Below are 71,845 nucleotides of genomic sequence, written 5' to 3' on the forward strand. Positions count from 1 at the left end.
TTTTTAAAAAAAAATAGGCTTCAAAAACATGCCTTCGATGGGATCTTCCTAAAGGCCAATGTCTGCAGTGACCCCTTCCATGATCTATTATAAAATACAAGCATGACTCTGGGCAGGATTTGGCTGAAGAAAAGCACCCTTGTTGCTTATGGACCTGTTTTACCTGCAGTTGCTCTTAGTCTGCGCTTCAGAGGAAAATGAGGCTTCCATTATGCGTATCTCGTCCTGGGCCTCAATTCTGAGCCTTTTCTCTTTTCTGTCATTCATACTTTTTTCTCCCCCCCCCCCAAACTTCCATGCTCAACAACAGGATGCTCTCTTCAGTTCTTTCTCTCTCCTTTCCCTCCCTCATCTCGAGAGGTGCAAACAAATCCGGAGCCACTCTGTCTGCCGGCCGCGCTCTCCGTTTAAAGAAACAGACACACATTTCTCACCGAAGAACAGTTAGGTAAACAATAATATTTTTTTAACACAGAAAGTTACTCAGCATTCACAGCGTGAAGCCAATGTGTCTTGTAAACCCCAAACTAATTTTAGGAAGATGGCATCTAGGGGAGAGGTTGCTCCCCCGCCCCCAAGCTCCTTCATTTACGTTTGTGAAACTTTGTGGCTGCAAGCGTTTTGCTGGTCTGGGGCAAAAGAGAGGCAAAGAGATATGTTTTAAAATAGCCTGATATAAAGGGGGGGAACTGCCTCTTGTGTCAGCAAGGATCTTTGCACTTGCGCTGAAATTGTGGGTGCGCATCACTTCAAATAAGGGGATCCCTCTAGGGCTTGCAGTTATTATCATTGTTAATTGTATTTATATCCCGCCCTATACCCAGAGGTCTCAGGGTGGTTCAAAGAAAAGATCACAACATATATAATCAGAATAAAAACAGCAACCCAATAACACACACCCTGAAAAGAGCCACATTTTAAAAGGGTATAGGATGTCAAACAGGTCAACCAAAGGCCTGGTTAAAAAGGAACCTTTTTGCCTGGTTCTTAAAGGTGTGTAATGAAGGCGCCAGGCGAACTTCCCTGGAGAGAGCATTCCACAGATGAGGAGCCACTGCAGAGAAGGCCCCGTTCTCGTGTTGCCACCCTCCGGACCTCTCGAGGAGGAGGGACACAAAGAAGAGGAAGAAGAGTTTGGGTTTGATTTCCTGCTTTATCACTACCCGAAGGAGTCTCAAAGCGGCTAACATTCTCCTATCCCTTCCTCCCCCACAACAAACACTCTGTGAGGTGAGTGGGGCTGAGAGACTTCAAAGAAGTGTGACTGGCCCAAGGTCACCCAGCAGCTGCATGTGGAGGAGCAGAGACGCGAATCCAGTTCACCAGATTACGAGTCCACTGCTCTTAACCACTACACCACACTGGCTCACAAAGAAGGGCCTCAGAAGCAGGGGCTGAGGAAGGGGGGTGCGGTGGGTGCAGGCCACACCAGGTGTCACTACTTAGGGGGTGACAAAATGCCGGGCGGCACTCACCGCGAGACCTGCAGTGCGCCCGAGCCACGCATCTCTCCTGGGCTTCGCACGGCCCAAATGGTCCACCCGCTGCCTCCCCCCAAGCTGTAGGGTGGCTGAGTAGGAGGAGGCAGGCAGACTCCGGAGGCCCCATGGTGCGCCCTGCCCCTATGGGGAGCTTGCCATGCCTCTGGTCGCACTGCCGCAGGCGCCCGACCTGCTTCCTCTGCCGCTGCTCAGAAGATGATCTCAGGGTCCGGGTAGGTTCATATGGAAAGAGGCGGTCCTTGAGCATGTCTCAGACAGTAAAAGGTTGCCCACCACCCCTCTCCCCGTTTTTAAAAAGTTTTTGTCTTGCCTGAGGATTGAACATTTCACTGTCAGGCTATTCAGGGAATCTAGGAACTGGGACACTAAACCAACTGAAGACAAGGCAGCTGGTTCTGTCAGTCCTTTGGAGAAGGAAGGAAGCAGGCGTGGTTCCTTCTGCCTTGTCCAGCTAGTTCATCGATAGGCAAACTAAGGCCCGGGGGCCAGATCCAGCCCAATCGCCTTCTTAATCTCCAGGAATCAGCATGTTTTTACAAGAGTAGAATGCGTCCTTTTATTTAAAATGCATATCTGAGTTATTTGTGGGGCCTGCCTGGTGTTTTTACATGAGTAGAATGTGTCCTTTTATTTAAAATGCATCTCAGGGTTATCTGTGGAGCATAGGAATTCGTTCTTTTTTTTTTGTTCAAAATATAGTCCGACCCCCACAAGGTCTGAGGGACAGTGGACCGCCCCCTGCTGAAAAAGTTTGCTGACCCCTGAGCTAGTTGCATCAACGGCAGCAGTTGAAAGAAGATGAAAAACCCACCACCACCGGTCCCAATCTAAGAAGAGAAATTGGCATGTACAGCAACCCTGCCTGCCCTCCCCTTGTCAAATGGAACTGGCATTGGGTCTGATTGGATACGCACATGTCCACCCAGAAACATTAAGTTACCTCCAAACTGTCAGTATTTTGCAGGATAGATTCAGGTGCATTCTGGGAATGTGAGGTTTGCCCAATTAAAGTGGGATTAAAGTACTCTGTTGGTCTGGTGAAACAAACCCACTTTTTTTGCATTTACGATGGGGAAGTACACAAAAAAAGTGTGGGATAAGCGACTGCAGAACAGGAAGGCATTCAACCTCTTTGACACAATCAAATTTGGACGAGGTCAGTACGAATGGGTACTGGGCCAATGGGCCAATGGGTTATTTTGTACGGGCCAATGGGTTATTTTGTTTCCTGCTTGGCAGGGGGTTGGACTCGATGGCCCTTGTGGTCTATTCCAACTCTATGATTCTATGATTCTATGAATGTTCGTTGTCGTATAACCTCCCCACAGACAAATCAGAATGGATGCTCAGCAAAGTCCAGATGTAGCCTAATCTCCACGTGAGCTTCGTTCGAGCTAAGCAGAGGACCTTCGCTCGGTGTTATTTATTTATTTCATTTCAACAATTTATATGCTGCGATGGTGCACTGCAAGCACGGCCGGATTTAGGTTTGAGGAGGCCCTAAGCTACTGAAGGCAATGGGGCCCTTTATATGTCCAGCTGCCCTTCATCAACAACAAATTGTCGCTGCTTTTGTGTATTGAATATATGCTATATGGTAATTTATGGACCCAGTAGGTATCCTAATAGAAGACTCCCTGGAAAAGACCCTGATGTTGAGAAAGATGGAGGGCACTAGGAGAAGGGGACGACAGAGGACGAGATGGTTGGACAGTGTTCTCGAAGCTACCAGCATGAGTCTGACCAAACTGCGAGAGGCAGTGGAAGACAGGAGTGCCTGGCGTGCTCTGGTCCATGGGGTCACGAAGAGTCGGACACGACTAAACGACTAAACAATAGGTATCTAAAGCCATCTGCACATAACAAAATATGCATTTTATCAAAGTAATGGTTGAACTGAAATACAATTAAGAAGTATTTCAATAGTGAAATGCATTTAAGAAGAAGTATCTTAATAGTGAAATAATTATTAAGCTCTAAGTTAAAATGATTTTTTATTCATAACAAACTTAATAATACACTGTACAGTGGTACCTCGGGTTAAGTACTTAATTCGTTCCGGAGGTCCATTCTTAACCTGAAACTGTTCTTAACCTGAAGCACCACTTTAGGTAATGGGGCCTCCCGCTGCTGCCGCACCCCTGGAGCACGATTTCTGTTCTCATCCTGAAGCAAAGTTCTTAACCCGAGGTACTATATCTGCGTTAGCGGAGTCTGTAACCTGAAGCGTATGTAACCCAAGGTATCACTGTACGTAAATCCAGCACTGACTGCAAGTGTAAAAATATACAATGAAGTTAAATAAGTTTATTTTGTTTATTTTTTAAACTTTATTCATTTTTCTTTTTCATTCATTACATACACCTCAAATTCTTAACATTTACTATGTATTCCTTCCTGCCTCCCCTCCTAGGCTCCCCCCAACTTCCGCTTCTGGTTTGTTTTTCTTTTCACCCACTTTTCTATCTCCTAACAGAAAAAGTTATTAATAGCATAACATCAAACCTAAAAACATAAAATTAAAAATAAATGCACCATAATATTTCACTATCTTCTAAACATTTTCTAATACTAATAATGTGAATGCTTATTTATATCTTGCCATCAAGTCTATTGGCTTTCTTTGTTTCTGCAAGTATAATATACAGTGGTACCTCGGGTTAAGAACTTAATTCATTCCGGAGGTCCGTTCTTAACCTGAAACTGTTCTTAACCTGAAGCACCACTTTAGCTAATAGGGCCTCCCACTGCTGCCGCGCTGCTGGAGCACGATTGCTGTTCTCATCCTGAAGCAAAGTTCTTAACCCGAGGTACTATTTCTGGGTTAGCGGAGTCTGTAACCTGAAACGTCTGTAACCCAAGATAAATGGTTCCCATTCTCTTTCAAAGTCGCTATTGTCTTTTTCTCTTAATCTGTCTGTCCTTTTTGCCAGTTCTGCATAGATAAAATAAGTTTAAAGGCAGTGTTATGTCGGAATGCTTACGTAAGAGGCCTGCAAAACTGATCTCTCTCACAGAGATTGAGCGGGTGGGGTGTGTGTGTGCAGATCAGGCGTGGGGGTTAGGAAAGGGAAAGGAGAAGCCACAGAGATTGGGTGGGTGATGGGAGCAGAGGAAATGGAGTCACCTCCACTTCATGGTTTGAGTGGGAGGAGATGGGGATGGGGGCTGCATCAAGCTGCAGTCAATGGGGCAGCCAGCAGTGGCAGCTAGTGAAGTTGCACATCCACTGTGGCCGCTGCTGCTTTCCTGCTGGCTGTGAAAAGCTCCTCCGCCTCAGTGCCAGGGGAAGGTAGTGCCACTGTGCCTTGAAGTGAGGGCGATCAGCTGCCCCATTTGCCATATATTGCTGTGTATTTCCAGGTCAAAATTGTTATCTAGGTGTGATTTCAAAACCGATTTTGGCTAATACAGTGGTACCTTGGTTCTCAAACAACTTGGAACCCAAACACTGCAAATCCGTAAGAGTGTTACGCTTCCAGTTTGAGTGTTACACTTCCAATTTGAGTGCCACACTTCCGTTTTGAGTGTTACCCAGAGGTTGGTCTGTTTTTTGCTATTTATTTTAAGCTTGTGTGTTTGCCGCCCTTTTTGTTTTGTTTTTGTGACTGTGTGGAACCCGGTTCAGCTACTGATTGATTGATTGATTGATTGATTGTGTGACTGCAGTACATGCTTCTGTCCACCTAGTCCCCACACACCTACCCTTGAAACTATTCCCCATCAGTTGTTTTTCACCCGTTTTGCCCAGTTGGGCTCTGAGACCAGATATAAGCCTGCCTGCAAGAGGAAACCAGCCTTGGGTGGGATAGGAATTGCAAGGAGCAGTCTAAGGGCCACATTCCTACATGGGGAGCCTTCCAGGGGCCACATGCCAGTGTGGACCTCCCTATCTTAGACTACTGCAATGTGCTCTACGTGGGGCTACCTTTGAAGGTGACCAGGAAACTGCAATTAATCCAGAATGTGGCAGCTAGACCGGTGACTGGGAGTGGCTGCCAGGACCACATAACACCGGTCTTGAAAGACCTACATTGGCTCCCAGTAAATTTCCAAGCACAATTCAAAGTGTTGGTGTTGACCTTTAAAGCCCTAAATGGCCTCAAAGGCCCAGTATACCTGAAGGAGCATCTCCACCCCCATCATTCAGCCCAGACACTGAGATCCAGCGCCAAGGGCCTTCTGGCGGTTCCCTCACTGCAAGAAGTGAGGTTACAGGGAACCAGACAGAGGGCCTTCTCGGTAGTGGCGCCCGCCCTGTGGAACACCCTCCCTTCAGATGTGAAGGAAATAAGCAGCTATCTTGTCTTTAAAAGACATCTGAAGGCAGCCCAGTTTAGGGAAGTTTTTGGTATTTAATGCTGTATTGTTTTTAACACTCGATTGGAAGCCGCCCAGAGTGGCTGGGGAAACTCAGCCAGATGGGCAGGGTATAAATAATATGTTGTTGTTGTTGTTGTTGTTGTTGTTGTTGTTGTTGTTGTTGTTGTTGTTGTTGTTGTTATATCTCATTGTATCCTGTCCTTCCTCCTATGCAATGATTGCCTGAGTCTCTAGGCTTCATATTGGACCTTCAAACTTCTTCCAAGACAGTTGAGCTGCCATAGGCTGGATCTACACTGACCTGTTTTAACATTATTTTTCCCCATTCGAATAATATTAGATATGTCATTCTAAAACGTCACAGGGCACACTTGTCGATTAAAACATTTTTTACCTTGGGTTTTTTCCGTCCAACGTAAGTAATACCCAGCCACACCATTTTCAAAAACACTGTTTCTTTCCCTGCTCCTGGTCGCTGGTTGCTCTGTCCTACCCTCTCGTATCACATTTTAATTCTTCCTCCCTCCATGTCCTTTGTTATCTGCCCCTCGAATACCATTGGAGGGGGTGATGGTCAGAATTTGAATGCAATAAAAAATAAAAGGTACAGTGGTACCTTGGTTCTCAAACTTAATCTGTTCCGGAAGTCCACTCCAAAACCAAAGCGTTCCAAAACCAAGGCACACTTTCCCATAGAAAGTAATGCGAAATGGATTAATCCGTTCCAGACTTTTAAAAACAACCCCTAAAACAGCCTTTTAACATGAATTTTACTATCTAACGAGACCATTGATCCATAAAATGAAAGCAATAAACAATGTGCTGCAGTCATACAATCAATCAATCAATCAATAGCTGAACTGGGTTTCCACACAGTCACAAAACCAAAAGAGCTGCAAAAACACAAAATAAATAGCAAAAGCAGACAGACTTCAGCGTAACACTCAAAACGGAAGTGTGGCACTCAAATCGGAAGCGTAACACTCAAAATGGAGCATGTTCGGCTTCCAAAAAAAGTTCGCAAACCAGAGCACTTACTTTGCAGCGTTTGGGTTCCAAGTTGTTTGAGTACCAAGGTGTTTGAGAACCAAGATACCACTGTAAAACACTACATAGGGACATGTGAGCAGTGTTCAATCATACATATAGCAACATAAAACAAGTAAAAATTAAGCAATAAAAAAGACAATGTGATAATGCATTATAAACATAAAAAATAGGACGTTGTGTGTCCATCTATGTTGTCGAAACAATTTCTTAACCCTTCCTTAATGCTAAAAACCATGAATGTAGATTCACCCCTGGACCACAGAAGAATGTTATTCCTCTCTTCCCCTCCCCCCCTTGCCCACAAAACGTTTTTATGATTTTCCATACAAGCACTGAAGGAAAATACGAGTAACCACACTGGCCTCAGGTGGGGTTTGTGTGTGGGTGTGCGTGTGTCACACCATCTCTGAGCGAGGAGGAGGAGCAGCAAGGATGGAGGAGTTCAGCAACCGTACAGAATGGTGCGGCTTTTGAAATCTCAGAATGGCTCTTTGCTCTTATGAGGAGGATTTCGACATGCCCATTCCCACAGCTCTCGATAACAGGGTTGGGAAAGGAAATGCAGGAAAAACCGGGGGGGAAGTATTTAGAAAGCCCTTTTTGCATTTGCTGGTATCTGGGATTGCGGAGCCAGAGGAATCCAGTCCGTGTGTGAGCTGAGAGTGCATGCACGCACATTAATGTATAACCGAGGCGAGTGAGGAGGGGAGTCGCCTTTTTATGATGGTGTCTACTCTGCACTCTTCTTAAAGGCCTCTTTGTACCTGAGCAATGCCAATTTCTTTATAGGAACTCTCTCTCTCAGCATATTAATATATATGGTTTGGGAGCGTGGGGGTGGCTTGTCATTGCTTCAATTTCAACGGAGCCAACTGCTGTATCTGGTGATTTTTTTCCCCTGCCAGTTTCCTGCAGTGAAAGCAACGTAGCTGTCACAAGCAGAACGTTCTACAGAATGTTAGAATTCCTCAACAACAACAACAAGTCCAAGGCAAAACGAAAAGCTTGCTTGTTCGTGGCGGCTTCTAGAGTATCTCCAGTAAAATGCCATGGATGTTTGCCACCAGACAGGCACAGAAACTAGTAAACTACTCCCCTGAAATTCTTTTATTCCCCCAGGGGGACTCGTGGAAAGGGATGCATTGATGGCTGCCATCAGATAGACACACGAGCTGGCAATAAAATGCCCGTGATTCACTGCGTTTCATTCCGCAGGGCAACTTATGCAAAGGTAGCGGCTGATATTTATGTTCGGTTTATGCCTCCGCGAGATGAGAAGAACGAACACCCGGTTTAATAGCATGTGCTATTGGCCCGCAGGGGAGGAATTATTTAGGTGGATTCCTATATTTCACACTAGTCAATTTTGTTTCCAATCTGTTAAAATGTTCCTATACCCTGGTGAGTTCCAGCACCTTGTGGGTGGGTGGGTGGGTGGGTGTTTTTTAAAAAATTGCACTGGTCAAAGGTGTTTCTTCTTTTGCTCCCACCTAATGAATTGGGAGGTAAGTATAGGGAAGAGGACCTTTTCAGTAGTGGCTCCCCGATTCTGGAATGTCGGCATGCCTAGCACCTTCTTTGATGCCCTTTTGGAGCCAAGCAAACAAAACACCTTTTTCTCCCAGGCTTTCTCATTTATCAATATCTCTACCACGGGATGTGAGGCTGCTTGCATATTCATTAAAAATATTAATCTTTTGTTTTGCATCTTGGATCTTTTGCATTCTAGTAGAGTGGTACCTTGGTTCTCAAACACCTGGGTATTCAAACAACTTGGGAACACCTGGGTATTCAAACACTGCAAATCCGTAAGAGTGTTACTCTTCCAATTTGAGTGCCACACTTCTGTTTTGAGTGTTATGCATAGGTCTGTCTGTTTTTTGCTATTTATTTTGAGTTTTTGTTTTTGCAGCTCTTTTTGTTTTGCTTTTGTGACTGTGTGGAACCCAGTTCAGCTATTGATTGATTGATTGATTGATTGATTGATTGTGTGACTGCAATACATTATTGCTTTCATTTTATGAATCAATGGTCTCGTTAGATAGTAGAATTCATGTTAAATTGCTGTTTTAGGGGTTGTTTTTAAAAGTCTGGAATGGATTAATCCATTCTGCATTACTTTCTATGGGAAAGCGTGCCTTGGTTTTGGTACGCTTTGGTTTTGGAATGGACTTCCGGAACAGATTAAGTCTGAGAACCAAAGTACCACTGCAAGGTACCAATGTCCTAAATGAAACAAATCATCATGATTCCCAGGCAGCGTGTATATACAGCAGGCAGAGGGCAGGGAGTCCATGTTCATTGTGGATATGGTATGAACTGCATGAAAGACCCACATGATTTCCAAAAGAGAAGGGTATAGGCATTCTGCAACCCCATAGTCTCCTTTGACTGGACTTAACCATCTAGGGGTCCTTTACCTTTTGACTTTTTTTATTTATTGAGAACACGCTCTCATGCAAAAAACAAAGACACACCCCAAAGCTGACTTGAACATGTGTATTATTGCACTGCTAATAACGTGCGCTGTGTGTGCATGTGAAAGTTTGTGGTCGAAGCATCCTGCTTGTTAACTGAAATTCAAAGCCACAAAATAACATCTGCATGTCGCCGGTAACATGGCTGGTAGCTCAGGACCAAGAGCTATAAATGCATAACAGTTTTAGCATTGTCCGACGATCCCGTTTTGAACCTAACCCACCATACTGTCCCTTAGCAGGGATGCTATAGCATCATCCACGGACCACAAACATTGAACTTCAATTTGGCCTCTAATTCTATGTTGCATCATGCGTTCCAGCCAAAAGATAAAAAGGCCTATTTTGTAATGCGAGGATATTTTCAAGACAGGATACTTTCCTTAAAAAATGGCAACTGATAGACCTTCAGTATACAGGGAAGCTAAAGCTTTGGGTCCTAATCGTTCTCTCTCCAACGTGCCCAAAATCGCGGGCAGGATTCCTTGCTTGTGTAATGAGGCTCCCCTCCTGTGTCCCCCACATGGGGTTTGGGCGAACACCCAGAACACTGTATAGGGGGAGAGGGGTCGTTGCATTGGGCAAGCTGAAAAGCTTGCTCTGACAGAACATCCAACATAGTGTGACATTGGATTCCTGAAGGAGTGTCTCCAACCCCATCGTTCAGCCCGGACACTGAGGTCCACCTCCAAGGGCCTTCTGGCGTTTCCCTCACTGCGAGAAATGAGGTTACAGGGAACCAGGCAGAGGGCCTTCTCGGTAGTGGCGCCCACCCTGTGGAATGCCCTCCCATCAGATATCAAGGAAATAAACAACTGTCTGACTTTTAGAAGACATCTGAAGGCAGCCCTGTTTAGGGAAGTTTTTAATGTTTGATGTTTTATCGTGTTTTTAATATTCTCTTGGGAGCCACCCAGAGTAGCTGGGGAAACCCAGACAGATGGGTGGGGTATAAATAAATTATTATTATTATTATTATTATTATTATTATTATTATTATTATTATTATTACATTGCCACCTGGGAATCTTGGGTTAGCACTGCATCCAGGAGAATCCCCAAGCAGCGACTTCATCCTTCATGGGAGTGGTACACCATCCAGCAAATTAACTAACATGGGTAATTAAATAAACAACATAGGGATGACAATACCAATCTACCTTGCAGGGTTTTTGTTTAAATTTCAGTGGTGATTTGTGTGAGATAGTTTGAATGATCAGGAGCCGTGTACATGCTTAGCTGGAGTATTTTCATCTTATCAGCTCAGATATTAACTTTTACTCCCTCTAGAGGAAGGAACCAGAGACAAGGAAGTTATTGGAAGCCTCTCTTTGCAGGGTCATCCTTCCTATTTTAGCAAGACAACTATTGAGCCAGAGTTCTGCACTAAACATCTTCTCATTTTCCTGTTCCTATAGATAGAGGGTAACCTCTGGAAATTACACATTCATGCTAATGCGTTTAGATTTAAAGTACTAGGAGTTGATTTAAAGGTTCTCAGGAGACAAAAAGTGGTCGCAGGCATCATTGGATAACACTGTTGTTCAGGACTTGAGCAGTCTGCATGTGTGAAGAATATCTCAACATTTCCTCACAAATCTCAACCTTTTTTTTTCCTGGCCAAAATCCGCATGTCCTTATTTAACCCTAAATACCTGTCTGTAAGCTTCCAGGAATGTGTTCCTTTGTGAAATATTTGGAAAGATCTCTCCCTCCCTAACCCTCCCCCCCCCAAAAAAAACCCTGCTTCTAAAGTCAGCAAAGTTTCATATTTAGAGGAGTGAGACACCAACACATCCTATCCTGAGTAAGGTCCTTTGATCGGTCGTGACACTGAATGAATAGTAAATATATCCTCAGACTCAGAGTAAATATCAAATGGCATGTAACTCAGGTAGAAAGGAGCAAATTTTACACACGTTGGCCACAGACGCCTTGTCATTTCCCAGTAAATTAAAGGGTCTTCCGTTGGACCTGTAAATTTAAATTTATCATGCTAGTATTCTTCCATAATTAAAGCAATAGAAGACCCCCCCCCCCTGTTTTTTAATACCGTCTTCCATTCCCTGCAGACAACAAGGGCTCCGTGCTGTGTGTGTGTGTGTGTGTGTGTTCGAAGGAGAGGGAAAGAGGGTTTGAGGGCTAGGCCTTATGGCTTCTCCTTTCCTCAGTTTTAGCCCGTCCCTAATTAACTTTATTTCCCCTTAAGGTTTTGCTTGCATTCCTGGCCAGAAAAAGAAGTGCTTTTTCATGGGTTCTCCTCACTTCTTGGCAACTGGAAAACCCTTTCCCCGATGTTGGGATCGCCTCAGTAACGGCACCACAATCTCCTCAGTCAACAAAATAAATAAAGAAGTGGCGAGTCTAGGTGTGTGGCATGTGCACCGCCAAATTGTTGCTGCAGGGGTGGAGAAGGCGGGCGGGGAAGTTGCCCTCAGCGGTACAATGTGAGTTTAAATTACTACGTAGCAATCCGTCCCAATGCCCGCCCAGGGCCAAGCGTATTGCTCTTCTTTTCTTTTCTTTTTTCTTTTATTTTCTTTTCTTTCTTTTCTTTTCTTTTCTTTTCTTTTCTTTTCTTTTCTTTCTTTTTTCTTTCTTCTTATATTTTATTTTTTACCAACCACCAAAAAATAAACAGTGAAACCCCCCACCCAGGCGGCTGATAAATTGGGTATACAGCGGTACCGCAGGTTACATACGCTTCAGGTTACATACGCTTCAGGTTACAGACTCCGCTAACCCAGAAATAGTGCTTCAGGTTAAGAACTTTGCTTCAGGATGAGAACAGAAATCGTGCTCTGGTGGCACGGCAGCAGCAGGAGGCCCTATTAGCTAAAGTGGTGCTTCAGGTTAAGAACAGTTTCAGGTTAAGTACGGACCTCCGGAACGAATTAAGTACTTAACCTGAGGTAAAACTGTACAATATTCAGTAATATACATATTCAATAATATTCAATAATAACATATTCAAATCAACTATATGTACACTTCTGTATACCTTAACACTCCTCCCTCCACAAGGTTTATTTAACATTTAACATTTTAATTGCCCCAAATTGTTCAAACCTACCCAAATACAGTGGTACCTCGGGTTACATACGCTTCAGGTTACAGACTCCGCTAACCCAGAAATAGTACCTCGGGTCAGTGGCGTAGCGTGGGTTGTCAGCACCCGGTGCAAGGCAAGTAATTTGCGCCCCCTAACCCGTGGATTTGCCCTAACCCCAGATGTTGCGCCCGGTGCGGCCGGCCCCCCCTGCACCCCCCACGCTACGCCACTGCCTCGGGTTAAGAACTTTGCTTCAGGATGAGAACAGAAATTGTGCTCTGGTGGCGTGGCGGCAGTGGGAGGCACCATTAGCTAAAGTGGTGCTTCAGGTTAAGAACAGTTTCAGGTTAAGAACGGACCTCCAGAACGAATTAAGTTCTTAACCCGAGGTACCACTGTAATTCAATATCTTCTCAAACCAATCCTCCTCTTTCTCACTGACCTTAAGCCCTTTCATTCTATGTATCTTCACGGTTAGGTATTCTAAAATTATAATATTATTCAGTTTTTTCCTCCATTGGTTCACCCCAGCTCTTCTGCATTTTTCCAATTACTCGCTATAACCTGCTTTTCTTTGGACAACGTCAGGAGGGTGTGGCTTGTCGTCTGGGCATCTCGGGGCCTCCATACACACTTCCCAGACTGGTGCCTCAGGGAGGTCACTTCAGTGCTGCTAACGGAGCAGCTTGACGTCACCCCCAGAGCTGTACCCCATTGTCCCTTGAAACACACACATTCAGTGCATCAGAGCCAGTTTGGTGTAGTGGTTAAGAGCGGTAGACTCGTAATCTGGGGAACCGGGTTCACGTCTCCGCTCCTCCACATGCAGCTGCTGGGTGACCTTGGACTAGTCACACTTTTCTGAAGTCTCTCAGCCTCCCTCACCTCATGTAGTGTTTGTTGTGGGGGAGGAAGGGAAAGGAGAATGTTAGCCGCTTTGAGACTCCTTAGGGTAGTGATGAAGCAAGATATCAAATCCAAATTCCTCCTCCTCCTCTTCTTCTTCTTCTCATTTTGCCTCTGGCACTGCCCACCACTCATAGGAGCCAACTCCTAGGGGCCAAGGTCCCTTCAGACCCCCCATTAAATATTTGAGGGAGTCCCCCAGCTGGTGGCCACTGCCATCCAAATGCCATGTGTATGTGTTATTTCATGTGATTGATTATGCAGGGCAGTGTTTACCTTTCCACCCCCAATATATTATTCAAGTTGGCACCCCTGCCACCACTAGCCCCCAAAAAGTTGCCCAGAAAGAATCGTTGTCCTCAGGCTGCAAAGGTTCCTCACCCCTCCAGCAAAAGGGGGGGGGAGATGGTCTGAAGTCCCCCCCAGGCAGAATATGCTGGAGGAGGGGATAAAAAAGGGTAAAAAGGTAAAGGACGCCTGAACGGTTAAGTCCAGTGAAAGGGAACTATGGGTTTGCGGCGCTCGTCTCACTTTCAGGCCAAGGGAGCCGGCGTTTGTCCACATACAGCTGTCTGGGTTATGTGGCCAGCATGACTAAACCGCTTCTGGTGCAACAGAAAACAGTGACGGAAACCAGAGCACACGGAAATGGCGCTTACCTTCCCGCCGCAGTGATACCTATTTATCTACTTGCACTGGTGTGCTTTTGAACTTCTAGGCTGGCAGAAGCTGGGACAGAGCAATGGGAGCTCACCTCATCGTGCAGATTTGAACCGCCGACTTTCCAATCAGCAAGTCCAAGAGGCTCAGTGGTTTAGACCACAACTCCACATGCTCCCCTGCTGTGGAGGGCATAGACAGAACTGCACCCTACACCCCCTGAAGCAGCTTTCTGCTCTTAGGGAAAGTGGGGGACGCCAACCCATAACACCAGTGTTTAAGTAGCAGTCACCCAGCGGCCAATCTACTTAGCTTTTCTCCATGAAAGGCTGGGGGACAGTCGCCATCTTGTTTGCTTTTGCCTTATTTTATATGAGTATAGGAAGCAAAGTGTTTGCTAATTTTAAATACTGCTGTTATCATTGCAAGCTGCTTTGAGCTCATCGCTGCTGTGGGAATACAAATAACATATCATATCAAAACATTGGCTCATCTAGTTCAGTATTGTCTACTGGCAGCGGCTCCACAGTTTCTGCTGGAAGTCTTCTCCAGCCCTCCTTAGAAATGCTGGAACATCCAGTTTGCAAAGCAGGTGACATCTGAAATGATGGTAGGTAGGTAGGTAGGTAGGTAGGTGATGATAGATAGATAGATTAGATAGATAGATGATAGATAGATGATAGATAGATAGATAGATAGATAGATGATAGATAGATAGATAGATAGATAGATAGATAGATGATAGATAGATAGATAGATAGATAGATAGATAGATAGATAGATGATAGATAGATAGATAGATAGATAGATAGATAGATAGATGATAGATAGATGATAGATAGATAGATGATTGATAGATGATAGATAGATAGATAGATAGATAGATAGATAGATGATAGATGATAGATGATAGAGATAGATAGATAGATAGATGATAGATAGATAGATAGATAGATAGATAGATAGATAGATAGATAGATGATAGATAGATGATAGATAGATGATAGATAGATAGATAGATAGATAGATAGATAGATAGATAGATAGATAGATAGATGATAGATAGATAGATGATAGATAGATAGATAGATAGATAGATGATAGATAGATAGATAGATAGATAGATAGATAGATAGATGATAGATAGATAGATAGATGATAGATAGATGATAGATAGATATAGATAGATGATAGATAGAGATAGATAGATAGATGATAGATAGATAGATAGATAGATAGATAGATGATAGATAGATGATAGATAGATAGATGATTGATAGATGATAGATAGATAGATAGATAGATAGATAGATAGATGATAGATAGATAGATAGATAGATAGATAGATAGATAGATGATAGATAGATAGATAGATAGATAGATAGATAGATATAGATAGATGATAGATAGAGATAGATAGATAGATAGATAGATGATAGATAGATGATAGATAGATAGATAGATGATAGATGATAGATGATAGATGATAGATGATAGATAGATAGATAGATAGATATAGATAGATGATAGATAGAGATAGATAGATAGATAGATAGATAGATAGATAGATAGATAGATGATAGATAGATAGATGATAGATAGATGATAGATAGATAGATGATAGATAGATAGATAGATAGATAGATAGATAGATGATAGATAGATAGATATAGATAGATGATAGATGATAGATAGATAGATAGATAGATAGATAGATAGATAGATAGATATAGATAGATGATAGATGGATGTTCAGTGTAGTGGCATTATGACTCAGTTCAAACATAATGGAACACCACAGTTTCCCACTGTATGAATGAGCCTGCATGAGACTTGATTTGCTTCCAGATGACCTGTTTGTTGAGTGTTTATCCTGATTTGTTTACAGGGAGATTAGATGTCAGCTATTTAATGTGCATTCATTCTGACTTGCTTTATATATAGGAGGGACACTGGTGGCGCTGTGGTCTAAACCACTGAGCCTCTTGGGCTTGCCGATCAGAAGGTCAGCAGAATCCCCACAACGGGGTGAGCTACCCTTCCTCTGTCCCAGCTCCTGCCAACCTAGCAGTTCGAAAGCACGCCAGTGCAAGTAGATAAATGGGTACCACTGCAGCGGGAAGGTAAATGGTGTTTCCATGCACTCTGGCACTCGTAATGGTCCTCCATGCACCAGAAGCTGTTTAGTCATGCTGGCCACATGACTCGGAAAGCTGTCTGCGGACAAACGTCGGCTCCCTTGGCCTGAAAGCGAGATGAGCGCTGCAATAGCATAGTCGTCTTTGACTGGACTTAACCATCCAGGGGTCCTTTACTTTTATGTTTAGAGAGAGAGAGAGAGAGAGAGAGAGAGAGAGAGAGAGAGAGAGAGAGAGAGAGAGAATATACTGCCCTATACCCGGAGGTTTCAGGGTGGTTCACAGAAAATCACTGAATAGTTCCAAGGGAGGCAAATCTGTCAGGTTAGGGGGTGTAACTGCAATTTCAATCCAGTCATACTGCCGTACACTAGAAGTAAAATGGGATTGCAACATACAGTAACAGAGGGCTACAACTGTAGAGGGGTTTTCTTAAGCACATAGGATCGGATCCTCAGAACTGTGAATGGAAAGCAGGTGATTGCCCACCCCTCCCTCTCTGGAACCCTTTTGAAAAGCATGAAACGAGGCTTTGGGCTGCGAGAGGAGGAAATAATGGCCCCAAACTGGGCACCAGTGAAGTCAAGTTTATGCACAGCCCCTCTGCTGAATTTTGGCTAATGACCCCTTCATCCACCATGGCCCATCCTAAGCTGTTCAAGAGAATTTCCACCTCCTAGGAACTTCCAGGAGGTGCCAAAGGTCCAAGCCACAGGTTTGAATGGAAAATCGACAAGAATGTTAAGTTTTCTTGATCCATGAATAGAATTCTATGCATCCTCAGTTACATTCCTTGTTTGCAAGGAGGTTAAGATGACACTGCATCAAAGCAAGTGTTGTATCCCACCCATTTCCAGGGCATCATCCTGTCATTTTCCTTGGTCTTTTGTGGAAGCTAGTTTGTTGCACAAGACCTCCCAATCAACCGCAATTGCACAACCTGAATTTGTCAGTATGTGATTGAGTCCCACCTGTAAACAGCAAAATTATTTTTTAAATAATAATAATTTTATTATTTATTTCCCCGCCCATCCCATAAAGCAGGAAACTGTGGTTTTCATTACGTCTGAAGCAACCTTTTGTATTCTTGAAGGAAAAAATGCATCAGAAAGAGGGAGAGTTTTAACTTCTGAAAACCCTGAAGTTGAAATGTGAAATGTTTAATTGCATGTCTGCACACTCTAGCAAATGTTTTAAAAGACACCCCCTCCATCTCACCAAAATACAAACTAGGGGGAAGTTTTAATCAGGCTTAAAGGTAAAGGGTAAAGGGACCCCTGACCATTAGGTCCAGTCGTGTCCGACTCTGGGGTTGCGGGGCTCATCTCGCTTTATTGGCCGAGGGAGCCGGCGTACAGCTTCCGGGTCATGTGGCCAGCATGACTAAGCCACTTCTGGCGAACCAGAGCAGCGCATGTAAACGCCGTTTACCTTCCCGCCAGAAGCAGGGACCAAGCAAGGTACTTAAAAAATAGGGACGGCAGCGAATGAAATGAACTATTGGTTTTGATGGTCAAGGCTGTTGCTTTTGCAGATTGAATAAGTAGCTGTGTGTGGAGCTGAATATGGCAACAAGATGTAAAGATAGTTCTTGATTCCAGGCTCACATTCCAACCGACGTGTGTAAATATATCTCAGAGCAATTGTTTACAGAGCAAGTGCCCATTTTTCTACTCAGGCTTTGTAAGCTAAAGTTTACTTATGGTGAAAATTATACAAAACGAAACCACTTATAGGAAGAGGTAACTGATAACAACTCGATGGTTTTTATAAGATCATGGGATCAGTATGCCAAACTATTCCTGGATTATTAAACAAAATAACGATACTGCTTTTCCATATATATATATGGATAGGTTATAATGAATCTGTTTTTCCCCATTGTATGGGGAGAGCGCTACATTGTAGCCACGAGACACCTACAATTAAGACTTTTATCATTTGAGTCAAAAAGTTTATATAATTTACATGCAGGAACAGTGACATCTAGTGGACAGCTAGCTTTCAAAGATTTCCAGTTCCAGTGAAGTGCCTTTGCTGGTTTGTGAACACTCAAAGATTTAAACGATACAAGTTAAACATTCTAGAAGTTCTTATCTCATGCACCAAATCCCAGATCTGATTCCCCTGCCACCCCTTTTAATTTATTAAAACTGTTTACAGGGCAACTGGGCAGGCTAAAGAGTGAATGCTGGAGAGAACCCACCCATTTTCCATCTTAAGCGGCCTAGAGCTACTTCTTTTAGTTTTGATATTGTACATAATTCTTGCCAATGACTTGCCGGGGGGTGGGGAGCAGAGGGCCCAATCCGCAACATACACTGTACTACTGAACCAAGAAAATCCTGGCGCCACCACATAGCTCAGAGTAAGCCAGTTTGCTTTCCCTTCTTGGAAACTTCAGCCTAAATTTGCATCTATACCTATAAATTAGCAGGTGCAAATTTGTGCCCCAAGTCTTTGAAATACATAGCAATGCCTCTAGTATTGGATATTCTTGTGGTAACTGCATTCTAATATTCTAACCGTTTTGTGAGAAACTTTATTGAAACCCGCTTTCACGGGTACAGCTTTGAGCAAGATATTCACGTGGAGAATAATGGAAAGTTGTGTGGCTTTAAGATGTAGACTACGTAATGTAATAGCTAAGCTAATGCTAGCATGGAATCTTTTTCTAGACATTAATATAAAAGGCAATTCCTAGATTGCCTAGGCCAGAGGTGGTCAAGAGGATCCCTTCCTCCAGATGTTGTTGAACTACAATTCCCATCAGCTCCAGCCAACATGGCCGATGCAATGCAGCAACATCTTACCTGCCACAACCTGAGCTAGCCCAGATCTGAACACCTGAGGTGGTCACCTCACCTTACCTCATGGGTGGGCCAGTCCTGGCTACAACAAGATTTTCAAGGCCCAAGAGACAGACAGACAGACAGACAGACAGATAGATATACAGTTTTACCTCGGGTTACAGATGCTTCAGGTTGCAGACGCTTCAGGTTACAGACTCCGTTAACCCAGAAATAGTACCTTCAGGTTAAGAACTTTACCTCAGGATGAGAACAGAAATTGTGCTCCGGTGGCACGGCAGCAGCGGGAGGCCCCATTAGCTAAAGTGGTACCTCAGGTTTAGAACAGTTTCAGGTTAAGAACAGACCTCCAGAACAAATTAAGTTCTTAACCCGAGGTACAGGGGTACCTTGGTTCTCAAACGCCTTGGTACTCAAACAACTTGGAACCCAAACACTGTAAATCTGGAAGTAAGTGTTCCAGTTTGCGAACTTCAGAAGCTGAACCTGCTCCGTTTTGAGTGCCACACTCCTGTTTCGAGTGTTGCACTGCCATTTTGAGTGTTTCATTTCTGATTTGAGTGCCACACTTCGATTTTGAGTGTTACACTGTCTGTTTTTGCTATTTATTTTGTGTTTTTGTGACTGTGTGGAACCAAGGTCAGCTACTGATTGAATGATTGATTGATTGATTGATTGATTGATTGTGTGACTGCAGAACATTGTTTCTTGCTTTCATTTTATGGATCAATGGTCTCGTTAGATAGTAAAATTCATGTTAAATTGCTGTTTTTGGGGTTGTTTTTTAAAGTCTGGAACGGATTAATCCATTTTGCATTACGTTCTATTGGAAAGTGTGCCTTGGTTTTGGAACGCTTTGGTTTTGGAACAGACTTCCAGAACGGATTAAGTTTAAGAACCAAGGCACCACTGTGTGTGTGTGTGTGTGTGTGTGTGTGTGTGCGCGCGCGCACGTGTGTGTGTGTAGGCTGGGGTGAGGTGAGTAGCAGCCCAGGAGAGGGCCTTCTTGGTGGCAGCCCCTAAGCTATGGATCTCCCTCCTCACAGAGGTGCATCTATCATCTTCATTCTCCACCTTCCAACGAATGCTGAAGATGCATCTCTTTCCCCTTTGCTTTTGACACTTGAGATGTATGTTTTTAGGACCCACCTTGCTTTGGTGATTTTAAGTTAATTAAAACAGTTTTTAGTATTATGTTTTAAAGTTCTAACCCACCCTGGAACCTCAGGGTGAAGGGCAGGTAATAAATAAGTACAGTGGTACCTCGGGTTAAGTACTTAATTTGTTCCGGAGGTCTGTTCTTAACCTGAAACTGTTTTTAACCTGAAGCACCATTTTAGCTAATAGGGCCTCCAGCTGATGCCGTGCCGCCGGAGCATGGTTTCTGTTCTCATCCTGAAGCAAAGTTCTTAACCTGAAGCACTATTTCTGGCTTAGCAGAGTCTGTAACCTGAAGTGTATGTAGCCTGAAGCGTATGTAACCCGAGGTACCACTGTAAGTAAGTGCAAGGTGGGTCCTCTGAGAAGGGCACTCTATAATTGGGGATGCAATAACAAAAAAGGTCATCTCAAAGGAGCTCAGAGAAAAATCTCAGGGTCTAGGAAGCTACATGTGGTAAGAAGTGATCCTTGGTGTACCATGTTCTCACATGATAAAGAACTTTGGGTTTTTTGTCATAATGTTTTGGTTTTCCTAGGTAAAGGTAAAGGTACCCCGACCGTAAGGTTCAGTTGCAGACGACTCTAGGCTTGCGTGCTCATCTCGCTCTATAGGCCGAGGGAGCCGGCGTTTGTCCGCAGACAGCTTCCGGGTCATGTGGCCAGCATGACTAAGCTGCTTCTGGCGAACCAGAGCAGCACACGGAAACGCCGTTTACCTTCCCGCAGGAGCGGTACCTATTTATCTCCTTGCACTTTGACGTGCTTTTGAACTGCTAGGTGGGCAGGAGCTGGGACCAAACAATGGGAGCTCACCCCGTAACGGGGATTCGAACCACCGACCTTCCGATCGGCAAGCCCTAGGCTCTGTGGTTTAGACCACAGTGCCACCACATCCCATTTTCAGTTTTCCTACAGTTTAACAATTTTAACAATTTCATAGAATTTAACAAATTCAGTTTCAGTTCAATTTTCCATACAGTTAGGTGGCCAAAGCAGTTTCAGCACCTAAATTCTAAATGAAATGGATTTAGGAAAATCAGTTGCATTCCAAAGTGCCTTGAATTGGCCAGCAGACATTTCCTTAGGAAAGAGCCATTAGCCATAAACCAAAAGTTGTTCCAATATATGTTGTTTTTTTCAGGAGCAGCTATACTCCATTAAGGTAGCTAGGATCACCCCTCTGTCAACAAGGCATTTGTCAACTTCCTGCTAATAAACCAAGAGTGGAACATGCAAAGATGTCATCCAGACTTGTCCAAGCTTCTTGTCCCCATCCTCAGGCCTTCAGAACTGATAGTCAATCAACAAATAGGATCAGGCAGGACTTTGGACCAGGGCCAGCCCACCTAAGAGGCAAGGAGAGTCAACCGCAGGAGCAGCAGATTGGATGTTGATCTTTGTTCTTGTTCCTGATGTAGATCTTCACTCAACCCTTCTTACCTGACAGGGTAATGGGGGCCTCAGGTGCCAAATTGTCTTGGGCCTGCCTTGTTCTGGACTAGGGATGCGGGAGAAATTCAACTTAGTTTGCATCTGAAAGCAAACTTGCCTAATTTGCCTTTTCTGAAATGCAATGCAAACTGAAGTGTGGCCTTCCTTCAAAATTAATTAATTAATTAATTTAATTAATTTTCCAAGTAAGCAATGAATGCACAGAGGCATATACTGGGGGTAAAATCTGCACACAGGTGCATGTATTGGTGAAAATAATATACCAAAAAAAATCATTAGATGCAACCCTATTCCCTGTATAGGGAAGCTTTTTAAGGTTTAAGGTTTTACTTTGTTTTTATATATGCTGGAAGCCACCCAGAGTGGCTGGGGCAACCCAGTTAGATGGCAGGGGTACAAATAAATTATGATTATAATTACGATTATGATCCATTTTCAACAGAGCTCAGCAACAGAAGTGCACAGTTGTATTGAGGCAGCACCGGGTGTTGAAATTATGCACCCCCTAAGAATTTTGCACCCAGGGCAACTGCCCCTGTGCGCACCCCCCCCCAAAAAAAGCTACGTCACCCCCAGAACCACTTCTACTTCACTTTCATTTTGGGGCAGGTCACACGTCAACACATCCTTGTATATACCCGTAAAGTACTCCTGGGGAGTTTTTTTTTTGCACCTCTTAGTTACTGAACTAAGGCAGATTCATCTACAAATTGTCACTGTATAGCAGATAAGAACTCCTGACTCCCATGGGAAAACCACCATTGGTACAAGATGGTGCCTTGCAAAGCATGCCTTGCAATCATTTGGCAATTTGACTGGGACTAAGTGATTTACCGGGGAGGACCTGGTTGGTGGCAGCGGACTAGTGGTGTATGGGTCAATAGTCCGTGAGATGACCGGGGGCTCTGTACGAATGCCACACATTGTACTTTCACACCTCATTCACTGCACGCTATATTTTAGACTCGTGATCTGGCGAAACAACTCCCCCGTTGGACTGTTGAAGGAGGGTGGGAATGGGGAGCGGCAGATCTGCAAGCAGCTATTATAACCACATTTATAGAGTAACAAGTCACTGCCTAGTGAAAATTTCTACCCACACTCATCATCGGATTCAATGAAGAAACACCAAAATAATGAAAACAAGCTTTGTTTGAAGCAGGTTTTATATGAGGCAATTAACAGGAAGCTAATGCCGAGCAAATGGTTGCATTTAATTACAAAGTAATTAGCAAAACTACTGTCATTCAGCTCATCTTCCAAATCCGCTACGTTATTTGCCCCTGTGGCTACTTATTAGTGAAAGCTTCCAATTTCCTTTTCTACCCTAAAGTGGAAGTTTCTGACATTTGGAACGAAATTGCAGCTACGTATTCCTCAAACTTCGAGGAAATATGTGTGTGTATACACACACACACTTTCATTCTTGAAAGGACGTCTCTGAGGACACAAGCTGTTTTAATTAGAAACTACCCCTATTTGTACTGCCCAACTGATACATGAGACAAAACCCTTCAAAATGTGCACTTCTCCACAATAATGAAGGACCAAATGATGTGCACAAAAACACATTGTACTGGAAGAAACGGCATTCAAATAGAAGTGTAGATCAGTCAAAACTGCATTCAAATATGTGTGCATTAGGAGAAGTTTGCAATGAGACGACGAGTCTTCGTGGGGATTTTTAAACAAAAATATGCACATTGCTGTGGAAGTGGGGAGAAATGGAACTTAAGATCAGAAAAAAGAGAGAGAAACTGAGGGGAACAAACAAATAGAAGTAGCGGAAAAGAAGGAAGGGGGAGGGCAGCAAGGTGAAAAAATGGACAGGCCTTCTGCACCATTACTAGTTGTGCAGAAGAAGAGGTGATTTCAGTGGGTCTGCTTGCCATTTAAGCTTGTGATAGGAATTTTGAAGTTTTAGATATATAGTAATGTTCATAAGTGTACCAACCAAGCACATACATAGATCAGCACAGGAAGGCCAGCCTGGAACCATTTTGATTCCTAAACTGACCAAATCTTTTCTCTGCAAGGTCAAAATGGAAAAGCCTCCCCATTGTCTTTTCCTTCACAAATCCTGTCTTAAGGGTATGTGTTTGAATAGGGTGTGAGCCTGTGACATGGCCCAGGAACTAAGTATTTATCATTACAAAAGACTGGCCAGGCTCCCCAGGAAATCCAATCAAGTAACCTGCCAGACAGGAGATAAACAAGGGCAGGAGGAAAAAAAACAATATTAAAATTTCTGTTTTAGACTGCCTTTTCTGTGATGTAGGTGTGATGTATCTGAGGGGTGGTCTTAGGTTACACCCCTTCTGTGATGTATGTATGATGTTTCTGGGGGTGGTCTTGATCTACAGGGTGGGAATTTTAAAAGTCTTTATAAGGCCTTGCATGCCATTTTTCTGGGTCCCTCCTCTCTCCTGCAGGTGAGGGGAGCACCCTATTGCAACAGATCAATAAGGCCAAGCCTACAGGCTGCTGTTTTGCTCCAAATAATCCTGGTTGGTGTCTTTGTTTTTGTTCAAGGGAGCCCTCGGATTTTTCCGTTAACAAGCTACACCTTCTGAAATCCCCGCTTCTATGCAACTAGTAAGGGTACAGGGGCCCTGTCTTCTTTTGCATCTGGTCTTGCTAGAGTGGCAGTATAGATCATTAAGATCTCCATCTTCTCTGGGAGGACATTTTATTAAACTGGGTAGGATTCAGTTCCAAATCAGGCATCAGATCACATTATACATTATAATTGGTAAAGAATGAGCAGGGATGGGAGAAGGATGCAGCCCAGTTCCATGCATAAAATCAGAACTGTAGATTTGGAAAAGACCCTGAGGATCATCTAGTCCAAACAGCTGTCTCATATGGGGATCAAATTTTCAATCATATGGGCATTATCAGCATCACACGCTCTAACCAACTGAGCAATCCAGGAATGCTCAGTTCAAAGGAACTTTGCTCCCAAGTCAATGGGCAAAGCATTGCAGTTGAAGGAAACTATGCCATGGTACAGGAAGTCCTTGGCATAGCTGTCAACTTTCAGATTTGAAAATAAGGGAACAGCAGCCTCAAAAATAAGGGATCAGCAGCCTCACCTGTCCCGGGGACAGTCTACGGGATATCTAACAATCCGGGATAGCAGCGGGAAGCAGCGGGAAATGGCGCTGGAATAAGTGAATTTCCCGCAAAAAAAAGGGAAGGTTGACAGCTATGGTCCTTGGCTATTGAGGTTGTTGACTTAAAAACAGATGCACAGATGCTGACTTAAACCACTTCATGTGGCTGCATTTGAAGAACAAGAATAGGAACAGAATTCTTAGGGATGTCTAAGGAACCTACCGCTTTCTAAACTAGAAATCATGATTCCATGTTTCAGAGAGAGACGGAGGCCTGGGAGATTGCACAATTGTATGCCTGTGCTTTTTCATCAAAATGAAGCGCTTATCGTCGTGACCAAGAAAGCTCAGCTAAGTAGCTAGGACCGCAGATTAGTCTCCAAAAACACCCAAGCCTTGGATGTTCTACTGGCATAGACAGTACTAGGTGAATCTTGTCTCATTTAACGTTGACGGTTCCTTTTCCCACACACAGAAGGATGATCTGGGAAGAAATATTGGGAAATGTTATCACAACCCCGCATTGCAAAATTTGGTTTCTGCTCCAAATTAAATAGTTAAAAATGAAAAGAAGGCTTGCTGTCATTCAGAAAGGAACTGACCCATTTACACCGGGTGAACTATATTCCTGTTGCAATGAGGGAGGCAGTGTGGATTCAGCCAGTGCTCATAGAATTGTTCTTCAGATCTCTGTTCCAGTTGCTGGAGGTAAAGCAGGTATTCCTGTTAAAGGAAAGTATTTTTTAAAGCCACTCAGAGATGGGCCACTGAGTCTGTTGGTTGGATGTACTGAACCACCTTAGAGTGACTGTTGCTTTACCCATAGTATATGCTAACAGCAAACTCATTGACCCAGTTTGCTAATGCTAAGCTAAACTATGGTTTAGCACGAATGAGTTAACATGCAGGTTCCCGGAGAGATCACAGCTGCTCTGCTCTTCCTTTTGCCCTGCTGCTACTATGTACAGTGGTACCTCGGGTTAAGAACTTAATTCGTTCTGGAGGTCCGTTCTTAACCTGAAACTGTTCTTAACCTAAAGCACCACTTTAGCTAATGGGGCCTCCTGCTGCCCTGTGCCACTACCAAGCGATTTCTATTCCCATCCTGAAGCAAAGTTCTTAACCCAAGGTACTATTTCTGGGTTAGCGGAGTCTGTAACCTGAAGCGTCTGTAACCTAAAGTGTCTATAACCTGAGATACCACTGTACTAAGCCATGGCTTAGTGCTGTGTCTGAACTCAGGCTTGTGGTTTATCTCACTTCAGGCAAACAACAAGCTGTAGGTTTGTTCTATGACTTATCCCTCACCGTTCATGTGTAGTGAGACAAACACTAAGCCAAACCATAGCTTAGCTCACAATAGAGCAGCAGAACTGGAGGAAGAGCAAAACAGCCCCAATCTTCTCTCCAGGAACCTACACATTTGCACATTTCTGCTGCTACCCTTCTGAGAAACACCCCACCCTCCCACTATATAAACTGTAAGGGTCTGGTGACTTCTGTTTCAGTGTATCTGAAGAAGTGTTCATGCACACGAAAGCTTATACCCAGAACAAACTTTGTTGGTCTCTAAGGTGCTACTGGACAATTATTTAATTTATTTTGACTGCGTCAGACCAACACGGCTACCTACCTGAATCTGTTTTATTAAACTCAATTTTATTAAAGGTTTTCAACGTATAATACAATAAAAACCAAACTAAGCTGCTATCTAAAGAGAACAAAATAATAATAAAGGAAAAGAGAGAGTAAAGACAAAGAAGAAAGAAGAAAAACACTCACACACAAACAAAATTTTATATTCTGTCAACCTTCTATCTTAATCTTCCGTTCACAAACAGTGATCCACATCTTCCCAGCTCCCACATGGGACAGCTCCCATCTTTCTTAGCATCACATCCTGAAAAAACCACTCTATTCTGTCTCTCTTCTATCAATTTTCTCTCTGTATGTATCTCCATATCATATCATATCATATCATTCGTATCATAGTTATAAGTAGTATGATTTAAAATTTATTAATTTTAAAAAACTATCAATAATTAAATAATAAGAAATAAACAAAGAAGAAAGCATCTAGACCTAATCAGGTTTGTTTGTTTTTAAGTATCAGTAGATAAATACAGCACATTTTAAAACACTGAGCAGAGACACCTAGACCTCCATTAAGGCAGAGATCATCTGCATGATTGCCCCTCCATGTCTGCTTTGCATTTAAGACAATGTTCTCTGGTACAAGTTGCTTGGTTTGTGCGCAAATCAGAGACAACGTGAAAAAAGAACATGGTGGTGTAATGCGGCCTCGCTTCACAACAGTTTGTAGCGAATGGTATAAGACCAAAGTCCCTCCTGTGTGTGAATGGTAGTTGAAGGTCTGTAAAGATGAATTAGGGACGCAGGTGGCGCTGTGCGTTAAACCACAGAGCCTAGGACTTGCCGATCAGAAGGTCGGCGGTTCGAATCCCCGCGACGGGGTGAGCTCCCGTTGCTCAGTCCCTGCTCCTGCCAACCTAGCAGTTCGAAAACACGTCAAAGTGCAAGTAGATAAATAGGTACCGCTCCAGTGGGAAGGTAAACGGCATTTCCGTGCGCTGCTCTGGTTCGCCAGAGGCAGCTTAGTCATGCTGGCCACATGACCCGGAAGCTGTACGCCGGCTCCCTCGGCCAATAAAGCGAGATGAGCGCCGCAACCCCAGAGTTGGTCACGACTGCACCTAATGGTCAGGGGTCCCTTTACCTTTACCTTTAAATATGAATAAATAACAGGCATATGGAATATATGAGACTAAAAGGGTAGGCCACTGGGGGGTGATCCTGGTCTCTCTTATTAATTTCCTAAAAATGATCAGTAATGTAAATATAGAATTACAGGCTTAATATTATTGTTAAGTTGTGGGCGAACATAGCAGACGACACAGCGATTTCTCCAGAGCAGCTCTTTATTTGTAAGCTGGACAGAACTGAACCGCAAACAGCTCAGCTGGCTGTCAACAATGTAGCAACAACAACCCAGGGTTTCCTGCCTAAAATAACTGACGTGGACCTGAGTGAAAACTACATACACAATACCCCTGGTGGCCAGGGTGAGAACTTCAATACATAACAATTATAGTGGGTCATTGTTGTTTTTTAAAAAAGAGGATTTGTCGTGCATACTCTTCTATCCTTCACTTTGTACATTAATGCACAGAATAATTAAAGCATTGCTTGATTGGTGCCCCCTTCCTGCAGATGAAATACAGCTTTCTTAACTAAAAACTGAGCCATTTTGTTAGAATGGAGAAGCAGGTGTGTACAGTTATTGATTCTCAGACCTGGGGAGCAGTGGCGAGGAGTCCCACAGATAGAACACTGAGCTACATTCAATCATGCCATCATAGAAATGATCCGCTTGAGTTTATTTTGGCAAAAAAATGTCCAAACGCTTAACAATAGAAGCTTTGTGCTGATTTTAATGGTTTGCTTAGAATCTGTCGCATTTAAAGATAAGCCAGCAAAAACAAACAACCCAAAAGCATCTGTTTTACTTAAGTGAAATATTAAAATCACCCTCATTGGTTCATCAGGAAAGCCAGCTTTTCTTGGTCTGTCTTCGCGACGGGTTCTCAAAAGCTGTTTGGCTTGTTTTTCTGGTAGTATTGGCGAGGCATCTTTTTAAAAAAGCGAAATGGACAAGAATAGTTAAGTTTTCAGGTACAGGATAAAGTGTTTGGAAGGCTTATATTATAGATGTGTGCGTGTATCTCTCTCTCTCTCTCTCTCTCTCTCTCTCACACACACACACACACACACACATATATATATATATATATATATATATATATATATATATATATATTACAATACACAAAGTGTTCTTTCATTACAGTGGCTTCTCAGGAGGATATTACATTCCAGGAGGCATGAGTGGAATCTGAAACCATTTTTAATAATAAACTAGGGCTTGTTTATAAGTTGGATAGGTTAAAGTAAACAAAACCTACATAGAACCACATCTCTTCACAAAATTAGGAAAGTATAACGGCACCGTCTACTTGTGATCAGATTTACTCTTTTTCCATTGGGTACAATCCACTGGGGTGTGCGTGTGTGTGCGTGTGTGCATGCAAGCCCCATTGAAATGAATGGAAGGCGTGCTCTGAACAGCCCTCATTCATTTGAACACAGTATGTGCAAGAGAACATCCTGCTTAATATTGCACTTCATCGTCTAAAGGGATGCTATGCAAGATAAAGGCATTTATTTTATTTATTGATTGATTGCTCTGAGAGCCTTATCTAGGCAATGAAACAGCATGGATCACTGAGCAAGAGCTGCAGTAAAATACTGGCAATTAAAAAAACAAACAGGTTTACAACTTTAAAGGACCCTGTGCAACGTTTTGTCGAAGTTAAGTGCGCTGAATTCAAAGGCAATCAGTCCCAGGTAAGGACGCATAGGATTGTAGTAGCACAGTGAGATCTTAAGCATATTTATCCAAAACAAGTACATAAGCCCTAGTGGGTAGTGTGTTCAAGAGAACAGCAGCTATCAGTTTGTTTACTGATCTGTGACTCTAATATCGACAGGATGGCTCTCTTTCAGACTGCAATCCTAAGAACACTTGCTGGGAAAATACAGTAAGCTCCGTTGAATTCAGCGGGGCTTACTGCTAAGTAAACATGCGCAGGAATAGGGCTGATATTGATCTATATAGATTATCTTCCACACTAGCCCGGTTGTCAAGCTGTCAAAATTAAAAGGCTGCAGTGTAACACCACAGTAGGAAGCTCAGCCAGAATCGTGGAGAAAATTTCAGTAGCAAAATACAACAAACCAGTCTGCTGTCTAGAGTTCCCGACAGAATAGTACATATTCCCTTCCACCCCCGTTGCTCATAATACCTACCTACAAAAATGGTTAGAAGGGTCAAAACAATAACAAAAGCTGTCTTCATTTTGATTCTGCTGCTTCTTAGTCTGCTCCTCCAAAATGAATTACCCCGACGGAGGTATTAGCCTACTTGAGGCAGCTACGTCAGTCACAGATGTTTGTTTATTCTTTGACTACTATGACTTAAGAGTATGAGTTTGAGGACATCTGGTCCTGGGTTTTGAATATGGCTATTGTGAGCTTTTGACATTCTTGGGGGGGGGCTAATCTATTCCTTGGGAAAAGAAACAGACGGGCCTTCTTTGCCGCGTTTCAATGTTTTTTAAAAACAAAACAAGACATGGAGAGGAGCACCAAAAAGGCAGAAGTAAACAAGGAGGAGGGTGTCCGAAAGGTGCTGTGCGCCAAGATGTATTGCCTGAAGTGTTTGTGTGTGATTATAGAGAAGGAAGCTAGCTCAGGCAAACACACTGTCTACACCAGAATCATTATGATGAATTGTTTCCAAAGAAGTAGAGTTAGACCATGGGTAGGCAAACTTACAGCCCGGGGGCTAGATCCAGCCCAATTGCCTTCTAAATCTGGCCCGCGGATGGTCCAGGAATCAGCGTGTTTTTACATGAGTGGAATGTGTCCTTTTATTTAAAATGCATCTCTGGGTTATTTGTGGGGTATAGGAATTCGTTCATTATATAGTCTGGCCCCCCACAAGGTCTGAGGGACAATGGACCGGCCCCCTGCTGAAAAAGTTTGCTGACCCCTGAGTTAGACTCTGAAACAGGCCAGACGGCCCTAAGTTGTGGAATTCCCTCGCTACAAAGATGTATCTTGCACCTTCACTTTGGCACCTGAAACCTGTGTTTTCAGGACTCATCCTATTCCCATGGCTGCAGTTTGTTTTAACTGTTTTTAGTACTGAATTTTAATAATAACAATAACAATAGCAACAACAACAATTATTATTATTATTATTACTGTATTAATTATTTATACCCTGCCCATCTGGCTAAGTTAAACTGTTGTAACCTGTCATAGGACCTGTTGGTGTAGGGGTGGTTATAAAATTAACACCCAGGGCTCGCTACTGGAAATTCCTACACCGTGCCGAATTCTCCTTTCTCCCCGTTATATTCAGTTCAACTTACTCCTTGCCCTAATGTCATTAAAGTGTGGCACTTTCCTCACTCAACAGGCACGGATGGCAGGGGATGGTGTGTATGAAAAACAAACATTGCGCCAATTAGCAATGGACCATATTGAAATAAAAATTCATTTTTGTCATCATCTTCTGGAGTTGATGTGGGAAGATGGCTGTGATGGTTTTTGATCCAGAGCCTATATCATCCATGAAACCTTATTGTTGGCCTTGAAGGGCTGGCAGAGGGGAGACAGGGTGGGGAAACTGCATTCTATTGACTCGCTTCTGGTGGTGTTTCAAGACAACACCATCCTACTGAACTTACCAAGATCCACTTTTGTTCCGTGTGCAGTCTAGGGCTGCCAGCTTCTGAACTTGGAATCTGTAGCTGCAACAGCAATTTGATTTGAAAAATGAACTGGCAATTGAATTTGGCTCTATGCCGTTTAAAGTATTACCCATTCACTTCTGTATTATCAAACCTCTATTAAAGGCTCAGGAAGAAGCTGGGCTGTGATTCTATTTACTTAGCCAGTTGGAAATACAACTTATACCATGCAGTTGGGCAAATGGGTTTAGGCATCAGCCTTTGAATGCGGCTTCTCAAGCTCAGCACACAAACAGCACATCTCAGACAAGTATTCCATTTCTTCCTCATCTTCTTTCAATTTAGCTCCCTCTAGCGGGATTGCAATCTGCCAATCCACTTTCTCTGTAATAAATCCCTCTGTGTTATATCTGAGGCTAGCTCCGCTCAGTAAAGCCACTTGAATTAACATGCATGACTAATTGAATCTGTTAATTTCAGTGGGTAGGTCTTCGTTGGGTACAACACTTTAAGACTTTAATCCTGCAACAAATGGATTGTGGTTGTGATATAATTAGGGAGGGAAAACCGCTCCTAATAGCACTGTTGATATTGGTCTTTTAGCTTCACTTTATGTTTGAATTACAAGGTGGGAAGCACCAGACCCTTCAAGTGTCTCTATTTTCCAAGGACAGTCCCAGATTACAGAAGCCATAGCGGTTTCTGATTTGAACCAGGAATGTCCCACTTTTCTTTAGGATGACCCTATTTTCATCGGAGAAATGTTGGAGGATATGGAGTTATGTGTGACACCTGAGCCAAGGAGATAAGTAACTACAATTTTAGAAGACATCTGACGGCAGCCCTGGATAGGGGAGTTTTTTTAACGCTTGATGTTTTATTATGTTTTTATATATGTTGGAAGCCATCCATAGTGGCTGGGGCAACCCAGTCAGATCGGTGGGGTATAAATACTACTACTACTATTACTACAAGCAACAACAACAACAGACGAGGAAACCCCACTTTCATTGGAGAAATGTTGAAAGGTATGTATTATTTTATTTTCTTCCCCATTCTTTACCAAGACCCCAGGGTGGGTTAAAGCAATTTTAAAACACTGTATAAAGCAGTTTTAAGCAAATTACAGTCAAGAGAATAAGTTAAATCCTATATACAGTATGTGTCCATTGTCAAAGATCAGGGTGAAAGGGGGACAACATCTTCAGCGTACAAGGAAAATGCAAGGAAAATGCATGATGGTGTCTATCTATTGGGAAAGCCAGATGGGCAGGATATAAACAAGAAAAATCATTATCATTATTATTACTTTATTGTTGTTGTTGTTGTTGTTGTTGTTGTTGTTGTTGTTGTTGAACAGGGTGTCCCTATTTTCATCGGAGACACGTTGGAGGGTATAGAACACCCGTGTCTTTTGGGAAAGGCTGACGTTTTCAAAAAGCAAATTATAGTCAAGAGAAAGTACAGTCCCAATGCACAGGCGGGAGGGGAGTCAGTGACGCAGAGCGGGGCGGCAGCTGATCAGCTCCCTTCCTCCTTCCCTTCGCCCGTCCCTTTCATCAGCATCGCTTGTTCGACCTCTCCCCCATCGTCACGTGGGCCGGCGGCCGGGCGGCCGTTTCCTAGCAACCCCGCATCAGCAGCTTCCTGGCCCGCCGTTCCTCCTCCTCCTCCTCCTCCTCCTCCTGACCCCGCCCCTCTCCCGCTCAGAGAGCGCTTCCGCTTCCGGCGCTCATCCCTTGCCTGGCTGCCTCTCCAGACGTTCCCGTCGAGCTGTCGGTGAGAGACCGGGGGGGGGGGTCGGGGGGGCTGAGGGGACTTGGGGGGGGGACCAGCAGCAGCAGCAGCAGCAGCATCAGAACTGCCAGGGCTGTTCGCTGCTGCTTCTGCCTGGAAATGTCCAGGGGCGGTGAATTTGTAGGAGGGGCAGGTGGCCGCCCCAGGTTTATGAAGGGATTTCGCAGCCTCACAGTGTGTTGAGGTGGGGGGGGCGGTTCGTTACTATTATATATACAGTGGTTGTTGTTTAGTCCTTTAGTCGTGTCCGACTCTTCGTGACCCCATGGACCAGAGCACGCCAGGCACTCCTGTCTTCCACCGCCTCCCGCAGTTTAGTCAGGCTCATGTTTGTAGCTTCGAGAACACTATCCAACCAATATACAGTGGTACCTCAGGTTACAGACGCTTCAGGTTACAGATGCTTCAGGTTACAGACTCCGCTAACCCAGAAATCGTGTTTCAGGTTAAGAACTTTGCTTCAGGATGAGAACAGAAATCGTGTGTTGCCGGTGCGGCAGTAGCAGGAGGCCCCATTAGCTAAAGTGGTCTTCAGGTTAAGAATAATTTCAGGTTAAGAACAGACCTCCGGAACGAATTAAGTACTTAACCCGAGGTACCAGTGTATATGAAAAGGACAAGCGAAGCGATAGGCCTAGGAAATGAAAGCCGAGTGAGGTGCGCTTTTGTACATGAAGGTTGGCAGGTTGGTATCTGAAGAAGTGTGCATGCATACAAAAGCTTAAACCAAGACAAGCTTAGTTGGTTTACAGTGGTACCTCGGGTTACATATGCTTCAGGTTACAGACTCTGCCAACCCAGAAATAGTACCTTGGGTTAAGAACTTTTCTTCAGGATGAGAACAGAAATCGCTCAGCGGCGGCAGCGGGAGGCCCCATTAGCTAAAGTGGTACCTCAGGTTAAGAACAGTTTTAGGTTAAGAACGGACCTCTGGAACTAATTAAGTATGTAACTAGAGGTACCACTGTATAAGGTGCTACTGGACAATTTTTAATTTTTTTATTTTTATTTTGACTGCGTCAAACCAGCACGGCTACCTATCTGAACCTAGGTTATGTAACGTTTCATTTCCGGTTATTATAAATGTCAGAAGCCGCCCAGAGTGGCTGGGGCAACCCAGTGAGATGGGTGGGGGTACAAAGAATAAAATTATTATCATCATTATTAAGGGTAGAAGAAGGTACCACAACTGAGTGAGCAGCCACTGTTTTTGTGGAATCGTAGAATTGTAGAGATGAGCCCAAGGGTTGTCTAGTCAGCCCCCTGCAATGCAGGAATATGAAGCATCTGCTGCCCGCCCCCTCAACCCTCAGGCTAACTCAGGTTGTTTTTTTTAATTTCAGATGACTTAATCCGCAGCTGCTGCACCCTTCTGCTGTCCTGCCCTCATGGACTAAAGTTGGCCCAAAAGGCACAAGCCTGGCATTAAAAGGGGCGGGGAACCACCTGTGTTGCACCCTGGGTGTGGGTGGGTGTTAAGGCGTAAATTGATTGTTCTTGTTCTTGTATGTGTGTAGAGCAAGAAGCAAGGTAGTGATAGCCATAACAAGGAGAGAAATGAGGTGCTGTTGTTTATAGCATGGAAGGTGAAAGTGCTTGACTCTGTTTTTGGAGTTGGCATTTGCTTCTGTGCATCGGCTTAGTGTTGGGTTTCTGCTATAACAAAGGACAGGTGAGCTATAGCAAGAAAGCAGTCACTGTTGTCATGATGGTGTGATGTTGTAAGGGTACATTGATAGGAGAAAAACAAGTTGTGGTGAACTATTTAATAGCACGAGAAATATATGTAGCATTGGAATTACGTAAAACTAAGTCTTCTGCTTTGTCAGGTATTTTAAGACAAGTGGATATTTGATTTCAAGACACAGATGTTTAAGCCTTTCTTTAGGGGAGCCACAAATAAAAGGAAAAAGTGAGGCTTTGTGCAGTAGGGTCTAATGAGGAAGGAACAGGCAATGTGGTTAATGATGGCAGATTAGGGAAAACTGCTGAAATGAACTTGAGCAAATCTATGTTGGGACCTACATGATCAAAACGTGCTCCCTTGTATCAGGTTTAATTTGACACCTAGAGATTGATACTAAATCAATTAAGGATGGAAGGGGTTGAAAGGAACAGCTCCATATTCTCTCCAAGACCGTTTCAAGAATGGAGTCTGGCCTTCTGGACTCTGTGCTCGGTGATGGTTCCCATACTGATCACCTTGTGGTGCAGCTTTCGGCGATCTCGGAGGCAGGAACTGATGCAGGACATTTTGCGTAAGAGCAAGCACAATTGGCAGGACACAGATCTCTTCAGCCAGCCCACCTATTGCTGCATCTGCTCTCTGCACATCCTTCAGGGAGCTTTCTGCAACTGCTGTGGGCTGTGTGTCGATGAAGAGTGCCTGAAGAAGGCTGACCGGCGTTTCCTCTGCAAGGAAATAATAATGAGGGGTGAAAGCGGCTTCAGGACCTCTATGGTACACCAGTGGATCCGTGGCAACGTCCCTCTGTGCAGCTACTGTGTCGTGTGCAAACAGCAATGCGGTACCCAGCCCAAGCTGTGTGATTACAGGTAATGCTGGAAGTACAATTTATTTATTATTACATTTGTAGCCCAGGTACTCATAAAGTGGTTCTCCCCCTTCTGAATTTATCCTTGCAACAGCCCTGTGAGGTAGGTTAGGATGAGATATGGTGATGGGCCAAAGGTGAGCTTCATGGCTGAGTGGGGATTTTAACCCTGGTCTCCCAATCCTAGTCAAACACTTAACTACTACACAAGGGTCACAGTTATGAGACACAGTGGTGGCAGAATGCTTCCCTGTGGAGGTGAGTCATCAGAAATGTGCTCTGCATTTTCTCATTGTGTTCACAGGCTACCTCTAACTTTCCATGAACAAGATGATGAGTACTCTTATCTGTGATCTCTGTACCCGGCTGAATGAAGCTATGGTTTACAGTATTTCCAAAGACTACAAAGAAAGTAGGCCAAGTAGAGAGGTGTTCTTAGTGAACGCTTTTCAACTTTACAGCTTCCGTCTCCTGGAGAGCAGTACAACCTGTTCTTACTGGCTTAGGCGTTTAATTTAATACTAAAAGTACACGAGAGTCCATTTTAGTAGGTTAAAGAGATAGAAATATATATATTAAAACAGGAAGGGAAGGTATTCATTCTCTTTATTCCACAAGCTGGCCTAATGAAAGCTTGAAAGGCCCCACACCCCTGGTTGCTTGTGATGAGCAAATACTTTCTTATAGGTGTACATTGGTTGGCTAGTCACTCTTTTTACGGTCTTTTAGCTTAGTCAGCCAAGCCAGCCTAGTGGGATAAGGATTACGGATAAATCAAACCAAAATAATTACTTAGTAGAATTCTAGAGTCATCTATGCGTTGTATGTAAGTACAGCAAGTGTGTTTACAAAGCATCATCTTATCTCGCAGCCAATTGTCAGAGATTATGGGAGTTGTAGTCCATCACAATGTGAAAGACCAAGTATTCCCCATCTTTGCTATAGGGAATGTGACAGGCACATGACAGCTTTTTCCTCTGGCTTTTCTTGTCAACCCTCCCCTTGGAATCTTCTTGGAAGCCAAAAGTGGGTGGGAAAGCCTCTCTTGTTTTCTCACATTTAGTGATGAGTTGAGTGAGAACCGATGTGCCCAAGGGCAGTGTAACTGAAAGTACGATTCTTCTGATGCAACTGAAATGCATTTTTGGATTAGATTGCTGCGTGAAAAATACCAAAGGCAGAAATCCTTGGACGTAAACCACCCCAACTAGTGTGGAAGCCCAGTCCCTAATCCCAATTGCAAGGGAACAATCTGGTGATTAATATTCATCTATGGTGAGCAAATGGTTCTCTGCACATGCTCAAAGGCTCTGTTTTATTTATTCAGTGATGTTGCGTAACTGAGCCTTGGCCTTGGAAATAGGCCCCTAGGCAAAACTGTAGCTGAAATTTTAGAGCATTAAGAGCTTTGTAACGAGTCATACATTAATTGGACACTAATACATGCAAGTTCTTGTGCAATAATTTGGCACCTGTGTGCTAAAATCAGAGTGAAGGTTTATGAGTGGAACATGAGGTTCTTATCCACTGTGTCTTGCTCTATAGAGTATACAACTGCTGTTCTAGTTTAGAATTGGATTAGCACACAGAGTCCTAAATATAGTGTCCAGGGCTTTTTCAATCTGCTCTCTGGATAGTAAGAGTGAGAATCTCACCTCTTGTCCAGTTATCATAGGCCAGGCATGTCCAAAGTCCATTTTGGGGACCTAATCTGGCCCACTGGTCAGTTTAATCCGGCTCCTGTGGCAGTTTACTAAAAGAAGCTCAACAACTCCAACCCTAAAAAAAAGGTCAACAACTTTGGGGTAAAATCATAAAAAAGCTCAAGAACTTCAATCCTTTAAAAAAGGTCAACTTTGGTCGGCCCTTCACTTCATCAAATCTGGCCCTCTTTGAAAAAAGTTTGTAAACCACTGTCATTGGCCATAATATGCATCACTCTCAAAGTTATTTCCTAGGGTCTTGGTCTTGCTTGAGTAGTGCACTTTCAGGGTCTGGAATATATAGAACCTAGGGCAGTGTTTTGCAAACATCCTGAACGCATCTCCTCTTTCTGAAGTTTAGCTTTTCTTCCCACCTAACCCTAACCCAGCATGAACATCTCTGTAGCAGTTGAGTGAGTCAGAATCCTCGCACAAAGACAAACGTGTGTGCATTTCCCTGCTCTGCACGAAGTTTTCTTAACTGTGGCAAAGAGATGTTTAAAAGATTGTTGTAGCAAAAGTGCTTCACAATTCTCATTTCTTCATTTCCCCCCAGTTTCTTGCCTGCCTCCAGTCCAGGGTGGATTTGATTTAAATCAAACCGATTTAAATCACTAGACAGTAAGACATGTGATTTAAATCATTATTTTTACAGAAAAACTCCTTCTTGCTGGTATAATCTTAATATTTACAACCAGATGAAGATTTCATTTTTGGAATAATAAATTTTCAGAGTAGTTTTTACACTTATATCAGAAATTACTGATTTGGTTATACTGTTAGAAATACATAGACAGATAATGATGAAATTGTTGTGAGGTTTAATAAGTTAACTGTTTATATTTGGACAGCTTTTCTGCTGTACTTTATTGGAAGGAGAAAATGAATCATTAGTAACAATTCAAACAATTTATTTAACTAAAAGAATTACATTATAGCATATGTATCCATGTTTGTTAACTGATGTGGTTAAACAATTTCTTTTTTAAAAAAACAGACTGAGTTTTAGTACACATGAAAAACTTAAAACAAATCCTTATTTCCTGATGAATAGCCTTTGGACTATAATGTAACTTAAATAGAAAACTATCTTTAGAAATATTTTTCCTCCTAAAGCATTTTATTTTAAAAATCCGATTTAAATTTTTAAAAATCAGATTTTTATTTATTTATTTATTTTTAAAAAATCATTGATTTTTATCCACCCTGCTCCAGTCTCACTCACACACACACCCTCCGAATCAAGCCCAGGTCTTGATTGCATAACAGATGCATATGTTTTAATCTCTGCCTTCTGGCACAGTTGAGTTCAACAATCAGGAAGCGGAGAGAAATGCAAGCTTTTTTCCTGGCCAGGGAAGTGTAAGTGCCAGAGAGAGGTGGGATGAGAGAGGCAGGTAGTTTGCCATCTGGCAGGGGCTAATTGTTCCAGGCAAATGAAATGGCTGAAACAATAGTACGTTAAAATGCAGTGCATTTAATTGCCTTTTTTACTCGTGCATCTCAGTGCCATCGACATAATGCGCTTGGGTTCTTTAGTCACTTTTTCCTTTCTGTTTGTTCAGAAAGTATTTTGGGTCACCGTTCCAACTAAGGACTCTCAAGGTGACATCACAACTCCCCTGTGACAGTGAGGGCTATAAAATTCTTTTCTTTTGAACGGAAGCATGCATCTCTTTCTAAATTCTGGCAGCAGATGGTAAGGCCCATAAAGGTGCCCTGTTCACCTGGTGGGTCTTATATTGCTGATCTGGCGCTTGGAGGGAACAACATAGTTCATTCTAGGAATTGTTTCTTTTGGATTTTTGAGTGCTTTTTTCACCTTGTGGTTTTTAAATTACCGGGCCAAACTGCCTCTCAAGCTTTTAGCCAAGCTTGAGTTAAATGTCCTCTTAATAGCTTAGTCTGTTTAGTGTGCATTAAGGACCTCATTCACTCCTATCCTCAATGAATCCCTACTATGTAGCATTTTACAATGTTTAATATTAATAAGTTTGTACCAGAGTACGTTGTGTACCTTTTCCAGCAAGAACATCCAAGGCATTAATATGTCCCCCCCCCCTTCACAGGGGAGGATATTTATGGCTAGTCTCTTTCATCCTATTTGTAGATGTGCCTTTATTAACATGGGAACAGCCAGCATTGCTTCCTGGTCATAGTGGACATCTGCATCGAAATTATTATTTGTTGGTCCTGGCAGTTCTTTAGGAGATTATAGCCATCCATCTCTATACAAAACGTGGCTTGGCAGCACCGCTGTCAGACCCAGGATCGTGTGCATTTTCCAGGTGGATCAGGGAGTGAAAGACTTTGGTCAAGTGGAAGTGGTGATCACACCTGTTGTGATGTAGGGTGGTATGCAACTAAGCTTTACTCCGAGTAGACCTATTCAAATTCATGACCGTGGCTAAGTTAGGACCATTAATTTCAGAGGGTGGAATTCCAGCATTGCACTATTACGGTTTTTCTATCAGTGCAAGACTCTACCCCAATGCACTGTTCTGGGGGTTTTCCTGAACCCCCCTGTCCCCCAACCTGATTTGGGGGGCAGGGAACAGTGTCAGAAACTGAGATACAAAAGCTAGGAGTTAAATGGCACCTTAAACCTAGGTTATGGGCGCAACAGTGGAATGTCCAGGCGTGCTTTTTTAATAACAGGAATACAAAGCTGAAAATGAATGAACTGCAGCTAAAATATTATGTTCTACGTGGCCTTAGTCCTTCCCCTGTCTACCCCCCTCATATTCTTAAGACGGCCTCTTCTCCAGTCTTCAGAGAGTAGCTGGAAGTGGGGAGGCAGAAAAAGATCCTCCTTTCTTTCCACTCTGCAGTTTTAATCCAAAATCTTAGGCGCAGTACTGCGCCCAGAGCTCAGAAACGGCTCACACTAATGAAATCCCCAGTCACAAAATGCACCCAGAACAATGGGCGTTTCAAGCACGGGCAGGGAATCGTGGGAGAAGCCTCTCAGCACTCATGAGAGTCCTACTACCGGCTCATGCTAGGACAGCTGTTTAGTTGAATCTGGCCCAGTAGGTTTACTCTGAGTAAAACTTAGTGGGATGCCACTCACCATGGGCATCTTTTTACTGTAGCTATACCAATACAGTGGTACCTCAGGTTACATACGCTTCAGGTTACAGACTTCGCTAACCCAGAGGGACACGGGTGGCGCTATGGGTAAAACCTCAGCGCCTAGGACTTGCCAATCACATGGTCGGTGGTTCGAATCCCCGCGGCGGGGTGCGCTCCCGTCATTCGGTCCCAGCGCCTGCCAACCTAGCAGTTCGAAAGCACCCCCTGGTGCAAGTAGATAAATAGGGATCGCTTACCAGCATGAAGGTAAATGGCGTTCCGTGTGCTGCGCTGGCTCGCCAGATGCAGCTTGTCACGCTGGCCACGTGGCCAAGAGTCTGCGGACAGCGCTGGCTCCCGGCCTATAGAGTGAGATGGGCGCACAACCCTAGAGTCTGGCAAGACTGGCCCGTACAGGCAGGGGTACCTTTACCTTTATACCAATACAGTGGTACCTCGGGTTACATACGCTTCAGGTTACAGACTCCGCTAACCCAGAAATAGTACCTTGGGTTAAGAACTTTGCTTCAGGATGAGAACAGAAATCGTGCTCCGGTGGCGCGGCAGCAGCAGGAGGCCCCATTAGCTAAAGTGGTGCTTCAGGTTAAGAACAGTTTCAGATTAAGAACGGACCTCCAGAACGAATTAAGTACGTAACCGTAAGCATTTTGTTATTCCAGTTTAAAGGCACAGAGTTGGTATGTAGATTTTTTAAAAATAGCTTGACTATTGCTAGGGATTACCTTATAAGCCTTTCTATTTATACAGCTTATCTGCTTGTTGGTTTTTTGATGTTCATTTTTATAGTGTTCATTACATAGTAATAAAAATCATTTTTTAAAAAAAAAAATCCAGTAAAAATAGAATAAAATTGAATAATGCACTGAACTTTCCCTACTTTCCCCTGAACCCCGAGACAATCTCAAAAACGTAGATCTTGTAGTGCTTCCACCCAGTGCTCAGGATTTGACTTGGGCTTGTCTTCAGCGAGAGAGTGTTTTGTAACCGGTGGAAAATGCTGTGAGTGCTTTTATATATGCCCTTGCTGGCTGAATCTGGCATGCATCCTTAAGGTGGGGGCACCTCAGAGAGAATAATGCAGAGGTGGGGGAAACAGGTCTCTGGTATATTGGGGCTTGATTGTTTACTGCATTTATATACAACTTTTTTGACTCATAGGTGGCTTTTGGTTTAAAATAGAAAATAGGGGCTGCAAAAAATAATAAAACAGGCAAATTGTCTGAGTGTTGTAGCAAATGCTATGCAAGTGGAGCTCCACTCACATGATAGGGAATCCCCTACCTCTCCCCCTAGGTAAAGGTAAAGGGACCCCTGACCATTAGCTCCAGTCGTGGCCAACTCTGGGGTTGCGGCGCTCATCTCGCTTTATTGGCCGAGGGAGCCAGCGTACAGCTTCCGGGTCATGTGGCCAGCATGACTATATCTATAGAAATAGATATATGAGAGAGGGGGGGGGCGATTGTATAGACATATGGAGGACATTTTTCTAAAAGAGTTGTGGGAGATGGGTATGTCTTGCATACGTCTTGGTTTGCATACCATTTGGGGGGGATTACGAACAAAAAAATTTTGGAGGCCCCATTGGTGAAAGCGCGCCTTGGGTTATAACCTGTTTTGGTTTACAAACAGATCTCTGGAACGGATTATGATTGTAAACCAGGGTACCACTGTACTTGTTTCATCCTTCAAAATCCATGTAACAACTCGTGAGTTGAGAGAAATAAGGAGGCAACAGAGATTTTCTTATTTGATGATTGCACCGTGCAAACTGTGGCCCCACCTACTTTTCTTCTGGAGCCTATTAAAAATGTCTTTCTCAGCAGCTGCCTGGCAAAAAAGAAAACAAAAAGAAAACAGTTGCTTGAGTTCAGTCAACCTTATTATTTTCTTTTCAGGTGTGTGTGGTGTCAGCAAACCGTACACGATGAATGTATGCAGAGCGCTTTGAAGAACGGGACGTGTGAGCTAGGAGAATTTCGCAACTTAATTATTCCTCCATATTACTTATTCAACGTCAGTCAGATGCGAAAAGACAAAAGAGTGGACTATGGCAAGGTAAGCCTTGCTCTAGAGCTGCATCAGAGATGGGGAACCTATAGCCCTTCAAAGGATGGAGGAGAACATCGTGCAAGTGGGAATTAAAAAAGAAAAACCAGGAAACCATGGTTTCCCCTTTACATCCCAACCAGGGAGTGTTGTTTGTTCCTCTCTGTCTGCTGCTGGCCATGGTTTCATAGAGGGCAACAAATTACAAACACTGGTTTGCACATAATATAAAGCCAAGGCTTCCAGATTTGTTTTATTTTGCTAATACAGTGGTAGGAGGCAGCAAAGGAAGCGCGGTTGGTATGCTGTTTATTCCAGATAAACCATGCTAACCCAATGTTCGTGGCTCCATTCCATCTGAAGGATTAGGTAATAATCTCACGGAGTTCTTCCATGCTGTAGGAGCTGTTGATCCTTTGAAGATGTCACTGGCATAAAGTTTGCATTAAATTTGCGTAAAATACAGACACACAAATTAGCTTATGTGATTTAGCCCTTAAATATTGTTTGGAAGTGGAAAAAGTAGCATTTTGTCTAAACTGCAAAGCTGTTTATTTTGCTGTAGCTTTTTTCTGAAATATTATTCTAAAGGGTTCAGTCTCTCTTTCATAGTTTCAGTTAGTTACCCAACAATGAAATAAGAAGGGAAAGAACCAAGTGCTTTTTATCTGCTTCATCACACAGATCTGCATGCAAATACTTACTTGTTTGTTTCTGTTCTGCAGCTAGCTGCCTCCTGTGGGAAAAACTGGACTCCCCTAATCATTCTGGCTAATACTCGGAGTGGAAACAATATGGGGGAAACATTGCTTGGGCAATTTAAGATGTTACTAAACCCAATTCAGGTAATTGTATTCATTCATTGAAATTGTTTTATTGTTGAATCAATCTTATTGCTGAGTGGGGGGTGGGGATGATATATTTTAAACACATTATGCTAAAGACCCTCAGGGTACAATCCCAAACATGCTTTCTAGGGAGTAATCCCCATTGAACACAGTAAGATTTAGCAAAACATGCACAGGACAGCATAGTGTAGTGGTTAGAGTGTCACACTAGAACTGAGGAAACATCTTGGGCTGGTTACTGTCTCAGCCTAAATCTACCCCATGGCAAGTTTAAAAGGAAGGGAACATGCCCTACTACTTAGCTGCCTGAAGGAACAGCAAGACAAGACCATAGTTACAATAATTATAGCCTGCTTGTTTGCTCAGGAAAACCCTGTTGTCATGTTTTAGAACTAAGCATAAAGTGTGTTTTGAGAAGCCTGATCTTCCTGAAGTAGTCCTACAGCCTTGCAAATCAATTCACAAAAGTTTTAGCCTACAGTTTTTTTAGCAACTAATTTTGCTGTATATGTGTGGCTTTAAAAACATCTAATGGAAGGTCTACTTAAAGAAAATGGAAACTAGGGTGTGGGTCATAGGAAGTAAATGTTTAATTTTTAAAAAATCTTGATGCAACTTGAAACAGGCATGAGAAATTATGGGCTGGGGGGGGTGAGGTGTTTGTATCATTGCATAGGAGCCTTTCATTACAGATTCCTTTTCACAAATTGTAAATGACCAAAAACAAAACATAGAATCCTTCTTACCCGACCTCCCCAGAATAAAAACCCCTGGCTCTTGTTTACAAAAAACAGCAACCATGCAGTGCTGTGCAGGTGAACATTTACATCTCCTCTCTGTTCTGCCAGCTTAAGCTAGAGTTCTCTAGAAAGAATTTTTTGTTGGCTGGGCTTGACCTTAGAATGTGTGAAGAAAGAGGATCTCTGAAAAGGTTCCTTTCCCCCTTCTTACTTTTAGTACATCAAGTAGCCACAAACAATTCTGCATAACCCTCAGACAAACACACTTTCTAAGCTGTTTTGTCTTAAGGCTTTTGCTGCAGAAACTGCAGGTGCCTTAAAACCATTCCTTGGGTTCTTAGGCTTCTGCTTCAAGACAAGGACAAGGTAAACAGGATGGGGCTTATGCTGGGTGGGGGAGTAGACACTTTCTATCCAAAGCTGGACAAAATTCACAGGATGTACGTATCACAGAGCATACACCATCTTCTGACCTGGGTCTTAATTAGGCTTGCCATATTTCAAAAAGTAAAAACCAGGACACACTTTTTTTAGGAAGAGCCCAAAATTACTGAGCTTTTTTAAATGAAAATGCAACAAAAAACCACCCAGATTTTCCAGTTTACTTGCTGAATATCCAGGATAAACTGCTGCCTTCCGGAAATCCCCGCCCAGGACGTCGCTTCCACCTTTGAAATCCTGGTAATATCTGGGAAATCCCAGGCATATGGCAGCCCTGTCTTGATCTGTTGAATTGGTTCTGTGGACATAGGGTGGTCCTTGGTTATCATTTGTGGCCAGGGGCAACACAACGACTCCCTCCCCTTAAACGTGTTGTGCTGTTTTGTGACCTTCCGTTGCCAGTTGTTATGGAGTTCCTGTGCTTTCCTGCTGATCAGGCTGTGTGCACAGCAGGATTTAATCAAATGTGCTACAAAAAAAAGAGCGCAGCACATTGTTGTGTTTACTCTTACAGATTGGACACTGCACAGTTGTTTTTTGCAAGCCTTTTGCACTATGGTTACACTGCACATGGAGAAAGGCCCTTCTTGTTTCTCCATTTTAAATTGGTCAGGAATGTTAAATGTGTTTTTAGAGGAGGAGGAGGAATGGGTGCTGGTTTTTTCCCTCTCTCTGCGTTGTGTATTTTCTTTCTTCGTTGTTTGTTTCAAAGCCGCACTAAAATAACCCACTTGCTTTTGGAAACACTTGCAGCGTTCTTCCCTACGTTTTGTGCCTTGAACTCAACTGGGCAATGACACAGGATGCTATGACAGGAGCCTTTTGTTCCTTAAGTTTCCTGTTTAATTTTTTTAGTTCTCTTCCTCCCAAATCTCAAATGAGTTTTTAAATCTAGGGGAGCCAGGCTTTTGAAATTCTCTGTGCAAATAGGCTGTGTCGCAAGTAGCCTCAAAGCATAACACACCTAACGTATTCAATAATATCTTATCTCGCTTGTAAAGACAAGGCAGAAAATCATCGCTATATAGATGGAAATTCTCTTTAGGCACAATTAGATTGTAGTGTATCAGTGCATCGTTTTGCTGTTTGCTTTCTTATCATAGTGACAATATTTGACCTGTGAAGTAAAATATTTCTGACTGCCATTTTAGGAATAAGCTCCTTTTTAAAAAGTACAAAATAATAATAATAAACCTGTCTCTTATTTTGTATCTAATTTCAAGTCTTAAAAGGTATACCGCTCTGGTATTTTGTATGTTTGGTGGTTTATAAATCCTTCCCGTTAAACAAATAAATTCTATTTAATTTCCAGATTTTTGAACTAACCAAAACAACACCTGCAAAAGCACTGCAGCTCTGCACTTGGTTGCCTTGCAATTCTGCTAGAGTACTTGTCTGTGGTGGAGATGGCACCGTGGGCTGGGTCTTGGATGCGATTGATGACATGAAGATCAAGGTATGGTGTCCCAAAGTGACTTGGCAACCCACTGATTTCTTCGCACTCCCATCTGTGCCAGGTTCACCTGACCCAGTAAAGGTAAAGGGACCCCTGACCATTAGGTCCAGTCGTGGCCGACTCTGGGGTTGCGGCGCTCATCTCGCTTTATTGGCTAAGGGAGCCGGCGTACAGCTTCCGGGTCATGTGGCCAGAATGACTAAGTTCTGCTCTGGCAAACCAGAGCAGCACACGGAAAAGCCGTTTACCTTCCCGCTGGAGCGGTATCTATTTATCTACTTGCACTTTGACGTGCTTTCGAACTGCTAGGTTGGCAGGGGCAGGGACCGAGCAATGGGAGCTCACCCCGTCACGGGGATTTGAACCGCCAACCTTCTGATCGGCAAGTCCTAGGCTCAGTGGCTTAACCCACAGCGCCACCCGCGTCCCTACCTGACCCAGTACTGCAGGCCAAACAACCCATGTCGTCACTTTACTATATGCTCCCGGAGTAACTTTAATCTGCCTCCTTTTTTCCTTTTTACCAGGAGTACCATTTAAAACTTTTAGGGGGGGGGGGAGCAAGGCGTAGCCTTGGATTTCTCCAAACCTTTAATGGCACAAAGGCCATTTATAAGTGCATAAAATTATAAATTAATTCATTAGAAATAAGTGAAAAGTGCTTATTCCGGAGAGCATTTATGAAGGCTACCTTTTCATATTTCTAAATAGGACTGTCATAGATCATTGGCAAAGGTGCCATAAGTAGTCAGCCCTCCTCTCTCCCCACCCATATGTTGTGCATGGGCACATTTAATTGTTCCACAACCCTTGCTCTGTGCTTCTAACACACAGTTTCCCAAAATGGCACCCTGTCATTTTTCCAGTTTCATTCTTCACTACTGCAAATTTTGCTACTTCTTAATTTTTTTCAGCAAAGAACTGCCTGCTTTTAAGTGCATTTGGATGCTGGTGTGGTTTTAGTTCTGCTATTATTATTTTTAGGGCATTGTTTTTATTTTGTGACAATTACCTTTTTCGTGACTGGAAAGGATGTTTTGTTGGGCGTTATTGTCGGGTGATCAGTTCCAATGTAACTGATCTCAAAGGTGGTTATAATACTTCACTTGTTTTCCCCACCTCAAAGACTATCATAGCTTTGGAAGCAGGTTGCAGACACCCCAAGGAACCCCGTTTTTCCATTTGAGAATCCCTGTTTATATAGGTTTCTTACAAGCAGCTGATTTCAGGCTCCCATCCTTCATTATTATTATTATTATTATTATTATTATTATTATTATTATTATTATTCCGGTCTGGTCTCTCTCTATTTGTTGGTATCTAAAATATACATTTAAAGGTAGAGAAGAGGAAAGTTACATACCCTTTCCTTTGATTAGTATTATAATTTTGTCATCTTCTCTCTTTAGCCTTCCACCTGTAACAGTCTTTTACATTCTGGGATTAAATTTGAGGAGTTGCCAACCATGTAAAATCAAGAGCCTTAATGCTGAATCAATACTTCTGTTTGGCAGGGCCAAGAGCGCTACATCCCACAGGTTGCGATCTTACCCTTGGGAACGGGAAATGATCTGTCGAATACACTGGGCTGGGGGGCTGGCTATGCCGGAGAGATCCCCGTGGAGCAGATACTGCGCAACGTGATGGATGCTGATGGAATCAAGCTGGATAGGTGAGCTTCCAAGCAAGCCATCTCTAAGATCCTTGCTTGTTCCTCCCACCCTCTAACCTCTCTAAAATATCACTATAGGGGAACTGATACATTGAGTTCTGACATCTGTCCTCAGTTCTGTGCATTGCTACAGCTCTGTTTCAATGCCTGCCTGAATCATATCTAGTTCGAAATGTTTTGGTGGTGTGAGTAGTTATGATTAATTTAATTTAACCAAAAAAGATTAAACCCAGGGGTGAGTGGGGAGGGCGGTCCAATTAAAAGGGGAAAATGGTTACAGGTCACATAGGAAGCAGCTGTACATGGAAGCAAAGCCCATGGTGATTAGAGATCAGGGAGCCCTTCAATAAGCTGCTTTGCAGAAACTGAATGTCTCATTTTTAATCCAAATGCAGGCAAGTACAAGCGGAGCATTTCCAGTTTATAAAACTGCAGCAGGATTTCAATGGGTTTAGGTACTGGGGGCGCCATGGCATACGCTATCTGTTTTTATTTCTTTATATAAAATTTGTTCTCTTGTACACGCTTTCTTTTTTTTTTAAATGATATTTATTACTTTTCCAACAATTTAAACACAACACTACAAAGAAAAAAGAAAAAAAGAACAAAACACTACAGTACAATACAAAAACACTACATAACACTGACACATTAAACTAACATAACCAAACAAAAACAGTTTAAAACACATCAAACAATTTCAATATCTTATCTTTCATTCACTTATTTCCGCGACCTCCTCACACCTCCCTTTTTGTCTTCCACTTCTATTAGTTGTTTCAGCAATTCCTTTCCATCTTCCTCTGTTTTCTATCCTATAATTATCTTAACACATTCTAACCTTTTTTTCCCCTTTAATACTCTATTAATCTATTTATACTTAATTCCTTATAACATTTCTACTAAAGCCATATCACTTCATTCCAACATTCTTCTAGCATTCATTAATTGTACAATGTTTCAGAAACAGAAACATCTTGTACACGCTTTCGAGGCTTAGAGATGTTAGGTGGTCTCTAAATGGAATCACAGAATTGCAGAGTTGGAAAGGGACCCCAAGGCTAATCGTCCAGTCCAGCCCCCTGCAATGGAGGAACCTTGCCCAATTTGGGGCTCAAAATCCACGACCCTGAGATTAAGAGTCTCGTGCTAAGATATAGAACTTGCTAACGCAAGTCAGGAAAGATATCATTAAACAATATATCCTCTCCTGCATCCCTGAACACTCCCACATGTTTGAGAATTTGGCTTTGGAATGCAAACAAACATGTACAATCTGCGCCTTTTGTCCCCTTCTGTAGGTGGAAGGTTCAGGTAACAAACAAAGGATACTACAACTTAAGGAAGCTTAAGGTACGATTTGGAAATGTGTGCATGTATTTAATCGCTCTAAGCCTGGGGAGGACAAAGAACGCTGCTTGGTCACCAATGGACACCTTCTGGCACTGAAAAATCTTGGTCCTATGGGTTGCTGGGATTTTTGGAAAGAATAGAGGACTAGTTAAATTGTGGATCCAGTAAGCTGCTGCTCCATCAATCATGGTTCCTCAGGACCTCTGGATTCAGCTTAGTTATACCCTCCAGGGGTGGGACTGCATTGGGCTGTGTGAAGGGAGACTTCTGTTCCATATACTACCACCCTCCAGTGAGTGGATCAGGAGTTCGGACAGCTGCCTAAATCACATTGTGCAGTGGTACCTTGGTTGTTGAATGGCTTGGCTCCCAAACAAATCAGCTCCCGAACACCGCAAACCTGGAAGTGAGTGTTCAGTTTGCAGACGTTTTTCGGAAACCAAACATCTGACGTGGCTTCCTATTGAGCTCCTACAGCCAATCGGAAGCCAGATCTTGATTTCTGAATGGTTCTGGGAGTCAAACGGACTCCTGGAATGGATTAAGTTTGACATCCACTGTATAAATTTTTCTACGAACATAGAAAACTTTAAAAAATAAAATAAATCTGTTAAAGCAACAGTTTTCTGAGTGGGATCTACTTCTGAGGAAGATCAGGATTCACAACAGCCAAGTGCTAAAACTGTTAATGCTTCTCCCTCTTCTTGCAGGTCTTCACAATGAACAACTACTTTTCCACAGGTCCAGATGCCCTCATGGCTTTAAACTTCCACACCCATCGTGAGAAGTCTCCCTCTCTCTTTTCCAATAGGATTATTAACAAGGTACGTTGGGTAAAACCAAAGCTTGTTTTAATACTTACCTTTTCAGAACCCTAACATTTAATTTTAAACATCTCCAAAAGAAGTTGTGGTAGCAAAACTAAAAGCTCCCCTGTGTGCAGGCTTTCTTTTTCACAACAGTCTTTCTTTGCAGGCGGTATATTTTTTCTATGGGACCAAAGATTGCTTAGTACAGGAGTGTAAGGATTTGAACAAAAAGATTGAGGTAAGATGGTTGTTTCCTCCTCTTCATACTTAATTCATTTTACAGTTGAGCTGGGCAGAGAAACCAACTCAGAGATAATAAATCCAAAATGCCCTTGGAGAGCAAAAATGATTGACCCTCTGTGCAGATGAGAATTGGAGGTTTGTGATGGGCCTCGGCCAATAATGGGATTATTTGGCTTGGCCTCACTCCCCATAGTCTTCTCACTTTTACTGAGCCAAAAAAAGGAGGTTGTCTTGAACCCTCAGAACTCTTCTGTGTAAAATGGCAGCATTAGAGTCCCTTCCTGACATATCCAAAAGTCTAGCTTTGAATTTGCTCTTGGCAATGTCTTCTTTTCTTCTTCTCTGGCAATCACTTGTAGGCGAGTAAGATTGTCTTCCATAAACATGATTTTAAAAGTGAGTCTGTAAGTGACTGTGGAGGCCGATTCTGGATCCACACATCCTTCCACAGTGGGGACATAGATTTCTGGGCAGGAGTTGATCACGGTGAGGGTTTGCCAAGCATGCCTTGCTCTTAGCGCATTTCTCCCTTTTCTCCTGAGTTTGAGCGTCTTCAAAACCCATGACACCTTTGGTAAAGACTGTTCTCCAATTGGAGCGCTCGCAGGCCAGTGTTTCCCAGTTTTCAGTGTTTATATTACATTTTTAAAGATTTGCCTTGAGAGAGTCTTTGAACCTCTTTTGTTGACCACCAGCATTACGCTTTCCGTTTTTAAGTTTGGAATAGAATAGTTGCTTTGGAAGATGATAATCAGGCATCCACACAACATGACCAGTCCAATGAAGTTGATGTTGAAGAATCATCGCTTCAACACTGGTGATCTTTCCTTATTCCAGTACACTGGCGTTAGTTCACCTGTCTTCCGAAGTGATGTGTAAAAATTTTCAGAGGCACCGTTGATGGAATCTTTCAAAGAGTTGGTGATGGCGCCTCTCTCTTGCCAATGTAACTTGCTAACAATCTGTTGTATCTCTTTTAAAGCTAGAGTTGGATGGAGAGAGAATTGATTTGCCCAGCTTGGAAGGCATCATAGTTCTGAATATCGCCTACTGGGGAGGTGGCTGTAGACTGTGGGAAGGAATGGGGGATGAACTTTACCCTCCGGCAAGGTAAGATTATATACGCTTTTGTACATGATCTGTGTGCATTTGGTAAAAGTTTTGGGGCCCGTGCATCCAGGGGTTTGCTCACTTTGTGGGGACTTGTAGACTTGTTTTGCAGCATCATGCATACTGGACTGCTGAAGCAGCAGAAACATTTTGAAGCAGTATGACTGAAGTGTTCTTCTATGACGAGTCGTGTTTAAAGTTGTGCTTATAATGGTAAGAAGCTCCCCTTTTCTCTCTCTTAGGCATGATGATGGGCTGCTGGAAGTTGTCGGAGTCAATGGCTCTTTTCACTGCGCTCAGATTCAAGTGAAGCTCGCAAATCCCATTCGGCTGGGACAGGCCCACACTGTGAGGGTAGGTGATAATTTCAGAGTGTGCCTCCAGGGCTGCTTTCTACGCTCTTGGTCCAGCCTTCTGGCACTGAGCCTGGAAGTACAAGCAGCAGGTACCTTGGCTCCATCTTCATCTGGAAGCTAATCCTCAGGTTGTTATGAGGGCCACACATATCTTGTGGATTCCAAAGTCACTTCAGTCTGTTGTGTGGACAGACTGACCAAAGCAGAGGAGGACCTTCAGGAGGATGCTGTGTGACTGCATTGTATCTTTAAAAATAAGTGCTAGGCATGTGCTTTTGACTGGTGGCTTAGTTAACTCTTGGCTAACCAGCCTAGTACTTTTTTTTCTGCAGCAGGCAGTCAGCAGAGTTCGTGCCACTTAATTTTACTGGGGCATTGGTAGCGTTACACCCCAAATAGTGGCTTCAGAGCAACCTGTTCAGTTTCAAGTGACATTCTAGGAAACTCACGAACCATACATATGGAAATGCTCTCTCCATAATCTACAATCTTGGGGGTTGATTTGAAAAATGGGGTGGTTGCTTACTTGTTTATTAAATCTTCTATTTTTTGACACTGACACACACACACACACACACACACACACACACGTTTCATCTGGAGAAGCTAGGGCAGGTTGCAATTCAACTTAAAAACATGACATACATCCAAAATATATTTTACTCGTGGATTTCTAGCCTTCCTTGTCTCAGGGGGTGGGGACCACTAATGGCCTTTAACAAATGCAGTGGGTTTTGCTGTTGTGAAATAAACTCAAGTAGCATGAAAGAAAGAATAGGGACGGAAGGAAACAGGATTCCCCTTTCATTATCTGTATGTCACCCTGCTGGTTTGAGCCAAGTCTCCTTTTTCCACCCGTCTAAACAGTCTTGAGTTGAGCAGCTAGTTGCCTCCTTCCTCTCCTCAAGTCCCCCATTCTAACTCCCCTTTTCTCATTAAATCCCAGTGAAGTTTATTTTTTGCCCCTAAACTTTCTCTTGCCATTTAATAAATGCCATGAGCTGATCTGCTACCAGACATTAAGCACCCTGCACTAGTTCATTTACCTGGCCTGACACGGCTTTCAGGTTTTGCCGTCTCTGCAGTGGTTTGACTTTGCTTCTTTTTCTTTATGTACCTTCCCAATTCCAGTTAATCTTGAAGAATTCAAAGATGCCAATGCAGGTGGACGGAGAGCCCTGGGCACAAGGCCCTTGCACTGTCACCATTACGCACAAGACGCACGCGCTGATGCTCTATCACTCAGGGGAACAGACAGACGACGACGACGTGTCCAGCGTATCCGAACAAGAACTTGCCAAGGATCAGACAGATGAAGATACCTAGGTCTGGGCCAGGTTTTTGGCATGCTAAAAATGGTAACTCCAGCTTGGCTTTGGCTGAAAAGCTTAGCACTAGATATTCCGTCTCCAGTAAACCTCTTAACGCCATGCCAATCTCTGTACTTACAACTGGCACAGGAGTAACTAAGCCATGCTTTTAGTGAGATAGCAATATAGATACATATAAAAGCTGAACCAGGCTTAAATTCAGCAAGCACTTTTACTCTGGTTTATAGCACCAAGCTGAAGCAGATGGAGAAAGAAACTTTCATGGTTACTTTACACTGACTGCTCTGCAGACTGAATGCCGCCTTCTGTAGGCTTTCTCTCAGAGTTTGTGTATAGTCCTGTGGACTAGCTGCTGGTGTCTGTGATGTCTAATTGTGTAGATCTGAAGAGCATGAAGAAATGTCGTTTGGGGACATGTTGGCTCAGTGCTGATAGGCCCCTGTCTGGTCATTTGAGAACCCTGTGGACTCAAGTGCTCCTTTTCCATCCCATTTTTCTCATGAATTCCCCCTTCCCTTCCCTCCTCCTCCTTCTTTGAGCCAACCCTGGTGCTAAGTCGTATCAGCACCAGGGTTTTCACTACCCGTGGTTAGCTTTGAAAATGAAAGTGAATAGGGAATTTGCACGTGAGTGAAGTATGATGAACCACAGGATACTCTCGATGGGGCAAGCGCTATGTCTGCACCAGACCATGACTAGCTTCATTTTCAATAATAAAATCACAGCACCAGATGTTATTTGACTTGCACTTAGTGTCGCTAGGCCTCATAGATATTTAAAAACCATTGCATATCACAGCACTTGATATTATTACCTTCTTAGGTGATGAACAGAGAGAGTTCCTGAACAGTAAGTTGCTCATCTAACCAGTCAAGACCTGATAGATACTTATGGTTCTGGTTTTCAAAGAAGAGTATTCATTTGACCAGTACGTAATGCTTCCTTCCTCACTGGCTGATCAGATGTGTTAGATCCCTGACTTATGCTTATACAAGACAATAGCAACAAATATTCTAGATGAAACTGTCCAGTGCAACTGTAGTCTTGTTTTCAGGGAAACAGATTTGCAAAATTCAGTAACCAAAGCTTCGCCACCTGACTGACAGTCCCAGTACTTGTAATTTTAAATTTCAAAGAATTCCTAAATAGCCTGTGAACGATGCACTGATTCCGTTCAGACCACTTTGAAAGAAGAACTCAAATGAGAATATATTATCCAATATCTCCGAGTCCAATCCCAAATTGCCTTCTGTTTGCAGAAGGGACTGCAATCCAGCAAGGACTCCTGATGGAAAAAAAGGAGGAGGCAAGTTTCAATTATTTTCCCCTCACCGTTCCAGGGTGTCCCCTAACTTTCCAAAGTAGATTTTCAGGGGGCTGTAAATTGAAACAGGAATTGGTGGAAATCACTCTTGCCACTGGGAAGCACACTCCAAGTCTGCTTAGGTTACAGATACTTTTTTGTTTTTTGCTTCTTGTTCACAAATCCCACTGAAACAAACCAAAGTAGCACAAGGATAGAAATTCCTCCTTGTTTCAGTGAGGCTTGTGGAGGGATACATTCCTGGCATATTATGCCCTTGGTCTTAACACTGAATTATTCTTTCCCCCTTAGGAAAGATTCCCAACTCCATGTGTATGTGTGGTAGTACTTTTAAGAGACCGTTTAGTAATGCACATTATTCACTTGGGTAGTATAATTACAAGTTTTAGAAATACTAGCTTGTATAGCTTAAATTAAGAGTGCCCCCATGCTCATTTTGAGCGAAGGAAAATTACGTCTAGAAATCAGGCAAGTTTCAATATTGGTGATATAGTTTAATAGTCTTGGGCTGGAGCAGACTATGTAAATTGACAGACCAAATATTATCCGTTGAAGTCAGGGTGGTTGTGTGTTTGTTTTTGTGTTAAACCTTTTTTCACTGGACTGATTTTGACGGTCAACTAGTTGTATTCTTAAGCTATTTGTAGCGTTAGCAGTGTGCTTGAAGGTCCATTTGACTCCATGTATGTCTTCCGTTGCACAGGACAGTTCCCAAATATGCATGGAATGAGTATGTTGTGTTATTGAGAGAAATACATGCCAGTGATAGCCAGGACTTCATGGTCAGGCTATCATTGCTGTAGGACTTCTTGGTCAGCACTGGTCTCTCGATAACCATGTCCAAGAATCTGTTCTGTGGGGAACATCACTGCTCAACGAAGACAAAAGGGGCCTTCAATCACCACCTGTACCTCGTTGAAAATTGTTACAAATTCTTGTGTACCATCTTAGCTGATAAGAACAGCAAAGAGGTATATGAAAAGTCATTATCCGTGTCCTCAAAGCACTTGACCAAGAAACAGATTCCGAGCTGCTAGGTGGATGTTAATAGAGACCTAACCATTCGATTTCTGTTCTTATTTATTTGAATGATTCCTATGTAAGTGCTATGCTCTGATTTTGAGTGTCCTGGTGTTTACATAGTAGGCATTTCCGCAAGTGGATTCCGGAAAGAATCTGCTGAATATGCTTTACCGTTTCCTACTGAAGAATGTATTATTAGTTCAGCACCTTGGAGAGGTAGCAATGCACTTTCACCTTTATTCTTCTGTTACCTGGACTACTTCATTCTGCCAGGACTGCAAGAACATTCCAGCTTTGAGTTGCTTCCTGTGCCATCGTACTATTCATCTAGCTATCAAGGGGCCAATCTGAGCAGCTGTTGGGCTCTGTAGGATAGGCTTGTAACACTCTTGTTCTGGTTGATGCATTCTCAGACCACCAGGAGTCTTCCAGGTGGGGTGGGCCCTTCTACTATACGATGCAGTTATAAGCAGGCGTCTCCAGTTTGTGAAATCTTACATTTGTCACGCTCTCTCCTGTTTCCATGCTTAATCCCTGTGCTCCTCATTACGTCAAAACAACAGTGAGAGGTGCAAGGACATGCCTACTGCAAATAGAGGATTTCTCAGGCTGTTGGGTGTGTGAGCTGGTTTTAGTGTGTTCATGTGACGCTCCAGTTTGGTTTCAATATTTATTCCTGTAAATCAGCTAGGGAACACACCCTTGAGAGGAAATATCAGCTCTTTTTTAAATTACTTAAACTATTGAATCTTGAACAAAATTCAACGGACTCGGCAACTCCCTCAAACAGTGCAGTTGATCATTTATCCAAAAGGGGGTGCTCAGCTACTGAGTTACAGCTCTAACATGAGCTGTGGTTTCCCCACTCAAGTAGTTTACATTATGACTAGATTTGTAAGAATCTGCTGTTGTTTAACACTTCCTGATCTGCTGCTGCTGCTGCTACTAACCACCCAGAGTGGCTGGGACAACCCAGTCAGATGGGTGGGTACAAATAATAAAATTATTATAACCTGGAATGAACAGTTATTGCATTAAGATGTGGCAAGCTGTGTGGAATGCCCATATCACACAGGCGTTCCATTTGATTCAGGTGATCTATTTGCCTATCTGGCAGCTTTTTGCACCGCTATGGTGCAGTGACCACTTGGATGTGTGGCTGTCTGGAGGGCGTGATGAATGGATAAGCCCTTGGCTGCTGTAACGTGCAAATCTTCTAATGAGCGACTAGAGATAAGGCCGAAACAGCTACCAAGAAGATTGCCACCCCTTGCTTCTGTCATGGCATTGGGAGTATATAGTAAATATCCTGGAGCAAAGTTCTCCAAAACCATTGGCAATACTTAAGTAGCTTCAGCCTCTCTAACCAGCAAGAGAGAAATGAATTAAAAGTTACTGCTCCTTGGCTAGTGGAACTTTACAAACTGGTTTTGGATAAGACTCAGAAGAGCAAACAGACACACATGGTCTTGCTTTTCTAGAACTCTCTAAGGAAGTCCTTTTTTAATAAAAAAAATGGAAATTGTTGGATTGTGTGAAATACTTTGCTACTGAAATAAAGCGATTGAAGCACTGATGTCTAGTTGCTTTTCGAGTTTATTCTTTTTAGAATAATTTGTATGATATGATCTTTTACAATCCGCTGCTTAATGTCGTCGTGAGAACCTAGGCCAATGAGAAACGTAGACCTGTCTGTTGTCTGAGCTTATATGGTCTGCATCAGCTAAAATAGTCCCCTTTTAACTTTTAAGTCAAAGTCCACCTTATGTCTGAGTACTTTACATAGCTTTCCATCCCTCGCCCCAAGAAAAGAAAAGGGTTGTATCTTATTTGTAGTGAAATTACGGCTGGTTGTGATGGTGACTTCCCTGGCACAAAGCTGGGAGGCGAAAACCAGTCCTCTGCGTACTGGTCAGAAATAAATCTGCCGCACAGAACTTGGGAAGATTCCCCCAAATGATCCACAAGTTCAGAGCACCAGCCTCACAGCTCACTTGTGAGAAAGTGCTGCGCATTTCTAGCCATTTCAAATGCTAGAAGGCACTCAAATTCAGAAGTTAGTGTTGTGGTGCATGTAGAGAGCAGCTTATGCGCAGGGTCCCTCATTCGTGAGAATGAGAAGCCAGCAGATATTTGAGCACAGGGACGCGTGTTTGGGTGTTGATGCAAATAAGGAGCCTGTTGCAGGTAAGAAGACTGGAGGTGTCCCCTTGGAGCTGCTGCATCTGATTCAGATTTGCTGCATTAGTTTTTATGCACTGAGCGAAGCGGTGTGCTTTGGTTATAGACACAGGGTGAGCACTGCTGCAGATAACAGCCCCCTCTTCCTCCTCTGTAAGTGGCATGTAGGCCGAGTTACCTTGTGTCCTTACAATAAGCATTTCCTTCCCTCTGCCCTTTCTGTTGATGGCAGGAAAATTCTCAGCCGCATGATACCAACACACAAGTTGGAGTAAGCATTCCAGGCTGGGAGTTTCAGCCCTGTGGCCCTTTATAAGAGTTCCTCCGAAAGTTTAACCGTTTACGCTGTGTCAGGTAAATTTTAGAAAAATTCTGCTCCCTTTTGATTGCAAACTGTCTTGCCATGTCGTTCCCCGTTGCAAATGAGATCTCTGGTTTGTTTGCTCTCCAGTACCAGCACTGCATCTTTCTCAGGTATTTTTTTATAGATATATAATTTATGTTGCTTGAGGTATTTGCATTCTAGGTTGTGTCTCTTTGTTTTTCCAAATGCACACACTTCTAAAATGGCTGTCTTTAAATTTGAGCTATTCTACCTTGCAATGCTTTCCTTCTCGTGGAGCGGGGGGGGGGGGGGAGTGCTATTTTTCAGAAGGTGTGCGTGCTGTCCGCATGTTCAGTTTGCGTCAACCAAAAGTCCCTAACCACTGTACTTGATTGTCTTTGAATTTGTCTTCAGGTTAATTAGTTGAAACATAGAAGGCGTGCAGAAGCAATTAGAGCATGCAAGTGGTGGCTGCTCATAGGGCAAGGATGGTGTTTCAAGGCCTTGTGTTCGCACTGCTTATTTTGAAAACTCGATGCCATTGGCATAGTGGATGCAGTTCCCTCCACTCTCACGATCGCTCGTTTTCTTCCTGAGAGATGGTTGTTGCCCACCATGGTCTGGGCATAGCCAGAATTGTGCTTTCAAGCTGGGGTTATGTAGAAGAGGCATGGAGGAGTTAACCAGCCTTTTCCAGGGATACACCCCATGTTTCTGATGGCATGTCTTTTGAGAGAGAGAGAGAGATGCTAGCCAAAGAACTGTCGTTCTGGCTTTCAGAAGTTCAAGGGCATGTGTTAAACCCTAGTCTGGGGTCCTTCCTAGTGAGGAAAGAGCAACTATGTGGCCAAAGCAAATACCAATGATGCTTGACTTTCACCCCCAATATGACTAGTGATCAGGGATGATGGAAGCTGTATTCCAGCAACTTTCAGAGGGCCACAGGTCTCCACTTCCCTGTGATACAGTCTACGTCCTTGCTTATGTTTGCTCACTTCTCACCGTGTCCTCTTCTCCACAACTAACTCTTGGAGACTGCTTTCCATAAAAGGATGCCCCCCCCCCCCCAATTTTAACCAAAATTGTAGAAATAGGTCTGATATTGTTATAGTTCGAAATTATAATAAGCTGGAATGTAGCCTCCAGTTATAGCCCCTTAACCTGGGAAGTCGGCTTATAGCTGTGGCTGCCAGACTATTGCCGCTGTCACTCTTTTACATATCAAAATTTTAAGGTAGGGTACAGTTTTACAACCTGGGGTGAAGTTCCGTTCTTTTTAATGGGGCTTAATTCTTAGTTAGCATGTGTAGGATTTCCCTCTAAGCCAGAGTAACTATCCCTAATAAGTCAGTTGTGGTTGTAGGTCTCTTTCTCTCTCTCTCTCTCTCTCTCTCTCTCTCTCTCTCTCTCTCTCTCCCTCCCTCCCTCTTTCTCTTTCTCTCTCTCTATCTCAGTGGTCTCTGAAACCCTCAGATAGCTCATAGCTGAAAGGTGAAAAGGTAAAATGACATGTCTTGTTTTTAACCACATCATACCCTTTGGATAGGTGCTGTCAAGACGTGGTTGAAACATGAATGTGTTCATCATTGAATGTGTTCTCTCAAAGAGCTTTGAGAGCTTAGGTGGAATGATGACTCAACCACACCTTCCCCTGGGTGGAATCCGGTCTCACAAGGGTGGCTTAAGAGTTTTTTGGGGGGTTTTAATGTCAGGCTGGTGGTCATACTCTGATTTTAGAAACCTGCTGTTCCATGTGAGCACATCTGAGTTGCCACCGCAGTGTATAGCTGTTGTAAATTATTCCAAACGTCTGACCTGCTTTTCGGGGGCTTGGGGCGGCTGTCCTACATGTGGGCATTCTTGGGTTTTCAGCGTTTAAGTGAGATTCCGCTTTATCACATCCCAGAGATCCAGAATCAGGGAAGTGACCAATGCTTAGCTTTCACGGGTTACAGGTGAGGCAGTCAAAATGTTCCTGAGCTATAGTCTTTCAGACTGCAGATGGCAGATTACATAGAAGGATCATTTTCCATTGGGGGAGAACCAATTCTAGTTTTGTACGTAACTGGGAGCAGGCTAGGCTAGAACCCCTTTCCTTTCTATGTGCACGAATATCTTTTTCCATGAAAGAAGCCTTCAGTCTGAAGTGTTCAGGAACAGCTCCTCTCAGTGGGAACCAGGCCTCAGAGTTTGAGCTGAGACACCCAGGACTCGCTGGGTGGCATCTTTTCACCCTCTGCTTATCTTCTATTTAAGGTGGGGATGAGAATACCATTCTGTATTAAAGGAATGTTGTGAAAAGTACTAAGATGACATGAGGCAATCCTTCAGAATATTCAAAGTGATTTGTGAAACAGAATTTTAACCTGCACAGCTCCCAAGTCCTACAAGCCGTCAGAATCGGTTTTAAGAGTTCTCTGTACATCTTTCTTTCCATGTTGCTGCACAGGTGATGTGCTAAAAAGAAACCTCTTGTCTCCTCTTTGTTTAAGGGACCCTGTTTTCATACTTTGGAGAGCTGCCGGGTTTCCTTGTGTTTCTATCAATCGGTCTGTTTGTTTGTTTGTTTTCCTCTTGTGTGAATTTAGACCGAAGAAAATGTGTGTGGATCTGAATCTGTATTGTCTGCTCTTTGGTGAGACGCTGATCTGAATTTGTTTTGTTCTGTTTACATCATCTGTTAATAAAAGATTGGCACCGAATGTTTGTGTCCCTCTTTTTTTAAATAATAATGGTTTCCAATCAAGCAACCTATTAACAAAAATATGAATGGCCTGTGTCGGTAAACAGAAGAGGCGTGTGACATTTGATGTTATGTGGGTTCTAGTCTATGAAAGTGGTGCCACAATAAATGGTTGCTTTTGGGGTGCTGTGATGCTTTTTTGCTTTTGCAGCAATAAACAAGTAAACCTACTGCCTGGAATTTGCCACAAGTGGAAAGAGAAGAGCCACTAGTTTATTACGCAGATCATAAACTTAAACAAGGGCTTTAGGGCAGACAATGTAGTTTGCCTATGGTTGTTCCTGAGTTCAACTTTGGGCACCCCTAAATTGGATGGGAAAGACTTCTTTCTGAAACCCTGGTGAAATAATAGTGGGCCATATGGCCTGACTCTGTATAATGGTGTTTCCTATGTCCCTAAAGCAGGGGCTACTAACCTGCAGCCCATATGATGCATGTGAGCTCTCCAAAGTTTTTTGTGGGTCACTGCCCAAGGCAAAAATTGCCCTTTGAAAACAAAATGCTGACGCCTTCACAGATCCCCTGCTGTGATCAGTGATACCAAAAGGTTGTTGTGAGAGGCCCCCCCCCGAAATGTATTTTTTTAAGAACTAAGAATGGTCATAACCTTGCCAACAAAGGTCCGTATAGCTAAAGCTATGGTTTTCCCAGTAGTGATGTATGGAAGTGAGAGCTGGACCATCAAGAAGGCTGATCGCCAAAGAATTGATGCTTTTGAATTATGGTGCTGGAGGAGACTCTTGAGAGTCCCATGGACTGCAAGAAGATCAAACCTCTCCATTCTTAAAGAAATCAGCCCTGGGTGCTCACTGGAAGGACAGATCCTGAAGCTGAGGCTCCAAGACTTTGGCAACCTCATGAGAAGAGAAGACTCCCTGGAAATGTCCCTGATGTTGGGAAAGATGGAGGGCACAAGGAGAAGGGGACGACAGAGGACGAGATGGTTGGACAGTGTTCGCGAAGCTACCAGCATGAGTTGGACCAAACTGCGGGAGGCAGTGGAAGACAGGAGTGCCTGGCGTGCTCTGGTCCAGGGGGTCACGAAGAGTCGGACACGACTAAACGACTAAACAACAAGAAGAATGGTCATGTACCTTTTTTAAACTTTGGTCCCTGGGGGGTTCATCAGGGATCAATCTATCCCTCTGCATGAAAAAGTCTAGCTTTCCTTTCTAAAACAAATTATTCAGAGAGCTGCAAATTTTCTCCGCTCCCCCTCATTGAAATGCTTAATGCAATAGCTAATAAGTGAATCTTCCAGTCGTGGGTTGTTTTACCCATGATGTTCTGGTCCTAATGTAAACCATGGTTTGCAGGATTGGATATGTAGTGTGGGTTTGCAACTCAAGTTTCAGTGGGCTGAATCCAGTGGTGTCGCTGTGCCGATGGGTAAGACTTGCATCCCCAAAACATAGGGAATTTTTTTTAGTGACTCCCTCTTCCCCTTGCTGTCCAGTCCTCTGTATGCCCCCTATAAATTTGCTTGGGGGAGCCTCCTTCGGAGCAGATTTAGGGGAGGTGGGGGGGCTGCAAGGGGGGAGAGGGAATTGCTGAAATTGCTCCTGTCTTTTGCTAACCTTGTGATCAGGTGAGCAACACCATTGAATGCAATCCAATTTGTTCTTTCCCGGTTCTGGCAAACTCTAGTTTACGCCCCCATCCAAACCAGCAACTAGGTTCTGTGCTTGCCTTCCGAGTTAGGACAGAAAGGCCTATAGTTTGAAGCTGTTTTCCCATGCGAAACTGAAAGACGATGACCAGCCATGTCTTGCTGGTTCAGACGCGAATCAAGCTGATTTGTGGAGCCGTGCAATTTTAAATTGACTATGCATAGAGGAGGAATGCACAGCCCCATTTATTATCTTTCAACACATGGAAGCCAAACTAAACCTTGTCCTTGGTTATGTTTGCACCAGGCCATGGACTTCCCTTCTTCTCTTTCCGTGGTTCATTTTGCATACCGTACATTACATCCCGGCATATTTTACATGAACTAAACCATTCAGTAATCCATTGTTACATCCACCAAAACTTATTTACTCTGTTGAATTTATCTTAGTGCTGCCAGCATTTTCAAACGAACACAATTTTCACTTATATATCCAGTAAACATTTTCCAGTCTTCTTTAAACATATGTTCTTCTTTTTCTCTTATTCTATATGTTAAATCTGCAAGCTGCACATATTCCATCAGTTTAAGTTGCCATTCTTCTTTGGTTGGGACCTCGCTCATTTTCCATTTTTGAGCTCGCAAAACATGGGCCGTGGTAGTAGCATACATAAATAATATTTTTTAACACCTGGGAATTTCCCTTTGAATTATCCCCAACAGAAAGGACTCTGGTTTTTTGGAAAGGTACTTATAAACATTTTTTTCCCCAATTCATTATATATCGTTTCCCAATACTCTTTTTACCCTTCTAGAGGTCTACCACCGTCAACCTCATTTCATCTCCAGCACTTATCTGATTCGGACTTAAACATTTTAGCAAGTCTAAAAAAAGGTAAAAGGACCCCTGTCTATTAGGTCGAGTTGTGGCCGACTCTGGGGTTGTGGCGCTCATCTCGCTTTATAGGCCAAGGGAGCCGGCGTACAGCTTCCGGGTCATGTGGCCAGCATGACTAAGCCACTCCTGGCGAACCAGAGCAGCACATGGAAACACCGTTTACCTTCCTGCCAGAGCGGTACCTATTTATCTACTTGCACTTTGACGTACTTTCGAACTGCTAGGTTGGCAGGAGCGGGGACCGAGCAATGGGAGCTCACCCCGTCGTGGGGATTCGAACCACTGACCTTCTGATCGGCAAGTCCTCTGTGGTTTAACCCACAGCGCCACCCGCATCCCTTTTAGCAAGTCTACACAAAGTTAAATACCATCTATAAATCATTTTCAGGTAGTTGTGGTGTTTTCAGATGTAAAATACAAACCCACACTGGGGTCCTCCTGCCCTCTCAAAGTGGTCTCCGCCATTTCCCATTTTCACTAGACCTGCAGTTGGGGAAAACGACCCACTGACAAACCCAACTAGCTGTGGATGTGGATGTCCACTGGGGAAGGGGGGGGGATGGGCTGTGAGTTTGCTGGTGGTAGAAAGAGCGGTTCAGACATCAAGTGCCTCAATGGCTTCTAATGGCAGCAGATGGGCTGGTTTTGAGTGTGGAGTACGTTGGGTCTGAATGAACCCTCCCGGGGGGTCACTTCATCATGGTGTCAGCATCCTCCCAACATCCTTTCCTTTCTGCTTCCCTGACTGATTCGGAACAAAGGAGGAGCTTTGGCATTTCGACTCCCGATATTGTGCCTGCGATCAGACCTTTTAAAAGACTATTTGCATGTAGCTTTTGATTCCAAAATGAGGTCGGGTCAGATACATTCAGCCGACGTTTTGCTCTGAGTGGCGGCATAATTGTCTCGAACCGAGCTTCAGAGATCACTATGCTGCCTTTGTTAGCACAAGATCTTAATGCCAGCTCCCTCCTTCCTCCTAAGGCTGGCAATCGCAAAATTATTTTTGTGTGACATATTAAAATTAACCTAAGTCCCCCATAGTGGGACGTGGGTGGTGCTGTAGGTTAAACCACAGAGCCTAGGACTTGCCTAGGACTTGCCGATCAGAAGGTTGGCGGTTCGAATCCCCGCGACGGGATGAGCTCCTGTTGCTCGGTCCCTGCTCCTGCCAACCTAGCAGTTCGAAAGCACGTCAAAGTGCAAGTAGATAGATAGGTACCGCTCCAGCAGGAAGGCAAACTGTGTTTCTGTGTGCTGCTCTGGTTCGCCAGAAGCGACTTAGTCATGCTGGCCACATGACCCGGAAGCTGTACACTGGCTCCCTCGGCCAATAAAGCGAGATGAGCGCTGCAACCCTAGAGTCGGTCACGGCTGGACCTAATGGTCAGGGGTCCCTTTACCTTTTATGTCCCCCATAATAGAGAAACAAAGATTCCCATCCCTTCTGAACTGCTATTTGTTTCAGCCTTCCCCACCAGTGCACCCTCCAGATGTTTCTGACCATGGCGAATGGCCGAGGATGATGTTGTTCAGCAACATCAGGGCTCACAAGAGACAATGCATCACATAATTTTGGATTGCCCTCTTCTCAACACCCATCGCAGAGATCTCCTCGTGACTCCCTTACAGCTCAGATTATCGATTTGCAAAGAGTCTGTAATTCAATATTTGTTGAGGGATGATACTCCAGAAACTACCAAGATTGTTTCGGGGTGCTTAGCCGAGATCATTGAAGCTAAATCTAAAATTGCCTGATTTATTCAGTGGTGGTTATCTAGTCTTTTTCTATATATTGTATGTGTTTGGGTTATCAATGTATTTGGATGAGTTTGTATGATTTTACTGTTTTAACTTATGCCAATAAAAGCTGAAGTAAATGGTAAAGGGACCCCTGACCATTAAGTCCAGTCTTGACCGACTCTGGGGTTGCAGCGCTCATCTCGCTTTATTGACCAAGGGAGCCGGTGTACAGTTTCCAGTTCATGTGGCCATCAGGACTAGGCCGCTTCTGGCGAAGCAGAGCAGCGCACGGAAACGACGTTTACCTTCCCGCTGGAGCGGTACCTATTTATCTGCTTGCACTTGATGTGCTTTAGAATTCCTAGGTTGGCAGGAGCAGGGATTGAGCAACAGGAGCTCACCCCATCGCGGGGATTCGAACCGCCAACCTTCTGATCGGCAAGTCCTAGGCTCTGTGGTTTAACCCACAGCGCCACCCGCGTCCCTAATAAAAGCTAGTTACAAGTTAAAATCTGGGCTTGCAAAGGCTGGCTTGTGCCATCTCATTTTTGGAGCACAAGTGTATTTAAGTGATCAACCTCAGAAATTGTTAAACGAATTGACCGAAGCAAAGCAGTGGAAAACTGGCCTGTAACGGTGATGAACATTTAACAAGATGTTATCACTGCCATGCAACAGTTTTTAATGTTTGAATGAATGCTGCAGCTGACTTGCAATGCCACTTAGAATATGATTATATTTGATCGGAAATGACAATTAACACATCTCATCTCGAGTTATCCTACTACTTGCATGGGGGAGAGTTTTGTTTGATTCTCTAGCATGTGAAAAGAGCTGTCTTCCACATTATGCTGTGAATCAAATATCTGCAAAAATAATAATAAAAACCTATTTTCACATGTGAAAATGGCAGGAGGCAGTATTAGAAACTCATATGTATATGGACATGTAAAAAGCTAAAAGAGTATTGGGAAATGATCTATTATGAACTGAAAAAAATGTTTAAAATTACTTTCCCGGGGGGGGGGGGGACAAAACAGAGTCCTTTCTGCTGGGGATAACCCAGACTGAAATCCCCAGGTACAATGGTACCTCGGGTTAAGTACTTAATTCGTTCCGGAGGTCCGTACTTAACCTGAAACTGTTCTTAACCTGAAGCACCACTTTAGCTAATGGGGCCTCCTGCTGCTGCTGCGCCGCCACTGCACGATTTCTGTTCTCATCCTGAAGCAAAGTTCTTAACTTGAAGCACTATTTCTGGGTTAGCGGAGTCTGTAACCTGAAGCGTATGTAACCTGAAGCGTATGTAACCTGAGGTACCACTGTATCAGAAAAGGTTATTCATGTATGCAACAACTGCGGCCCGTGTTTTGTTAGCCCCCAAATGGAAAGTGAGCGAGGTCCCAACTAAAGAGGATTGGCAACTTAAATTGACAGAATATGCACAACTTGCAGATTTAACATACAGAATAAGAGAGCAAAAAGAGCATATGTTTAAAGAAGATTCAAAAACGTTTATTGAGTATATGAAAAATAACAGTGTACAGCTGAAAACACTGGCAACATTAAGATAAATTCAACAGAGTAAATAATTATTGATGGATGGAATAGTGGGAAATTGATTGGAATGGTTTTTGTAAAATATGCAGGGATGCAAGATATGCAACATGAACCACGGAAAGAGAAGAAGGAAAGTCGTGGGATATTTCAAAGTTTGTAAAACGTTTATTTGAAATTGTAAAACAGAAAATTTAATTTAAAAAAAAATTAAAGGAAAAAGAAAGTCATATATATAAGCTAGGTGCCAAATGGCTCTTCCAACTAGGTTACAGTCACCAAAATGACTGTTGCCCTTTTGTGGCCAGACGGTTGTGGGGATGGAGCCCAGCAACATCTGAGTGGGGTACAGTTTACCCACTCCTGCCGTACTTTTACAGAACCATTTGCTTAATTGATTTGATTCTTCTATGCCTGGCTTTCTATTTGCCTAAAAACTGTTATCAGTTTGTTTGTTTGTTTGTTTGTTTGTTTGTTTGTTTGTTTGTTTGTTTGTTTGTTTGTTTGTTATTATTAATTACTTATACCCCGCCCATCTGGACAGGCCTCCCCAGCCACTCTGGGCAGCTCCCAACAGAATATTAAAAACACAATAAAACACCAAACATTAAAAACAGGGCATATTGAACTTGCCGCCCTTTTCTCCATGGGGGCGATTGTGGGTCTGTGTGTGAGTGTTTATTATAATAACCTGCAGTTTGATAAGAGTATATATTTAAAGGAGATGAATAAATGAGCAAATTCAGTTAATTTGGATATGCAGGAGATATTAAAAATAAATTTAAGGAACCACAGGAGGAAGGAAGTCAAGTTTTGAAATGTTGAAATGATTGTAAAATTAGTGAAATCTATAAACCTGAAAAGCATAAATAAAAATTATATACATGTATAGGCCTAAAAACTTTGTCTCCAAGCTATAGGGCAATTGGTGTTACCTTGCCCTTTGCTGACAGAGAGGTCACTCCAGCTTAGCTTAAAATAGAGGTAAAGGGACCCCTGACCATTAGATCCAGTCGTGGCCGACTCTGGGGTTGCGGCGCTCATCTCGCTTTATTGGCCGAGGGAGCCGGCGTACAGCTGGTCATGTGGCCAGCATGACTAAGCAGCTTCTGGCGAACCAGAGCAGCGCACAGAAACACCATTTACCTTCCCGCCAGAGCGGTACCTATTCATCTACTTGCACTTTGACGTGCTTTCGAACTGCTAGGTTGGCAGGAGCAGGGACTGAGCAACGGGAGCTCACCCCGTTGCGGGGATTTGAACCGCCGACCTTCTGATCAGCAAGTCCTAGGCTCTGTGGTTTAACCCACAGCGCCAGCCGCTAGCTTAAAATATCTTACACTTATCCTCATATTGTCTGAAAAAGCCTGGATAGCTCAGCTGTTTAGAGCATAATGCCAAGGTTGCAGGTTTGATCCCCGTATGGGACAGCCGCATATTTTTCAGGGTCCCTTCCAATTCTGTGATTCTACACTCCTCAGCAAGCCGTTCAGTCTGAATACAGTGGTACCTCGGGTTAAGAATTTAATTCGTTCTGGAGGTCTGTTCTTAACCTGAAACTGTTCTTAACCTGAAGCACCACTTTAGCTAATGGGGCCTCCCACTGCTGCCACACCGCCGGTGCACGATTTCTGTTCTCATCCTGAAGCAAAGTTCTTAACCCGAGGTACTATTTCTGGGTTGGCGGAGTCTGTAACCTGAAGCGTATGTAACCCAAGGTACCACTGTATAGCTGTTTCTACTGCCCAGGACCATAAAGGGAGCTGGACCATGAAGACGGCTGATCGCCGAAGAATTGATGCTTTTGAATTCTGGTGCTGGAAGAGACTCTTGAGAGCCCCATGGACTGCAAGAAGGTCAAACCTATCCATTCTGAAGGAAATCAGCCCTGAGTACTCACTGGAAGGACAGATCCTGAAGCTGAGGCTCCAATACTTTGGCCACCTCATGAGAAGAGAAGACTCCCTGGAAAAGACCCTGATGTTGGGAAAGATGGAGGGCACAAGGAGAAGGGGACAACAGAGGACGAGATGGTTGGACAGTGTTCTCAAAGCTACCAGCATGAGCTTGACGAAACTGCGGGAGGCAGTGGAAGACAGGAGTGCCTGGCGTGCTCTGGTCCATGGGGTCATGAAGAGTCGGACACGACTAAACGACTAAACAACAACAACAAAACTGCCCAGGATGCAAGGAGGGACTCCACCTTGACCCACGTTCTCCATTTCACATTGGCTGGCCTTAAAAAGAGCCTCTTTCCCTCGCAGAGGCGGGCTGCCCAGAGCACAAAACGCTTCGCCGGGAGCTGTCCAGAGCCATGGCTCTCTGAGCTGCCACTCCCCTCGCTCTGGGCAGCTGTGGACAATGTGAGAACGTTCTGTTGGCAACGAGGTAACAGATGGCCTTAAAAGTCTTGCTGCCTGTGAGCCTTGCCTTATTGAGAGGGGGTGGGGAGAACAATAGCGCACAGAGCTGAGCATGTGCCACACAACAGCGCACAGAGCCATTGTCCGTGCCCGGGTGCGAAATCCCGATTCCACGCTTAAGGGAGGCCGAAAGGGAGCCTCGCTCCTCGAGACCCGCAAAAGAGCAGCTCCCCATGTTGCACATTGAAGCCCAGGAAAGGCAATGCATATAGAAATCTAATTATTGGCAGGCACAGAGCGGGCTTTTAGCATGATAATTGCAGGGACCCCCGGGGCTTTCTTGTTCAGGGACCCCTGAAAGGCGATCCTGAAAGCCAAAGTTAAAGCCATTGAATTTCCATCAATCATTCAATGTTTGCTTTGATTGCGCTGACAAGATTCTGTTTTGTTGGCTCTTAAAAGTGCAGTGAGAAACTCTTATTAATCACTTTAAGATATATATTTTTTTCTTTCCAAAGACAAAAGGAGGTTAGTCTCCTCATTAACCGTCAGCCGGAGCCAGAAGGGCTGAGAATGAGCGCTTTGTGGGACAGAAGGGGTTTCGGGTAACGGTGCATTCGGACGGACTTTTTCCACTGCTCACCAACAGGGTGCTGCCAATTTTGAAACCGTGCTGTGCTTTCAAAGCCAGAGAGTCGACTTGGTGCGCACATCGGCCTGGCGGTGCAACGAACTGCCAGATGTGCAAGCCAGGCTGACAGTGAGATCCAGCAGCAGAGATTCCTCACCACTCATTCCCCAGGGGTCTTAGTAGTGACTGATAAGATGCTTTGCATGCAGTCCCAGGTGGAACTGGGGGAAACTTCTGCCTGCAACCCTGGTATGCAGCTGCCTGTTAGTGCAGACCAGGCATAGGCAAACTCGGCCCTCCAGATGTTTTGGGACTACAACTCCCATCATCCCTGACCACTGGTCCTGTTAGCTAGGGATGATGGGAGTTGTAGTCCCAAAACATCTGGAGGGCAAGGTTGCCTATGCCTGGTGTAGGCTATACTGGCTTAAGTTTGGGCTGGTCATGTGTGGATGCCTGATGATCGTCTTCCGAAGCAACTACAGTGGTACCTCGGGTTACATACACTTCAGGTTACATACGCTTCAGGTTACAGACTCCACTAACCCAGAAATATTACCTCGGGTTAAGAGCTTTGCTTCAGGATGAGAACAGAAATCGCGCTCCAGCGGCGCGGCAGCAGCAGGAGGCCCCGTTAGCTAAAGTGGTGCTTCAGGTTAAGAACAGTTTCAGGTTAAGAACAGACCTCCGGAACGAATTAAGTACTTAACCCGAGGTACTGTACCACTGTACTCTATTCCGAACTTAAAAATGGAAAGTGTAATGCTGGTGGTCAACAAAAGAGGTTTAAAGACTCTCTAGAGGCAAATCTAAATAAAAATGTAGTATAAACACTGACAATTGGGAAACACAGGCCTGCGAGCGCTCCAATTGGAGAACAGCCTTTACTAAAGGTGTCATGGACTCTGAAGACGCTCAAACTCAGGACGCAAGGGCACACTTGGCAAACCCTCACCGTGATCAGCTCCTGCCTAGAAACCAATGTCCCCGCTGTGGAAGGATGTGTGGATCCAGAATTGACCTCCACAGTCACTTACAGACTCACTGTTAAGACCGTATTCATGGAAGACAATCTTACTTGGCTACGAGTGAACGCCAAAAAAGAAATGGACCGAGTGGTTTGACTTGCTAAAACACATCATAGCTGCATTCCCATTTTATAAAAAGCCAAGAGGTGCAGTGGTGTGCGGTCAGTGCACCAGAGGAACTAGGCTAGTCCCCTAAATTTTCCCACTGGCAGCTCCTTCCCAAAGCCCAGGAAGCTTCTGCCCAGCATAGGGAGGGAGGTGCAATGCTTGGATGGATCCAAGAGCTCTTCCGCCACCTTCCCAAAGCCCACCTGGGGAGGAGGCAGGAGGACTCCAGCATCTTGTCAGAAGCCTGGCATCTCCTTCCCCAAACCCGTGAAGCTTCTTCTGTCTTAGGGATGGAGGGACGAGATGCTCAGGTGATCACTCACAAGCTGATGCCTCCAGCCCTAACTGTTCCCCTACAAAAAAAAATCACTTCATGCCTCTGAAAAGGTTCACAATTCTTTCCGATTTGGTCTTGGGAACTCCTCTTGAAATCAGTGGGATGCAGCTATGCTTGACTTTGAGTGGATAATTATTATGCTATATTATATTATATCATATCATATCATATATCATATCATATATCATATCATATATCATATCATATCATATATCATATCATATATCATATCATATATCATATCATATATCATATCATATCATATCATATCATATCATATCATATCATATCATATCATATCATTATACATACATACCCTGCCCATCTGGCTGGGTTTCCCCAGCCACTCTGGGCGGCTTCCAACACAATATTTAAATACAATAATGCATTAAACCTTAAAAGCTTCCCTAAACAGGGCTGCCCTCAGATGTCGTCTAAAAGTCTGGTAGTTGTTGTTCTCTTTGACATCTGGTGGGAGGGCGTTCCACAGGGTGGGAGCCACTACCGAGAAGGCCCTCTGCCTGGTTCCCTGTAGCTTTGCTTCTCACAGTGAGGGAACCGCCAGAAGGCCCTCGGCACTGGACCTCAGTGTCTGGGTAGAACAATGGGGGTGGAGATGCTCCTTCAGATATTCTTCAGATTCCTGACTTTAGATGAGGAGAATTTAAAACTTCCCAGAAGGTTATCACAAAGCCACGTTGCTTCACCTTGCTCCAATTGGTCTCCAGCAGTAGCCACTTCACAGTCCCTTGTACTCAAATCATCAAAACCATTTCATAACCACCAGCATTTGGCCAAAGGAAAACAGGCACTTTGTTTCCCAGAAAATGAATCGGCAGTGGGGGTGGGGTTCAATTATAACGGCAGCTGGCAATTATGCTGGTGGCTTCCTCCATTAAAAAAAAAAAAGCAAGTTAGAAAAATCATCTTAATGAAATGCATTGCCATGCAACGCTTTTTCAGATTTAGTTACTATGTATGTTTGGACATTGAATATGAAATACCAGTCAGATTGCCTGCACAGAACCTGAAAATTCTGCAAAAAAAAAACACCCCCCTTTTTTTTCCTTTAACAGGGGATGGGAAAAGCCTTGGGGCTTCCTGCTGGTTTTCCTCCTTGGCCTTTTAATTCACCTCTTCTCTGCCTGCTGTGAAGCACATTAGAGTCCTGCTCACTACAGCTGGCAGAGACAAAAGAGGAAGGAATAAACAGCAGCAGGTTTAAAAATAACAAAAGAGCCTTGCCCGGGTGGCAACCTGGCAACGCTTAGAAACACCAGTGCACTCCTCAAAGGTGACTGGCTTTTTAAAAATGCACTTCTTAAGAGCCAAGTAAAACAGAGATTGTTTTCCTCTCTGGCACTGTCATTACTTTTGAGCCTTTCTCAACCGTTACTGTACTCCCAATGGAGAGGCTGTTTAAAATCGAAGGTG

The 71,845-nt window shown here is 43.6% G+C and overlaps 2 protein-coding genes across 2 annotated transcripts; one reads left to right on the top strand and one right to left on the bottom strand.

Annotated features, from left to right (window-relative positions):
* Nucleotides 1-22,679: 22,679 nt before the first annotated feature.
* C2H17orf67 (chromosome 2 C17orf67 homolog) lies at nucleotides 22,680-29,672 on the bottom strand. Its single transcript, XM_077923962.1, has 4 exons — nucleotides 29,535-29,672; nucleotides 28,197-28,297; nucleotides 25,250-25,370; nucleotides 22,680-25,131 (listed from the first exon to the last, which is right to left on the bottom strand). Exons 1-3 carry the CDS (start codon nucleotides 29,581-29,583, stop codon nucleotides 25,254-25,256), a joined length of 267 nt encoding a protein of 88 aa, XP_077780088.1. The 5' UTR covers nucleotides 29,584-29,672; the 3' UTR covers nucleotides 22,680-25,131; nucleotides 25,250-25,253.
* Nucleotides 29,673-32,658: 2,986 nt separating this feature from the next.
* DGKE (diacylglycerol kinase epsilon) lies at nucleotides 32,659-56,464 on the top strand. Its single transcript, XM_028711322.2, has 12 exons — nucleotides 32,659-32,764; nucleotides 34,126-35,338; nucleotides 42,032-42,191; nucleotides 42,908-43,027; nucleotides 45,524-45,667; nucleotides 47,182-47,339; nucleotides 48,641-48,692; nucleotides 49,403-49,516; nucleotides 49,668-49,739; nucleotides 50,727-50,854; nucleotides 51,097-51,208; nucleotides 52,342-56,464. Exons 2-12 carry the CDS (start codon nucleotides 34,878-34,880, stop codon nucleotides 52,534-52,536), a joined length of 1,716 nt encoding a protein of 571 aa, XP_028567155.2. The 5' UTR covers nucleotides 32,659-32,764; nucleotides 34,126-34,877; the 3' UTR covers nucleotides 52,537-56,464.
* Nucleotides 56,465-71,845: the final 15,381 nt, after the last annotated feature.

This window comes from Podarcis muralis, chromosome 2, assembly GCF_964188315.1.
Source record: "Podarcis muralis chromosome 2, rPodMur119.hap1.1, whole genome shotgun sequence".
Lineage (NCBI taxonomy): Eukaryota > Metazoa > Chordata > Lepidosauria > Squamata > Lacertidae > Podarcis > Podarcis muralis.

Coding starts and splice junctions, on each gene's coding strand:
- C2H17orf67 (XM_077923962.1), bottom strand. CDS start 29,583: ATGAAGACAGCTTTTGTTATTGTTTTGACCCTTCTAACCATTTTTGTA. Junction 28,298..29,534: donor CCTTCTAACCATTTTTGTAG/GTAGGTATTATG, acceptor TTTTTTAAAAAG/ATGCCTCGCCAATACTACCA. Junction 25,371..28,196: donor TTCCTGATGAACCAATGAGG/GTGATTTTAATA, acceptor TTCCTTTAACAG/GAATACCTGCTTTACCTCCA.
- DGKE (XM_028711322.2), top strand. CDS start 34,878: ATGGAAGGGGTTGAAAGGAACAGCTCCATATTCTCTCCAAGACCGTTT. Junction 42,192..42,907: donor AAAGAGTGGACTATGGCAAG/GTAAGCCTTGCT, acceptor TCTGTTCTGCAG/CTAGCTGCCTCCTGTGGGAA. Junction 48,693..49,402: donor ACAACTTAAGGAAGCTTAAG/GTACGATTTGGA, acceptor CTCTTCTTGCAG/GTCTTCACAATGAACAACTA.